The sequence below is a fragment of the Cnephaeus nilssonii genome (assembly GCF_951640355.1).
Source record: "Cnephaeus nilssonii genome assembly, chromosome: 4".
Lineage (NCBI taxonomy): Eukaryota > Metazoa > Chordata > Mammalia > Chiroptera > Vespertilionidae > Cnephaeus > Cnephaeus nilssonii.
The window spans coordinates 87,150,234-87,220,435 of NC_137075.1; the positions used below are offsets into that span (position 1 = coordinate 87,150,234).

Consider the following 70,202-nt stretch of genomic DNA (forward strand, 5'->3'; position numbering starts at 1 on the left):
GGGGGGGGGGGGGGGGTTTCCACCCCACGAGCTTGGACAACCGGCTACCGAGGCGGCTGGGTCGGCCACGGTCGGATCCCACCTAAGCGCCACGGTTTTGGGGATCCCGGCGCCTCGGGGGTCCGCGGCCGCGAGTGACCGAGCCACACCCGCCCCGACCCATTCCTCGGCCTCGCGTCCCAGCCCGCTCCGGCCTCCGGCTCCTGTGGCGCTCCGAAACTCCCCCGATTTTCCGTTACCGTTTTATTTATTTTTATTTGGAAAGACAACGAAAAGAGTCGCGGCGCGGTGTCTCCGGCCCCGAGCGGGGGCGCATTGTGCAGGCACCGAAAGGGGGGCCGCGCCGAAGGAGACCGGCCCTCCCCCGCGCCCGCTGCCTGCGCCCCGGCGCCGCTCCTTGGGGCCAATTTTCGGTCCCCGGACAACGGGGTTTGCAAGCGCAGGGCAGGGCGTGGAGCCCGGAGCGTCACGGGGGTCTCCCCGACACCCCTGAAGCGGCCTCGTTCCCCGCTGTCCCTGCCCCCAGAGTGCCGGGCCTTGGCCTCTCTTACAACGAAATCTGCTCCAAACCTCCGGATCGGGGCGCCCGCACGGGCAGGGCCAGCCTGGGCTTAGGGATGGGGTCGACCTCGCAGAAGGCTTCCCAGGGAGGCAGCGCGGGTCCCCGCCGCTCCCCGAGGCGGCCGGGGTGGGCTGGGACCCCGGGTTTGGGGCTCCCGATGCTCGCCAGCGCTGCCCAGCGCGCCCCCCATGCTGCCGCACGTCTCCGTCCGCTTTCCAGATTCGGAAGACGTTTCCTCCAGCGACCGCAAAATGTCCAAGTCCGCCTTAGCCCAGACCAAGAAGCGCAAGAAGCGGCGGCACAGGTAAGGCCCGGCGGCTCTCCCCGCCACCTCGCCTGCTCCCCAGCCCTGCGTCCCCGTTGCGGGTCGGGTCTCTCGGACTCCGTTGTCGCCGCCCTCAGATCCGAGGTCCAAGGCTGCGCCCGGGTGGGGGGGAGCGGGCGTTGTTTGGGGACACCCGGGCCCTGGCGCCGGCTGCACCCCGTGAGGACGGAGAGAGGCCGCCGGGGAGGCGGCCCGTGCCAGGCTTTCTCCTCCTCCTTTGGGAGAAAGGAAAGGCCCCGGCTGGAAACCTGAGCCCGAGAGGGGCTGGCCAGGCACCTGCACCTCCGAGAGCCGTGCACACCTGGCGCGGGCAGCGCGGCGCCCACCTCCCGCCCCAGCCGGAGCCTCTGCCCTCCGCCCCGGCCCGCTCTCCTCTCCCGCGGCCCCTGTGCTGGCCAGTTCGCTACCGTGTCGCTCCCACCTTTCCCCAAAGCTCGGGCGGGCGCGCCCTCTGCACCGATGGGAAATGGTCGTTAGGCTTGTGGTGCAAGAAGCAGCTTCCCTTCTGTGAGCCTCAGTTTCCTTGTCTGTAAAATGGGGGAAGACCGGGCAATGTGTGGACTGGGTGACCCCAGCCGCCCTCGCCGGAGGGGAGTGGGCTGCACTGGGGTACAGCTAAAAAGAGAGCTTTCAAAACACGTCTTTAAATAGGCATCACTTGCACGAAGTTTAAATTCAGTCCCTTCGAAAAGAAAAGGTAGATCCTGAAAAGGAATCCCCTCACCCCAGGCCGCAGCCCCCGGGCCACCAGCCCCAAGTTCTGGGGTGAATTTCCCAGGAGCTTTTAAGGGAAAGAAAGCAGCGAGAACCAAACATCTGCCCGGCTTTCTGCGAGTGCTGCTCCCCGGCGCTGTCCCCGCGCTCACCCGGGTCTGTCTCCCCAAACTTCTCTCTGCGGGGGCCCAGGTGGGCGCCCAGGTGGGTTCCACTGGCTCTCCGGGCATTTCACCCCGTGGACTTCTCCCCTGCACCCCGGCGCCTCCTTGTTCTCCCACCCCAGTTTGGTCTCAGCCTCATCGCACCCTTTCTCTGGGCGCTTTTCTGCGTTTCCCTCGTCCTTAACCCTTGGAAATGGCATTACTGGCCCCACCTTTTAAAAGGCTCTTCCTGAGCCCTCAGACCCCAACAGGCTCCCGCCTGAAGGCCAGTGAACTTGGACTTGGTTTCTCAAGGACCTTGATTTGTTTTTGTTTAGTTTTATTTTAAATGGAAACATTTTATTTTAGTCCTGATCCTGGGTCATTTTTTACATTCATTTACCCAACGAATATTCATTAAAACACCTCCTTTGCACCCACGACATGCTGGTCCCAGGGTGGGACCAGCCAGCCTCTGAGTCCAGGGACAGGACCAGACCGTGGGGGAAGGACCCACCGGCTGAACTGCTTCTGTGCTGGTGCGAGGGGGAAGGAGAGAGAAAGGGGTTCCCATAGCAAGCAGAGCCCTGGGAAAAGCATGCCCCAAACCCTGGGTGCCCCACCTCCCTGGGTGGCACCTGGAGCTGCTGACCCACAGCCCAAAGGCCATGCTTCAGCCTCCTGACCCTCTGTCCTCGCCTGCCACCCTCTCCACCAGGGAACCTGTGGGAGCGATGGAGGGTTCTCAGGGGGACAGGACAGCTCGCCGCCTGCCCTAGGTCTCTGGCTATTTCTGGTGCGTGAAGGAAGCCGATTATTGGAGAGAGGAGAACGGCTACCGATGGCCAGTGCAGATTTTAATTAGTTTTTTAAAAAACAACACAAATGTTATTCTGAGCTTCTCTCGTTTGGGGATTTCAGGGATGAGACCCTGGAATCTGGTGAGGGGAGCCGGGCATCGCTCATTTCCCAGAAACACCCCAGGTTTGTAGGGGTTGGAGAGGGGAGAGAGGATGGGCCAGCAGCCTCATCTCTGACCCAGAAAGCTCAGGCAGGAGACAGTGGGGGCCTGAAGGTCTGGGTTTCTGCAGAAAACCAGGAGCAGGTTTTTTGGGTCACGTTGTGGGGGCGCAGGGAGGGTCCTGGGGAGCACGGATTGGCTCTGAGACAGGAATGGGGGGAAGTTTGGGGGGTTTGAGGCTTGGTTTTGTGTTTTGAGTGCGAGCTTGAGCTCTCCTAAGCAAAGAGCGGGCACTTGAGGGTCTTAACCAACCTATTGTCAGCTCTTCTCTTCGGCTGTGGCCCCAGCACCTACCTCTGTGCTTGCTTCAGTTTCCCTAGTTTTGCCAAGGACGTGCATGTTTCGATTGTTTATTTTGACACTGGGTGGAGGGGGACCTTTCAGTAAATAGCAAGAGAGAAACAGAATTTCTTCAAAATTCTGAAGAAATGACTTTCTGTTTACGTAAGATTTTCATCACCTCCCCCAAGAGAAGAGGAGAAACGATTTAGATTTAGAATCAAACCCGTCGTTTTCTAGAACGAGCAGAATCCTTCTTCCTCACCATCCCCTGCATCAGACCCTGAGATACTGGAGACAAACCAGCACAAGGAACGGAGGGCTGAACTTTGCCCTTGTTCCTGTGTTGGGGGAGCGTGAGGGCGGCAGTGAGGGATTCTAAACCCCGGTGCTGTCCGAGTCCCCAGTCCCAGAGACTCCAGCGAGGAAGGTACCCTGTTTATTGGCTGAGTGTGTGGAATCTGGACTCTGTTGCCTGTTGGCTTGTCGATGAGATAAAGGCCACCTAGAACTTGGTGAAATTAAGGTCTGAAAAAAGAAGAATTTGTGTCTGTAAGTGGATATGTAGTGTGTTTATTCAAGAAAGGAGGTCTACGAACCCCCTAATATTGGGAGCGAAATTTCATGTGTCGGAGCATATTCGTTTGCACATTTTCCTAGGGTGAGAGGATGTAGCTTTTACCAGATTCTTAAAGCAGTTTGACCCAAAATAGGTCAAGGTGAACTGCTCAGTGGGGGTGGGGGAGATGTGGAGGTAGGTTATTTCAGGGTGACCTGAGTGGAACTCCCCCCAATAGGCCCCCCTGGGTGTGCCTCCCCAGCTTGTGTGTGGGGGGGGGATGGTTGGAATGTCAGGGCGCCCTCCCCCTCATATTCCTCACCCCTACAACTGGGAGAGCAGCTTTAAGGAGCAGGTGGACCTGGGCAGGTGAGGAGGGCGGAGTGTTGGGTGGGCTGCTGGGGAGGGACATTCAGGCCTCCGTTGCATAAACACTCGGGTGGCAGCTGCCTTTGATCTGAGGGTGAGTGCGATGTGAACGGTCAGCTGTCTGAGAGGAGCCCAGGGAGCAGGTCCTAGCGGGCGGGCGAGGCATTTATTTACCCCTCGCCCCGTGGCCCTGTGCGTGGGAGGAGGAAGAGGGGCCTTCTGCAGTTTTCTCCAATGTCTGTCTAACACCCTTTCCCCTAAAGCTCTTCCAGAAAGATTCCTATCATGAGATGCCCCCAGGGCTGAAATAATCCCCCACCACCATCACCATCAGAGGGGCACTGGGCGTCCTCAGCTTTGAAAGAAGAAAAGTCAGAGGGTTAAGCTGAGTGTGTGTGCGAACACGTGTGCATGCACGTGCGCATGGGAGAGTGTGTGTGAGTGTGTGAGGGAGTGTGTCTGATTGTGCTGAGCCCCCGGGTTTGGGGTCTGTCCCAGAGGCACAGGGGAGGGGTTCTGTCCTCTCTGGGACAGCCTCGTCCATCCGTTTCCAGGGTCCTGAGTACCCGTTTGCTCCCCTCAGGACCATCTTCACCTCCTACCAGCTGGAGGAGCTGGAGAAGGCGTTCAACGAGGCCCACTACCCAGACGTCTATGCCCGGGAGATGCTGGCCATGAAGACGGAGCTGCCCGAAGACAGGATACAGGTAACAGTGCCTGCCCTGAGTCCCTGCCCCCCATTTCCCCCACTCTCGGGGACACGGACAGACCAGGCTCCCAGATACCCATCTCCCACCCCCTGTATGAGCACCCGCTTGCCTGGGATCGCGTTCTCATGAAGAACAGCTCCGTATTTGCTGAGCGCCTACCATGGGAGGTGGGCACTGCGGGGGGACGGGGCTTAGAGATGTGGCCTGGCTGTGTTCTCCACGCAGGCCTGCCAAGGAGCATTTCGTACAGACTGTGGTGGGAGAAGGAGTGCAGGGGCTCTGTTGTGGCAGCTGTGCCCTCCCTGCAGCTGTCCCCCCCCCTTCCCCTGCCGCTCCCCTCCCCTTCCATCCACCTGAGGCTCCTTCCTCTTCTCACAACCAAACAGCTGGCCCTGTCAGAGCTCCAGCTCCTTTACTTCTTTGGGTCACGGTCACTCCGAGAATGTGGCTGGACCTGTGCTTGCAGGCCTGGCTCACTAGGACCTCCTCCCCTCCTCCCCTCCCCTGTCCCCCTCCTCTCCGCCCCTCCATCCCTCCTCCTCTCCCCTCTACCCCTCTGCTCCTCTCTTCCTCTCCTCCCCTCTCCTCCCCTCTCCTCCCCTCTCCTCCCCTCCCCTCTCCTCTCCTCCCCTTTCCTCTCCTCTCCTCTGCTCTCCTCTCCTCTCCTTCTCATTCTTCTTCTCTCCTCTCCTCCCCCCTCCTCCCCTCCTCTCCTTCTCCTTCTCTCTCTCCTCCCCTCCCCTCTCCTCTCCTCTCCTCCGCCCCTCCTCCTCTCCTCCCCCCTCCTCTCCTCCTCTTCCTCTCCTCCTCCCCACTCCTCTCCTCCTCCCACCTCCTCTCCTCCTCCCCACTCCTCTCCTCCTCCCCTTCTCCCCTCCCCTCTCCTGTCCTCTCCTGTCCTCTCTTCTCCTTCTCCTTCTCTCCTCCTCTCCTCTCCTCCTCTCCTCCCCTCCTCCCTTCTCCTCCCTCCTCCTCCTCTCCTCTCCTCTCCTCTCCTCTCCTCTCCTCTCCTCTTCTCCCCTCCTTCTCTCCTCCCCCCTCCCCTCCCCACCCCTCCCCACTCCTCGCCTCCTCCCTTTCTCCCCTCCCCTCCCCTCCCCTCTCCTCTCCTCTCCTCTCCTCTCCTCCCCTCCTCCCCTCCTCCCCTCCTCCCCTCCCCTCTCCTCCCCTCTCCTCCCCTCTCCTCTCCTCTCCTTTCCTCCTCTCCTCTCCTCCTCTCCTCTCCTCTCCTCTCCTCTCCTCTCCTCTCCTCTCCTCTCCTCTCCTCTCCTCTCCTCTCCTCTCCTCTCCTCTCCTCTCCTCCCCTCCTCCTCCTCCCCCTCCTCTCTTCTCCCCTCCCCTCCCCTCCCCTCCTCCTCCTCTCCAGGAGAGTTTGGTCATCACTAGGCTGATCTGGGCTGATCTGCCCTCAGCTGTGCTGGGCACAGGGCCTCCCTTCATTAGCAACAGGACCTTCCCAAGTCCGAGCCCTCCCTCCCCTCAGCTGGCAGGAGGGGCTGTTTTCTCATTTCTCTGGGAGAAGGTGAAGTCTGATGGTGTCTAGACTAGGCCTCCCCAGGAGGAGGAGTGAGTGGGAGGAACATTTCCAAAAGATTTGGATTTGCCTTAGCTGGGTGGCAACCTTACACGAAAGCTGTTCCCCTCACCTGGGTGGGCCAGAGTGTGCACCACTGAGGCTGGGAAATGGGGGACCTGACTTCCTGGAACCCCTCTGCCCGCATCCCTCCCAGTCATGGCCCCTGTGTCTCCAGGTGTGATGGGTGTTGGGGGCAGGGGGTGGGGCTGGAGAAGGAACCACCCACGGTGTGGGTGTGCCTGGGTGGCTCTGTGCTCTCAGGGGAGAACCAGAGAATGTGCAATGAGGCCTGAGCCGCTTGAGCCTTTCTCTCCTTGGAAATCTACTTGGAATTTCAGTCAGTGGCTTTAGACAGTGACACTAACAATGAGCTCAATCACTCATAATCAGATTATCTGTTTAATGCTTTATCCATGGTGGCCTGGATCCATCACCCTCCACCCAATTGGGTTTTGTGAGTAAGGCTGGGTGTTGATTCTGTCTTGTGTGTCTGTGTTGTGTTTGTGGTGTGTTTTGTGTGTGTGTGTGTGTAAGCCAAGGCCTAATCCAGTTGACGTGTGGAGGTAACCTCAGCCTGGCCTTCATTAGCACAGAGTTGGCTATTACATGTGTCAGGGCGGGAGGCCGGGGGGTCGGGGGGGAGACTGACAAACGCCCCCTGTTGGTGCCCCACATTGGCAGCATTGACCAGAAGGAAAGAACAGCTTGTCTCTCGCAGTGGGCTGTCCTACAACCTGTCTGGCTCAGGTGGTGTGAGTGGGTTGTTTGTAACTGGATGCTGGGCTTCTTTAGGTTCCCTGGGGGGTGTCTATGGGCTAAGGAGCAGGGTGAGGAGTAAGTCATTGCCCTGGGACTGTGAGGACTGGCTATGGAATGCGTGCGTATGGGAGAACTGAGGCAAGAATCCCTCCCAGTCTTTGAGCACCGCACGGTTCTTTGGCTAAATGCTGCCCCCCCACCCACCAGAAGGTAGGAGCTGTCAAATAGCCCTGCCCCAAAATGTTTTACCAAGTGACCTGGGAAAAAGTGTGTGTTAGCATGTATCAGCCACAATCACAGCTGTGATTTACAGAGCAGTTTCCGTGTGCCAGGTGCTCTGAATATGTGATGTGTGCAGGAGAGGCAGGGAGGTGCGGTGGTTAGGGGCACCCACTCTGGAACCAGACTGCCTGGGTGTGGTCCTGGCTTCACCAGTTACCAGCTGAGTGACTGTGGACACGTTACTTTGCCCCCCGAGCCTCCCACTCCTCATCTGTAAACTGTGGGTGACAGTGGCCCCTGATGATGTGATGTGCTCCAAGCTGTGCCGGGCACATGCCCAGTGCCCGCTCAGTTTCCGCTCTGCTCTCATTAAATCCTGCTGGCCACTGCTGGGGACCATTCGCATCCTTTATTACTAAGGAAACTGAGGCAGAACAGCTGCCAAAGCCACACAGCTAGTAAGTGGGGGACACAGGGACCTGAAGCCCACATGTCCACCACCTGCCTCGGGTCTGAAGCCCAAGCTCTAACCGGAAGCCGTGGGAAAGAGGTGGTCTGCGGTCAGGTGGGGGGCCTGTGGGAAACCTTCTTTATGAAAATAACCAGGGCTTACATTGAGCACCAGGCACTCTTTTTTAAAAATCACTCATAAGTAAGGACTTCTTCAGTGGGCGAAGCACGCGTCTCCCTCCCCTTGCCCACCAGCAGCCCTTCCAGTGGTACCAGTTTCCTTTGTTTCTTTCTCGAGACAGTGTATGTCTATTCCCCAGAAACCGGGACACCCAGTGAGCGAGGCACTGTCACTACGGCCATGGGACAGGTGGGGAGCCCGCAGCCAGAATGCAGCCCTGAGTCCCTTTAGACTCCAGACCACTTGCGTCCCTAACTGCCACTCTTCCAGTCATTTCCCTTCAACCTGCTCAGGTGGGAGCAGCATCTAAAGATGGAAAACTACCACTCTGGAGCCAGTCCCCGCCCCCAGCGTTCAGCCAGAGGCCTTCGTGTGTGTATGTGTGTGTGTGTGTGTGTGTGTGTTAGGGGATACGGGGCCGGGTGTGTGTGTGTGTGTGTGTGTGTGTGTGTGTGTGAGGGGATACGGGGCCGGGGGAGTTATTAGAGGCTCCAAGTCTGAGGTTAGACATTCTCAAGTGGAAGGGAACAGTTATTGGACTGGATGTCCATGACTCGGGTCTTTGTTCTGGCTCTGACACCACCAGGTTCAGCAGAAGCCAGGTCACTTCCCCTCTCTGTGAAAAAGCGGGGGTCCCTTCCAGGAGGGGCCTCCTCAGATCACCTTCCTCACCAGGTCCCTGGGCGGCCGTTGGTGGAATGGGGGGCATGACAGGTGGAGTAACAGCCCCAGGTGGACAGCTGGGACACACCCTCTGGGCCAATCCAAGGAAGCCTCCGGGTGTGTCTGAGGCCTGCTGTCTGATGTCTAATGAGATCCCAGTATGGATGTGAGAAGTCAAACACACCTACTTCCAATCTTTTTTTAATTTAAAATTTTAATGTTGACACTATTGCAGATGTCCTCCATTTCCCCGCCTTTGCCCGCCTCCACCCAGCCCCCACATTCCCCCCTGTGGCCCTCCTCAAACTGTTGTCTGTGTCCCTGGGCTAATACATGTATGTTCTCTAGCTAATCCCTTCACCTTCCTTTATCCAGTCCTCCCTGCCTCCCCCCCTTTCCTCTGACATTTGTCAGTCTGTTCCATGCTTCCATGCCTCTGGGTCTATTTTGTTCATTAGATTCCACATATTAGTGAGATCATATGGTATTTGTTTTTCTCTGACTGGCTTATTTTGCTTAACATAATAATTTCCAGAGTTCCTTCTTTTTTACAGCTGAGTAGTATTCCATGGTGTAAATGTACTATAGTTGTTTTGTCCACTCATCTACTGATGGGCACTCGGGCTGTTTCCAGATTTGGGCTATTGTAAATAACGCTGCTACGAACATAGGGGTGCATATATTCTTTCTGATCGGTGTTTCAAGATTCTTAGGATATATTCCCAGAAGTGGAGTCACAGGTCAAAGGGCAATTCCATTTTAAATTTCTTGAGGAAACTCCATACTCTTTTCGGCAGTGGCTGTACCAGTCTGCGTTCCCATACCTACTTCTCATCTTTGTTTCCCTGCCAGCAAGCCAAGCTCTGAGCCTCAAAGTACTCATTTGTAAAATAATAATGATAACATCTCCCCACCTGTAAAAAAGGAGGGGGAATCCCTTCCTGGGAGGGGTCTTCACATTGAATACAAGTATTGTTATTACTGGCATTAGAAGCACTTACTATTGTCCCAGATATTAAGTGCTTGCCATGCCCTGTCTCCGTAAATCCTCACAACAGCTGGATGAATTAGATGCTCCTGTCCCCATTTTCTGGGAGTGGAAAATGAGGGGCTGAGAGGAGAAGTAAGTAGTAGACGGGATTCAAACCCAGTACTCAACTACCATCACGGGAGAGGGGAACGTGCATGCCTTCCTCCATAAGCTGGCGCGGGCGTGGCAGCAGCGCGATGGGGCAGCCCCTCTGTAAGGGACCACGTCCTCTGCCCTCGGGCTTGGCAGGCACGCAGTTCCGGCCCTAAGGCCCTCTGGGTTGGGGTGAAGGGATGCTGTGCATTGTGGGAGAAAGAAGAGATTCCGAGTCTCCATATCAGGCTCAGACATGCGGTCCTCGTTGTGTGTCCCCCCAAAATGCTGGGGCTGGCATTCTGGAAGCCCCCGCCAGAGGCCAGCGCTGGGGCAGAGGAAGTGGGTTTCCAGACTGTATTTCCTCTGTGAGGCCACTCCTTCCAAGAAGGATACTATCGGGGTATACCTGTACATTCACTTACTTGGCTACTGGATTCCTTTCTGACAAAAGTTATCCTTATTTTAATGCCTACATGGCAGGGATGTGGGTGTGCAAAGCGAGCCGAGCCCACTCTCACCCCAGTCTTCGCAGCCTGGTGTTTGGACTCTGGCTAGCACTGCTTGATTCTGCCTTTTATTTCTTCTTCTTAATATTTTTATTGATTTCAGAGAGGAAGGAAGAGGAAAAGAGAGATAGAAACATCAACAATGAGAGAGAATCATTGATTGGCTGCCTCCTGCACACCCCCTACTGGGGATCGAGCCTGCCACCCGGGCATGTGCCCTTGGCCGGAATGGAACCTGAGATCCTTCCCTCCGTAGGCTCTATTCACTGAGCCAAACCAGCTAGGGCTGATGCTGCCTTTTATCAAGTGGTCCTGCCCAAGGGAGGGGAATGAAGTTTGGGGGATGCTATTGCAGAAGTCAGAAGATAGGCGCCCAGAAGGGAAAGGGTTGCAGTGTGTGTCAGCCTGGGACTTTTATTAGGATCATAGCTGCTTTAAAAAACTTTTATTTTACTTTTCAACTACAATGGACATTTAATATTATACTAGCTTCAGGTATACAGCATAGTGGTTAGTCATTTATGTAACTTGTGAAGTGATCCCCCATAAGTCTTGCACCCACCAGACACCATATATAGTTATTACAGTACTAGAGGCCCAGTGCATGATTAAATCATGCACGTGTAGGGTCCCCTACACGCTTTTGCTTTCGATCCCCGGGGAGCTGGGTGCCTGTCCGCTGGTGCACCAGGCCTTTCAGAAGCCTCCGGCGTGGCGGAGGCTTCTGAAAGGCCTGGTACCGGAACAGACAGGCACCCAGCTCCCCCGCTTTTGATGGTTCGCGGTGGGACGTGAGCTCGTTGCCCCAGAGGCCCTGGCCCCTTCTGTGCTGCAGCACAGCCATGGTGCAGACGCTGAGCTCGCGCCGCCACTGGCGATGCGAGCTGAGCGTCCCGCTGGCCCAATCGGCCACCCCGGCCACCCCGAGTCCCACCCCCCGTGCCTCCTGGCCAATCGTGGGCATAGCGAAGGTATGGTCAATTTGCATATTTGTCTATTATTAGGTAGGATTATTGACTATATTCCCTGAGCTGTACAAATTGGCAATTACAAAATAGTCACAGAGCATCTTTTTAATGCATATATATTTTTATTGATTTCAGAGAGGAAGGGAGAGGGAGAAATAGAAACATCAATGGAGAATCACTAATCAGCTGCCTCCTGCACGCCCCCCACTGGGGACGGAGTCCGCAACCCGGGCCTGTGCCCTTGACTGGAATCGAACCCCAGATCCCTTCAGTCCCCAGACCCACGCTCTATCCACTGAGCCAAACTGTGTGTTCTTAAAGCTCAGCAGGTGATTGTGCGAGGCCAGTGTGAAACGCTGGGTCAGAGATTCAGGAAAGGAGTTGCTCAGCTTTGAGTGGGTTAATATGAATGGAAGAAAGTGGAGTTTTGGGTGACAAGATGGGATAGGAACAAGATGACTTGCCAGGTGTGTAGGGATTGACACTGCCTGCGGCTCCCAGGAAGAGTGAGCAGAGCTGCCCCCTAGTGGACACCAGGGGCTGCAGCAGGGTCAGGCTTCTCGGCCTGAAGCTGGGACTGGAAGGGGCGGGCTGAAATATGGTGTCAGAAGTGCTGAGTGGATATGGAATGTGAAGTCGTTAAATCACGCCAGCAGCGAGCCCGAATTAATCAGCTTCCAGCTAGAGGAGAGGGAAGAAGCTGGGCGAATGCGATGGACACTGCCATATGGCTGACAAAGCCAGGCTTGATGGCATGGGGCAAGGTTAGAGGGCTGGGGCTGGGGTAGCCAAGGGCCCAAAATGTGCAAAAAGCATCCGATTGTGCAAGGTGTCTCCTTGAGGGGTTCAGTCCTGGAAGGCATGCAGAGGGTTCCTGGGAGATATTAGAGGGAAGGGGTCCCGGGCATGCTGTCCTGTGGGGATACAGGGATGGGAACTTTGCCAGAAGGAGCCGTGTGATGACAACAGAAGCCGCGGCTGCTCCTGCTGGTTCCCCACATTCGAGAGAAAGAGCTGCTAGAGTTGGGGGCTGCCTGATGTGTGCCCCGGGGGCAGAAGAGCTCCCATTCGGGAAGAAGCCCTTCCCAGGTGCAGTCCATCCCTGGAGGCACAGTTCTCAGGCCCTCTCTGCCAGCGCTGGGGGCACCTGCCAGAGCAGCTGCTGCCGCCAGAGGCATCCTACCTGGGCTTCCTCAGAGCTGCTGGGGCATCACCTTTGCGGGGAAATGCCCGAGGAACCCAGGCTCTTTCTGGAGCTGGAAGATCTTCTCAACTCATCTTTGCTCAGGACGCCAAACCTGGTGACCCCTGGTGTCACTTTTGGGTCCCTACTCAGGAGCCCAGAGTCCTCAAGGGTAAGGCAGGGCTCTGGTCCTTTGGTGGGGAGGTCTCCTGAGGAGTCCTGGGCCCAACTCCCATGGGGAGGAGCAGTCTCTTCTAGAAAGTGGAAAGTCAAGGAAGTGAGTGGGAGTGGGATGGAAGGAATATTTTGGGCCTGTCGGGACCAAGAGACCAAGTAGGAAAAAGGGCCCAAATGCTGCGAAGGAATCTGAGAGGTGAGAGCTGGAAGGACCTGGCTTTATGTGAAAAGGGTCGCTGGCCATTTGCTGGAAAGCAAAGCCTCATCTCATTGCACATTTACCTACAGAATTCATCCAACGTCCAGCCAAAGTGTTTTAGTTCTTACCACGTGCCACGCATTTCCCATGCACTATTTTGTTCAGTTTTTATAACAAACCTGTGAGGGTATCACAGGCGGATGAGGAGCTGGAAGTCAGAAAGGTTAAGAAATGCATCCAAGGTCACCAAGTTGGAGGCAGAGCAAGGATCTCAGCCTTGGTCTTCTAGCCTCATCACAGCCACCTGGCAGGGCTCTGCAAGGTGTTCTCTTGCATTTTGGGCCTCAAGGGAGCAATGTGGGGAGAGTTGCAGGGGCATTTGTCCCTCCCCCCCCCACACACACCCCTAGTTGTTGTTGTTCTTACTGTTTGTCAGTCCAGCCTCACTAAAGGGCATGTGGAGGAGGCCAGCGGGGCAGGCAATGCCACCGATTAACCCTGCCCCTGGGCAGAGACTCCCAGACTTTCTGCGCTTCCCCTGGAATAACAAGTAGCATTTATTGAGCACCTCTGTGTGACAAGTACTGCTTTTGGGCGCTTTCACTTATTTCATTAATCCTCAAAACAACCCTGAAAAGGAGGTATTCTTTTTTTAAAAAATATATATATTTTATTGATTTTTTACAGAGAGGAAGGGAGAGGGATAGAGAGAAACATCAATGAGAGAGAAACATTGATCAGCTGCCTCCTGCACGCCCCCCACTGGGGATGTGCCCACAACCAAGGTACATGCCCTTGACCGGAATCGAACCTGGGACCCCTCAGTCCGAAGGCCGACACTCTATCCACTGAGCCAAACCGGTTAGGGCGGGTATTCTTATTTTACGTCTGAAGAAGCTGAGACTGAGAGAAGGCAAGTAACTTGGCCAAGATCACGCAGCACTTTTTGTCAGAGCTGGGAATGCCAGTGCAGGGCTGGCTGACCTCAGGGCTTCGTGCAAATGTTTACGTTCCATGCACACATGCTGGTTGCTTCCAGGAGAGGAAGAGAAAGGTAAATACGAAGAGTGGTTAGGGTTAATTCCAATCCCTTGTCCACTTCCCTCCAAGGCGTCATTGCCACGGCTTCCCTGCCAATTGCCCTTAAAAGAAATTGTTTTGGCTGTTCAGGTTCCTCCATAAATTGGAGCAGCATCTGGTCTTTGCAGAGAGCCAGGCATTCCAGGAGCTCATAACCCAGGTCCGGATGGTTCCTGGTTTGACGACCAGCTGGCACCAACTCCCCTGGGAGTGTGTAGGCAAAGTCTGATCTGCAGAGCAGTTATTCATTTCCCCAAATTAGGAGACCCAGGAAAATGATTCTTTTGGAGGCCCCAGATATGATCTGAATCCCAAGTTTGCACCCCCCCTTTTTTTTTAATCCTCACCTGAAAATATTTTTCCCATTGATTTTTAGAGAGAGTGGGAGAGAGAGGGAAAGACAGAGAGAAATATCAATGTGAGAGAAACACATCGATTAGTTGCCTCCTGCACGCGCCCCGATCAGGGCCCTGGCTGGGGAGGAGCCTGCAACCGAGGTACGTGCCCTTGACCCAAATCAAACCAAGGACCCTTTGGCTCACAGGCTGACACTCTATCCACTGAGCAAACCGGCGAGGGCTGCACCCCCTTCTTTAGGAAAGATGCTGAGTGCATTTGAAAGCCCGCCACCATCTCAAGCACTGGTGCTCACGGGATCCCGAGGAGGCCAAGGCAATGCGCCTTCCTAGGCCCCACACTCAGGGAGGGACTCTGCCTTTCTGTACTCCACGGTCCTTTCTGCAGAACCTGTAAATCCAAACTGTGCTGGACATGAACAGTTCTGTCGTAAGTTTGGAATCGAAACTCATTAGTGACAAAAACCGGACTGGACCCTATATTTCTCTCTCTTAGGGTGAGTATGGATAGGCTTTAGTGCAGAAATCAGGTGATGAGTCTGATTACGGTGCTGCTGCTGCTGTGGGTGTTATGTAACATGTCGTATATGCATCACCCGTTATTTCTAAAATCCAAAACGTTCTGGAGTCTGGCCCCACACGTTCCAGGTAAGGGGTGTGGGCTTGTTTTATAATGCACCGTGTTCAAGCAGGAAGGTCATCTGATCAGGAAGCAGGTGGCTTACTTAGATTCATAAAGAGAGTCCTCCCAAGCCTCCCAAGTGGTCAGACGAGGCGCCTGACTTCCATCACCCAGGGGCTCATGCTTTGCTATCTCCTCTGAGAGGTGGATGAAACCAGAAGTAGCTTATCCCTGAATGTGGATTTTTCCGCTGTGGGAGAAGGCAGCTTGAGACAAGTGGGTATTGGAGAGGGTGACCAAGTGCTAATGGGAAGGAAGATGGGACAGGACAGGGTCTCAGGCAAATCGCAGGCCCTAGGTAGGGCCTTCAGTGGGCAGAGCCTGCAGACGGTGCTGGGGGAGATCTAAACAGCACAGAGCTAAGCCAGGACCATGGCCAGTCAGCCCGGCTCATTGCTCACCGCTGTCTGAGCTTTAGTGCACAGAGCACAGCCATCGAGTGGTCTTCAAATTACAGAAACCCTGTCCTTGGCAGGTGTCACTCAGGGCTCTCTGGGTCAGGACCAGGGGGAGGCCTTGCACGTTGCTTCCCAGCTCCCCCAGGAGGGCCCCAGCAGATGGGCAGGTGTCAAAGCTGATGGCATCAAAGGTGCGACCCACCTTGAATGGGACCAGCGATTGTTTTCTAATAGAGCTGGCCAGTGTCAAGGTGGAGTGGCAGGAGACGTCTGAGGCCGCGTCTTTTCCATTTTCAGAGGTTTCAGTTATTTACAAATGAAGAAATGCCGAAACATGGCTACACACATTCGGGTCAACTTAAAGTTGTGCGTGGACGGTGCGGTCTTTCTGCAATCCTCCACAGCGTGTCTGGGACCGCAGGGCTGTTTGTGGGTAGCGGGGATGCGAGGCGAGGCGGCTGGGGCGCCCCCTCCCGGACACGGCCGGCCGCGCTCAGCCGCAGACGGCGGGCTGCCGCGGGCCATCGGGGCGCTCATTCCGCCACCTGGCGGCGGCGGCGGGAACCGCGGGGGCGCACCGACGCCGAGCCCCGCAGGCCGGGCTGGGGCCGCCCCGCGGCCGAGGCAGCAAAGGGTTAAGCTGTCAGCCGCGCGATGTTAAACAGGTGTCAAAGGCGCCCCATATATCTGCAGATTGAAATCAAATTCTTTGCCGTATAAAAAGATAAATTACCCAGGCGCTGCCGCGCGTCCCACTCATCACGCCAGCGCCAGACGGCAAGCAATTTTTTTTTTTAATGTGCTAACGACCTAATCAAGCAATCAAGTCTGAGAAGATTGCAGAGTGACCGGGGCAGCCATCTGCCGGCGAGCCCCGCATTCATTTCCCGCGCCCCCGCGCGGGGCGGAGCCGGGGAGGGAGCTGCCGGGGGAAGAAGGGGAAAAATCCTAAACAAATTAACACCCAATTTTCCCCGTCTAATTAGTTAAATGAGAAGTGTTTGGGGTCCCCCGGGGAGGGGGAGCGGCTCGCAGCGCGGCTCGTGCTGCCTCCCCAGCATTAATTAGTGCGGGTCAATGCCACGGCTCCCGGGAGAGCAGCCGCTTTAATTTCCCGTGATATTTCAGTGCCTGAGGCCCATCGATTCAAACTGAAATTAACTTATTTTTCAATCAGCCCAGGGCTGCCCCTGGGGGTGACTCTTCTTTTGCCGCCTCCTGAATAGAGCTGGAGCAATTTTTCATCAAAAGCTGAAACCTCCGCTGCCGAGGGCGGGGCGGGGGCCCGGAGGGAAGGGGGGGACCGGCGAGGCGAGGGAATGGAAATCGCAGCGGAAACTAATAGATTTCTGGAATCCGCCCCCGCCCTCCCTCTTCTCCCCGCTTCCCAGAGCTCCTGGCTGCGCTGGGGGGACAGAGCCCAAGGAGCTGTGGAGGAACAAGAGGGGCTGCCCGGGCCTGGGGTCCGTCCCGCGCCTCTCACCTCCTGGGGGAACGGTGGCCTGGCCCTGGCTCCTGTCAGTGGCTGGAAGTCTCAGCAAAGCTGGTTTGGGAGACAGGAATCTCCCCTCCCCCAAGCATGGCAGCTCCCCCAGGGCGGGAGAGCGCCAGACACCCCCCGGACAACCGCCCACCATTCAGAGTCCGCACCAGTCAGTTTGGGGACCAGAAAAAAACCTTCCCTAGCGTGCCCCACCACACTTTCCTAGGTCCCCACTCCCGTTTGCTTCTCCCACCACTGAGAATGCCATCTTTCTTCCCTGACGGAGGGATGGCGGCCCGACTCCCTCAAATATGATGCCGAGTTAGGGTGGTAACTGGACAGCGGGTGGATGGAGGGCCCTGTGGATGGCAGGCTCGGGGCAGGGCACCGGAGGGCGCTGACCCAGGCCTTCTGGGGGCATCCCCTCTGCTTAGTTCCCAGGCTTCATACCTCCATGCTCCCTGGAAGCTCAGGCTCCGGGGAAAGGGGGTTCTGAACACGGCTAGTCCAGCCCCTGGGAAGGAATGTGTCCCTCTGCAAGTCAGAAAGACATTCTCTTCATGCCCTAAGGTCTGAGCACAGGAGCTACCTGGGTCGGGCTTCTCAGCTGCAAACAGGACCACATTGGGCACTGCTCACCTGCAAGACCCTGTCCTAGAGGTGTCCTTGTCCCATTAAAAAAAAAAAAAAAAAAGACCCATTTCACCCATCGGACTCTCACAGGACTTGGGTCCTCATTGTGGTGGATAACCCTGAGCCTGGAGGAACCCCCTGGGTTCCATGGGGCTTGAGTAAGGACACCCACCTGGAAAAACCAGCAGTCCCAAGAGTATGGGGCCACTGGCCATGGAAGGGGTGGGGACCTTAACTCAGATAGACATGGCGGGGGGAGAGGCCTGGGCCCAGGGCCCCTCAGAGCACCCCCCTGACCTGTTCCTCTGCACCTGCAGGTCTGGTTCCAGAACCGCAGAGCTAAGTGGAGGAAGCGAGAGAAGTGCTGGGGCCGGAGCAGCGTCATGGCGGAGTACGGGCTGTACGGGGCCATGGTGCGGCACTCCATCCCCCTGCCCGAGTCCATCCTCAAGTCCGCCAAGGATGGCATCATGGACTCCTGTGCCCCGTGGCTGCTCGGTAAGGGCCCACGCCCTCCTTGGGGCCCTGCCCCTGAGGCAAGGAGAGCGGGCTCCCCTAGGAGGGGACAGGCCCTGGAGCAAAGGGACCTGGCACAGCAGCCGAGCAGAAGGGAGGCCCTCCAAAGCAGGTCCCCAGCTCCTTTGGGGGCTCCGTGTGGGCGGGGCCCAGGGCTTGGTGTCTCTCTTGCATCCACCCACGGTGCCTAGACGTCCATCCTGGGCAGGTCCCTGACTGTGGGTTCTTTTGTCCTGTGAGGGGGGTGTGACTGGTGCCCCAGGGTCTGTACCCCTTCCTTCCCTTGTGGGAGGTGCGCTTGTGAAGAATGAAACTGCCCCTCTTGGGGGCTGGGGGACCCCTAGGTCCCTTGGGCCACCATTCTGGCTTTGCCCAAAGACCTTCTTTCCCCCTAAATCTCTCCACCTGCCATCTTCCCCCGCCTGCCATCTGGGCCTCTGTCTGATAGCACCAGCCTGTCTTGGGGTTCTTCGATCTGGATCCCAGGGGGGAGGGATGGGGAGCAAGCACTGCTCGGGAAGGGACAGAACAGGCTGCCAGGGGGGGGCAGTGCCCAGGGCGTGGCTGCAGGCCGGGCGCCTAGTTGCTGGTCTGCAGCCCTCGCTCTGCCCTGGCCCAGCCCTGGGACTCGTGTGACTGTGGTGTGTGACGTAAGGCTTTCTGCTTGTCCTTAATTCTGGCCTCTCTCTATCTTTGCCGTTTTCAGTTCAAGATGGCTTTCCCAGGCGCTTTTCTAAACCCGAATACCAACACTTCTTTTTAGGAATGCACAAAAAGTCGCTGGAGGCAGCAGCCGAGTCGGGGAGGAAGCCCGAGGCGGAGCGCCAGGCCCTGCCCAAGCTGGATAAGATGGAGCAGGAGGAGCGGGGCCCCGACGCCCCGGCGGCCATGTCCCAGGAGGAACTGAGGGAGAACAGCATTGCGGCGCTCCGAGCCAGGGCGCAGGAGCACAGCACCAAAGTGCTGGGGACTGTGTCCGGGCCCAACAGCCTGGCCCGGAGTGCCGAGGAGCCCGACGAAGAGGAGGCCGTGGACGAAGACAGGCCAGGGGAGAAGCTGAGTCCTCGGCAGCTCGAGGACGTGGCTTAGGTCAAAGGTCAAGGGTGCGCTGCCACTGGAGCCCAGGACTCTGCTCTCCTCGGGGCCTGTGGTGCCGGGAGGTGTTCTCGAGGCTGGGCCCAGCCTGGCCTTTGCCACCCTCCCCATGCCCCACAGAGCCTCCATGACCCCCGGGCGACTTCAGACACAGCTCCGTTCTGGCCAAGGCTTTGGGCCACGCTGGTATCCCCTTCCTAGTCTTGACCTTGTCAGCCTCCTCCTCAGCCCAACAGCCCTGCCTCGGAAGCCTTTCTGCTGCCCACACCGCCCCCTCAAGCCGCTTCCACTCAATCCCTGGCCACTCTCACTGTCCGGATCCACCCCTCACAGTCCTCCTGCTCTAGACCCTCCTCCCAGCTCTAACCCTGCCCCCCCCCACCCGTGGATTCTGCTCCCCCCAGGCCCACAGCTCATTGCCTGCCCGGCCCTGTCAGGGGGAGGGGCCCTGTACTCCAAGGCCAATGTCCTGAGCACCCCCGTCCTCAGCCAACTTCTCCCCTCAGCCTGTCCCTTCCCGTGGGCCTGGACCTGGGCCTCCACCGTGTGAATGTACTGCCCTGCAGGCCCAGGTACAACCTCTGCTCCACCCCATCCTCTAACCTCTGCTCCACCCCATCCATGGGCCCAGAGTCCAGATTAAACGTGGGAGGGAAGACTCAGCCTGGGCCCCTCGGCCGCCCTCCATGGTCACCCTGAGGAACCTGCCCTCTCCACGCCCAGCCTGCCCCACCATCCCTCCCAGCACCGGTGCCAGCCACACGTGAGGTGATGTACACCTGTATTGAGTCCAGGGCCCGTGCCGGGCAGCCAGGGGCACCTCTCACCGATGCCGTGGCTCTCTGCACTGCTGGGGGGGGGCACCCCCTCCACCAGGGCCCTTGGGCTGTGCTCTAAAGCACCGACTCCCCGATGTGCTGCCTGTGACCCTGACTCGCTGTGCAAGGCACCCTTCCCCTGGAGCTTCTCACAAATTACTGGTTCGCATGTGCCCTGCCTTGGAGCAACCCAATCCAGCTGTTAAATGAACACCTGGGAAGACACAGACCTTGACCCAATTTCATCCAGGTTGTCCTTGGAAGGCCAAGCCTGGAGAGGGCCTGGGGCTATACAGTCATCAAGGGTTGGTCACAAGGAAATGAGAAAAGGCTCGAAGGAGGAAAGCAGGAGCCAGTGTTAGACCCAAACTACAAACTAAGCAGTAGGCACACACCTTCATGCCAGGTGTATGCCCAGGTGCATGTGCACTAGAATCAGACAGATAGTGACCATGTTGGAGTAGGGGGCAAAGGGTTTCTTCCTGTCCGCTGAGAGGAGCTGTCCATACTGGTGGCCTCTCTGCAGCCGTCCCTCCACCCCCAGGCCAGGTCATGTCCCCCTCACCCCATCGCATCTCCTTACATCCCACCACTTCTGCAGGGAATACCTCGTGAAAGGCCTGAGACAGTGAATTGGGATTTTAATTCCCTACCAAAAGTTGATTTCTTCACTCCATTCACAGAACTCTCCCCCAGTTCTTGTCTTTTGCCCCCTGTTGGTTTCAAGTGTTAGACTGTAGCCCCTGGTGTGTAAATAATGTACATAGAGTGAGAAGAAAGAGCCTTGATATTGAGGTATTTGAAATTTGAACTGTAATAACTTCTAGGTATTCTAAACCTGTGATTTCTGTGCCATTTTCTGTAAAGATACAAGTAAGAATAAAATTGATGTAAAAACAGCAGGGGAGGGATCCAGCAGTCCTGTGTGTGTGTGTGTGTGTAGCATAAAAACCAAATCCATGAAGTCAGTTTTAGGTCAAATTGCTAGGGTCCCCCTTTAAAATTACTGCAACTGTAGAAGCACCGTGGCCTGCCTTCTCCACTGAGCTGACATTTGTCACCTTTCAGTGACATTTATCACTGTGATAGGGGCCCTCCTCCATTGCAGGCACATCTAAAACAGCCCAGCCCTAAGTCCCGAAGTTATCACCGATGACTCCCTCCTGCTCCTCACACAATAGATTGCACTAACCCAGTGGTCGGCAAACTCATTAGTCAACAGAGCCAAATGTCAACAGTACAACAATTGAAATTTCTTTTGAGAGCCAAATTTTTTAAACTTAAACTTCTTTTTTTTTAATTTTTTTTTAATTTCTTTAATCTGACTGAGTTTAACCTTTTTTTTTTTTTAATTGAGGTATTATATGTGTACATATCTTACCATTACCCCCCCCCCCCACCCCAAAACTTAAACTTCTTCTAACGCCACTTCTTCAAAATTGACTCGCCCAGGCCGTGGTATTTTGTGGAAGAGCCACACTCAAGGGGCCAAAGAGCCGCATGTGGCTCACGAGCTGCAGTTTGCCGACCACGGCACTAACCTTTCCCTCTGGTACTTAACTTACAAACAACCCTATTTCATCCACCCCTCAGGGGAAGCCCACAGCCCATCTTGATCCCCAACTCCTTCCTTTTGTGTATACATGTGCACTTGAATGTCTTACATCACAACATTAATTACACAGAAAAGGCAAGGGTATCGGGAACTGCAAGTCGGAGGAACCCTCGCTAAATCCCGGTCCGAGAAGGGAGTAAAAGACAAGCCGAGGAAGACTGCATGGACTGTCTGCAGACAGCTGGGGCCTACCTGCTCCATGATGTGTGGGATGGAATTACAGAGGAGAGAGAGAGAGCAGGGAGCAGAATGGAGAGATGACATTGGAGCTTTTGGTTCAAGAAATCTTATGACTGTTTCAAATTGGCTCGGATGTGGAACTCATTGTCACCACCCCCAGACCCCGGGCTAGGAATGCCCTTCCCTCACTCTGCCCAGCCCCAACACTCATCCTGCAAGGCCCCTGCTTCAGGAAGGACTTAGAACCAGTTTTGTCCTAGCACGTGGGACATTCCTCCAGGAAGGTGTTTTTATGCATTGTGTTGTAATTTCTTATTTACAAGTCTGTCTTCCTCACAAGACTGACTTCTTCAGGGGTGGGGGTTACATCTTATTTATCTGTAATCCCTAGGACCCACCAAAGGGCCTGACACTCAATCCATTGTTGAATGAAGGAATGTTCTTCCTCTAACTCATGCTTTCATCCAATGATTTAAAAACATTTATGGAGCATCTGTGTATCAGCCAGTGGACAAGGCACTGGGAATAGAGTGGTGGGCAAAGCTGTCCTATTTGGAGGGCAATACAGATAGAATTCAAGTAATCACACCAATAAAACACAAACTCGCAAGTGTTCTAAGGCAGTGGAGGCGTGAGATAAGGGACCATGAAAACACAACCACGGGATTTGAGTCAAGGTGTTGAACCTCTGAGCCTCCCTCCTGTGTTCTAAGAATAATGTCCACTCAGACAGTCTCAGTGCTGCGATGTCCCACTTGAGCACAGGGGGAAGGGCAGCCACACCAAGGCAGCGCAAGCCTGGGGGAGGCCTTGGCGGCTGCCCCACCCTCAGATCTGGGGGACAACTGGGCACTCAGAGGCTTGGGAGCTGCCAGAAATCCCCTGGACAATCACCCCAGGAAACAGCCTGGGAAGAGGCGTGCAGCTCTCTGCAGAGGGACATCATGCAAAGGGGCCTCCAGGTGATTAAGGAGGGGAGAGGCTGGGACACTGCAAAGGGAAGAAGCTGGACAGGAGGAGGGGCCTGGACAGCAGGGCCCCCCAGGCAGAACGAAGAGAAGTCTTGCTAGGTGCTGACTAGCCCTGTGGGGGGCTTCTCAGGGTCTCAGGGAGGATTTTATTTCAGGCTCCCCCAGCCCAAAGGCTGTGTGCACCAAGAGCCAGAGTATAAAAGGGCAAGGAGCCCTGATTTATGAGGGCTGCCTGGAGCTGCTAAGCAGACCTGGCAAGGACAGATGAGGAGTCTGGTAAGAGGAGGCAAGGATGAGGGTGTGGGAGCTTGAGGCCCAGACCTGTGGCCCGCAAGAAAGTGGGGCCATGACCTGAGGGATCTCTGGGACCTGGTCCATCCAGGCCCGCCTCCTGCACCCCCAGCTCCGTGGGGGCCTGGAAGTCTTCCTTCTGAGAGCTGCAGTGCCCTCTGCTCTCAGACTCACCCAGGGTGTGGAGTGGCACCCCACCTGGTTTCCACACTAATGTAAGAAGTCACTCATAGGGGAAACTGGCAGAGGGGGTTATGGGAACTCTGTACTATCTTCACTGTTGTTTTATAAATCTAAAATTGTTACAAATATAAAGTTTATTTAAAAAATAAACTAGGAACAACTGGCATGGCTCAGTGATTGAGCATCGACCTATGAACCAGGAGGCCACGGTTCAATTCCCGGTCAGGGCACATGCCCGAATTGCAGGCTCAATCCCCAGTAGGGGGCGTGCAGGAAACAGTCGATCAATTATTCTATCTCATCAATGATGTTTCTCTCTCTCTCCCTCTCCTTTACTCTCTGAAATCAATAAAAGATATATTTAGAAAGAAAAAAACAAAACAAACTAGTTTGTTTTCTAGAGGGAAACAACAGAGGGCTTCTCTGGGTTGGAACTTTTGGCTGCTCCTTTCCCGATCTCTTACCCCTGGGCTAGGAGTTGCAGTTCAAGACCCCAAAAGAGCATCCAGTACCCAGGACCCACCTCTGGGAGCTGAGACTGGGCCCAGAGCCACTGGCCTCAGCTAGTTCTGTCTTCTGGTGTTCCCTTGCTGCCTCTTTCTTCTCTAGGTCTCTCTCTCGTCCTCTCCTCCTGCCTGGCTGCTCCTCAATGCAGGCAGCTATGAAGTCCCCGCGTAGTCACAGCTGAGCAGGCCCAGCAGTGATCTGCTCCATTAATTTCTCCCAGATCAATCCCTCCCAATGCCAACTCTTCTGGTGGCTGCCAGCCTCCTCCTGTCCCTGACTCCTCACCTCTGATTTACCTGCATGGCTCTGCTCCCAGAATGCACTTCAGGGAGTCTGTCACAGGCTGGGGACAGGGTCAGAGTGATGAGGTGGCCCTGATTGTGGATTTTCCAATTTCTCCTTGTTTAATTCTACTTGTTTATTGCATTTGCTGACTCATGCTATATTGTCTGCTTGTCTTCTGTAAGTTAATGTGACAGCTTTTATCTTTTTTTTTTTCTGTGAGAATACTTGGATTGCTTAAGTATTTTTTCCAGTTTTCACTGTGGGCCTAGTCCTCTGTCACTGTGTAGGTATTTAAAATGCAAGCTCCCGCCCTACCTGGTTTGGCTCAGTGGATATAGCATCGTTGGCCTGTGGACTGAAGGGTCCCGGGTTCGATTCCGGTCCAGGGCACATGCCCACGGTTGTTGGCTCGATCCCCAGTAGGGGGCGTGCAGGAGGCAGCCGATCCATGATTCTCCTCATTGATGTTTCAATCACTCTCTCCCTCTCCCTTCCTCTCTGAAATCAATAAAAATATATTAAAAAATAAAATGTAAGCTTCCGCCCGGCTGGTGTGGCTTAGTGGTTGAGAGTCAACCCATGAACCAGGAGGTCTCGGTTGGATTCCTGGTCAGGGCACAGGCCCAGGTTGCAGGCTCGATCCCCAGTAGGGCGTGTGCAGGAGGCAGCTGATCAGTGAGTGATTCTCTCATCATTGATGTTTCTCTCTCTCTCTTCCCCGTCTCCTTCCTCTCTGAAATCAATAAAAACATATTAAGAAATAAAATAAAATGCAAGCTCTGCCCTGGCCGGTGTGGCTTGGTTGGAGCGTCGTCCTGTGTGCCAAAGGGTCACAGATTAGATTCCTGGTCAGGACACATGCGCGGGTTGTGGGTTCGATCCCAGGGCACGTGTGGGGTAACCAATAGATGTTTCTCTTTCCCTCTCTAAAAATCAGTAAAAACATATCCTTGGTGAGGAATAAACAAACAAATAAAATGCAAGTCGCCAGTGCTGTCACTCCCATCACTGTCTGGCTCTCATGCCTGGGATTGCCCTTCTGGTTTCCTAGTTGTTATAGATGAATCTTGCTTTTATTATATTCTAGTCATCTCTAGCTGATCTTAATGAGAATTTTTTTCACCAGCCTAGTCCACCATTTTCCCAGAAGTTGCAAAGCTCTTTGCCAATTATTAGGGGCTGTAAAATCTGAATAACATGATTACCTCTCAAGACTTCCCACTGCCCACCTAGCTCCCCCCAGGAATACTTCCCCCAATTCTGACATTAGGCTATCTGCTGGGATTTACTTCACTTGGTCCTACCACTGACGCCTTCCTCTCCAGTTCTGTCCTCTTTATTCAGAAATGCCAAGTAAGCAGCAGAGGCCTGCGAAGTGATTGTGTTTGGTTAGGCAGAGAAACCAGGAAAACGTTAACTTTTCTTCTAGCCTTTTGTTCTGGCTGGTTCCAGATATGGCTGGAAGCATACCAAGTTCTCCTGAGGGCAAGCAGGCCATCTGCCTGGTATGGCAGAGGTGGCAGTGGGAAGGACTTACTCTTTTAGTAATTGCTTTTTGTTTTAACTGTTAATTTTGAATTGTTGTCATCTTTTATTTTTAAAATGAACAGCTAATACATTGCCTTATTATTCTCCTTACAGATATTACTGCTTCTCTAAGCTATTTGAGAGCAAGTTGAGGACATGATGTGCCATTACTCCTTAATATTTCAGTGTATATTTCCTTAAAATGAGGATACTCGCCCACATAACTTCTATACAACCAATAAAATCAAGACATTGACATTGATTCAATGCTTTCATCTACTCCAGAGAATGCCGATCATTCCAATAATGTCCTTTGTAAGCGGTGGACCCAATCTAGGACCACGCACCCAATTCAGTGGCTGAGTCTCCGTAGTTTCCTCCAATCTGGGATAGTCCAGTCAGTCATTCCTCGCCTCCCATGACCGTGTCATTTTTGAAGATTTCAAGCTAGTTTTTTTAAAACTTTTATTGTTGACACTATACCGCTGTCCCCAAGGTCATCCATTTGAGTGTGCCTGGTATTTCCTCATGATTGGATTGCATAACCTAAATCTTATCATGAGGAAGTATCAGACAGACTCAGTGCATCCCCTTCACAGCTCCGCTTATCTTCCCTTCCCCTTCAACGGGGGGTGGGGGGTGGGTGGAGGGTGACAAAGGGCAAAACAGGAGGTATGGTGAGCTGATTGCTCACAAATCAGCCTTGAACCTCAGTTGTGCATGTTCAGCTGCATGAGGGCCAGGAAGGGCTGCGCCCCTGCCCTTTGGAACGAGTGTCAATGGGAAGATGTGATCACAAATGGTGAGCAGAGAGTGAGGCAGCACCTTGGTGCGCACACTACGGACTAAAGTGACATGAGGGCCCTGGGAAGGCTGGGGCAGGACAGACTGTTCCTTGTCCGTTAGATATTTACTGTGTGCCAGCACCGTGCACACACAGACGCAATGCCTTCCTGCCCTCATGGAGTTCACACTCCAGTGAGCAAGGGGGCCAGGGGAGACGATGTCAGGCTCCCCCGAGGGGAGAACTGGTCAGACATCTGTGGAGAGTGCCTCTTTGGTTCCTCCTACTTGGTGACCAGGCTTGCTACTGCCCGGACAGCCAGAGTAGGTTTGGGGATGGAATGGGGCTGGTCCCTGAATGGGCAGTGCCAGGTCCAACCCCCTGCAGACGTGCCGAGGGAGGCAGTGTGGAAAGAAAAGCCAGGGCTCTAACTCTGCTACCTGCCCATCTACCCCCAGTGCCTTCTTTTTCATCCTGGGCATCTGGCTGGACCAGTACTTGGAAAATTCCTTTCAGCCTCCAGACTTTCCCTGCCTGAAACAGCTGATGGCCTTCATGCATCCCAACCTGCCTTGCTTGGACCTGGAGTGCTGTGTCCAACTTCTCCAGAGCCAGCTCCAGTGCCAGTGACCTACAGCCAGAGCCAACTCTAGAGCTAGAACAAGCTCCAGTACCAGCTTCAGAGCTATAGCCAGCCCTAGCCTAAGCCCAGCCCCAGTGCTAGCTCTATCACCAGCTCTAGAGCCTGCTACAGAGCCACATTCAACTTCAGTGCCAGCTCTATAGTTAGTGTCATTTTCAGAACTCATCAGCACCAAAGCTAGAGCCTGCACCAGCATCAGCCCTACTTCTAGCTCTAGAGCTAAAAACAGCTCTCGCACCTACTCTAGCACCAGCTCTGGAGTTAGAGCCAATGCCAGCTCCAGAGCAAGAGCTAGATCCAGGGCTAGCTCTAGCACCTACCCTCAAGCTAGAGCCATACTGAGTGTCAGCTTCCACATTAGAAGCAGTTCTAGCACCACAGCCAGAGCTGGAACAAGCTCTAGGACTAGAGCCAGCTCCAGAACTAGAGCCAATACCAACACTAGCCATAGCAACAGCTCTAGAGCCAGATCAAATGACAGAGCCAATGAGAAGTACCAGCTCAGCCCAGCTCTAACAATCAGTGAGGGCTAGAGCTTGCTTCAGAAGTAGAGCCTGTTCTTGGACATCTCTAGCAACCAGCTACAGGGTCACACCTAGCTATACTTCCAGCTCCAGAACCTGTGCCAGTTAATAGATCTTTGGCCAATGCCAGTTTGAGTTAGAAGTGCCTGTAGCACCAAATCCAGCACTAAAGCCAGTGCCAGGTCCACAGCTAGCTGCCAGCTCTAGCACCAGAGCCAGAGCTAGAACCAGCTCTAGGGTTTCCTTTAGCTATTTGAGCATATTTAAGACAGTTGATATAAAGTCTTTGTCTAGTAAGTCAAACATCTGGGCTTCCTCAGGGATAGTTTCTGTCAATCTTTTTCCCTTTGAATGGGTTTTGTTTGTTGAAAACTGGACATTTACATATTATAATATGGTAACTATGAAAATCAGCTTCTTCCCCTCCCCCAGAGTGTGCTGTTTTTTGTTTGTTTTGTTTTGATTACAGTCATCTGTTCATTTGGACACATTCCAAAAATATTTTAGCAAATACTGTCATCCCTGTCATGTGTAGTCACTTGAAATCTGTTCAGCTAGTATTTTGACAAAGATTTCCTTGAACAGCAGGAACTGAAAACAAACAAAAGTAAACACATCTCCCAGTCTTTACAGACTGGCTCTGTGCTGGGACACTCCTTTAACACTTAGCCAGGCGGTTTATAACTCTGCCTTAGCCTGCTTGGACTGAGTCCAGAGACCACCCAGAGGTGAAAGCTTAGGTTGTTCTCAGGTCTTTTCTGAGCATGCATCCCCTTGTGGCCATGTATGTGCCTTTCTAGAGTCCCTAGTACTCAGTCACGCTTTCTGACCTGTCTGCCTGAACACACTGCTTTAGCACCACTACAGGGTGGAGCTGAGTAAGAACAGTGCCAAGACCTAGATGCCAGTCAAGTCAGGTGGGTGAGACTTCAGTTACCCAGGGCTGCATTTCCCCAAGTCTTGGACTTCCAACCCACATCTAGGATCATTTTCAGGAGTACCAATAAGGCATTAAATAACCTCGTCTTTTTTTTTCCTCCCCATTGATTTTGAGAGAGTGGAAGGGAGGGAGGGGAAGAGAGGAGAAAGAGACGGAGAGAAACATCCATGTGAGATAGTCAAGACTGGATACCTCCTGCATGCACCCTGACCAGAGCCAGGGATTGAACCTCAACCCAGGTATGTGCCCTTGACCAGGAATCGAACCCACGACCCTTTGGTGTGTGAGCCGAGGCTTTAACCACTGAGAAACACCGACCAGGGCTAAAGAACCTCAAGTCTTATATTGAGAAAGTTACTACCCTAGTTCCCACTCCATCTTTCAAATTTTCTGAAGGAGAAATACCTCATTTAGGTGCTAGTATGTCTAACTCCTATAATATCCCTTAAACTCCTTTCACACAGAGGGCAAGATTCAGGCCTAGGCTCAGTCTTTGTAGACCATAGTATGGAGCTGCAATTTCTTAACACTATGGTTTTCATTGGATTCATTTTTAGAGTTACTTTCTATTTACATCAAGTGTAAACTTTCTTTAAAAAATGCATTTAAATGTAAAAATTGAGCTAATTAAAAAAATTAAGTAATTAACAGTACAAGTACTGAGCTGCCCAGCAGTGGATGAGTGTTGACCTATGAACCAGGAGGTTAACGGTTCTATTCCCAGTCAGGGCACAAGCCCAGGTTGTATGCCTGATCCCCAGAAGGGGGCATGCAGGAGGCAGCTGATCAATGATTCTCTCTCATCATTGATTTTTTTTTTTCTCTCTCTCCCTCCTCTTCCTCTTCGAAATCAATAAAAATACATATTTTTTAAAAACTAAATAAAAAAACCCCACAAGTACAGAGTTCTGGCAAGAATCATGAAGGTGATAATCTGACAACTGAATTTTGGGGAACAGAATATTGTTCTAGAATAAGGACTTTGGGTTTAATAATTTTCCATCTCATGTTTTTGTGATTCTGGGGTTTTTTTTCTGTTCAACAGGTTGTTGTTCCCTAACACAGATTTTTTAAAATCTCAACCTTATTTTTTTGAGGGATAAGACACAAATCAAGCCAACCAACCAAACAAACAACAGAAAGTGCCCCAAAGGTCAGTGCCTCAGGAACAACTGGCAAATGGAGAAGGGGTGATAGGAATCAAGGGAAAAGCCTCGAACAGAAGATGTCAGTGTGGTGGAAATGCTGCTCCCTTCTCTCTAGGCTCTCAAGTCTGGAAATTCAGTTAAAAAGATCATCTTATACTAGAGAAGGAAGAGAAAGAGGGAAAGCTGTAAATACTTTTAATGTTTATATTTTATATAAAAAAGAAGTTATAAAATTTAAATAGCTGATTCAAGTTAAAAATCTGTTGTTGTATAATTTAACCAATTAAAAAGATTTCTGATCTCTTGACTCCAAGTCCAATATTCTCTCCACATTGATCCTTCATTTCTTATAGAGCCCTCACTGTCAGGTTTTTCTTTAGAAAACAAATCTGAAGTAATTTGTAAGTAAATAATCAGCACTTCAAATGTATGGCACTCTGGCTGAGGTAGCAGGAGGCCTGGCAGGACTAGCACCCCATGGAGGCCACCCCTAGGTGGGCCTCTGCTGCCAGCGCTCCCTGCAAAGAACCTGTGAGACGAACCTGGGGCCTCTGGGTGTCTCCTGGGCACTGCCATGCCCCGAGCTGGGCGCTCCTTTCAGCGGCCAGCCACATCCTTGGCTTCATTCCACTTTGATTCTGGTCAGTTCCCACCTTCCTTCTCCGCAGAGTTTCAGAATCAAGGAGTGAAACTACAAGAGATCACCACCATGCAGAGGTCAGGCTGCCCTGGCCATCACGAGGCCATTGACGCCCTGTCCTCTGCCACCCCACCCCCCATTTCGAGGGGCCTCTGGCCCCAGCCAGGCTCAGCCATTGGGTTCTTCCTCCTCCTCAGCCGCCCTGTGAGCACAGGTACCTTCTCGAGGCTGCGCCGATGTCCCACGCTGATAAACGTTATGCCTAGCTGCTGGCCGACACGGTAGAGTTCACTCTCCACCTCCTCCGTCAGGGCACTGGTGGCTTCATCAAGCACTGAGGGCAGAACCCGGTGGGAAGAGATGGAGAACTGCTCCTGCCTGCCTGTTTCTCCTTCAACCCACATTCACCTCCGGCGGGGACCCAGAGGGGGGCTGAAAGCTGCTCTGGCTTATGGGAACCCAGCCTTAGAGAGGATGGGCCAACCGAGCAGAGGCCAAGCTCCATCTCAAAAGCGTTCAGCCAGAAGAAGGACAAACCCCTCAGCTTCCTATAGATCAGCACCAGACACGGCCTGGGACCACTCAATCCAGGGAATCCTGCTTCCCCACAGGATGGCAGTCCTTGGAAAAATTCACACCAGTCATCCCTCTGCAGGCACAGCTCGGGGATGCCCATTTATGGATGGCAGAGCATAACGTCACAAGCTCTCTCAAGGCAGCTCCAGCTGCAGCGATGGCAGGAAGCTTATTGCAACACATCCAGGGCCACTCTGATGCCAAGCACTGCTGCCTTATGGGCAGAGACCTGCCATCCTCTCCTGCAGGGACAGACATGCCCACCAATACAGGCGAGTTCTCCTACAACACCAACCCTGCCCAGGTGTGCATGAACACACGCTGCTACCTGTGGGCACACACAGCACCTGGCATGCACACTTACAGGGCAGACCTCACCTGCGTACTTCGGCTGCAGGTAGAAGAGCCGGGCAAAAGACAGCCTCTGCATCTCTCCGGGGGACAGAACGTCATACCTGAGGAAAGGGAACGAGAGGACGACTGGAGGAAGGCGTATAAAGTCTGGCCTTTGCCTAGAATGGGTCTAGGCAGGAAGAGGTTCTTGCTACAGAGAGGCAGGCCCAGGACAGATGGATGTCACCTCCCCTTTCAATCACAGCCCTGCTGCCCACACAAGGTGAGGCTAAAACTCTGCTCCCAAAGGCATGAAACCTAGACTTTGAGGTCAAGGAGCCATTCCATCCCTTCAGTGGTCCCCTGGAACCCACTGTCTTTGGGGGAAATGGCTCTGGAGCATCCCAGCCCCCTTCTTACCAGTTCCAATCGACCTGGTGGTCCAGCCCCTCTGTCCGTGCCACCAAGTCGGACTGTAACACACCCAGAGGAAACGATGTCCATGAAAGTGCCCATCCTGCTTCCTGAGGAACCCCCAGTCCCCTCCACACGTGTGCCTGAGACAGACCTACACCCCACTGGCGTACCAAGGTGGGGGCAGTCTGCCCCGGGCAGAGAGGAATATCCTATCAGCTACATTGTTTAGACGTGTTGGAGCATGGTGACAAGAAATAATAGTTTTATTATTATTTTAAAATTCACTATAGAGTGTGCCCCCGTTTTGCCCATTATCTGGCCAACAATTCCCTCCGACACTTTTTACTCCCATTCTCCTTGCCCCAGGCTCGTCCTTCGAGTCCTGGGCTAGTGATCAATGCTACCAGGTGGCCTTGGACCTCAGGGTCCTGCCCTCACTTACCAGGCCTGCCAACTCCAAGAACCTCATGATCCTCTCGTCATCGGTAGAACCTGCAAAACAGACAGGCCTCCTTCAGAGGTCAGCTCCTCCTGGGCAGCCAGAATAGACGGGGCACGGCATGGCAAGGGGCAGGGGAGGGGACTCAGGATCTGGGCTGAGGCTCTAGAGGGCCAGGCTACAGGCCTAAGAAGGAAAGGTTCTGGTGAAGGAAGCAATCACCTCCCTTCCTCCAGTGGGTTCTCTCCTCCAGGAGGGGAGACAGACAAGATGAGGTCAGGGCACAGGCCCCACGAGTAAACAGTCGAGGAGGAGGGGACCCAACCTGAACCCAGCAGCCTGGCTGGGGCCTCTCCCAAAGGGCACAGGTGAGGCCGCAGTCAGAAAAGTAGGAACGACCGAAGTGGGAGAACATGCGCCGAGGAGGCCAGCTCACCTGAGTCCGGGTAGATCTCCTTCAGGGGGTATATCACCTGATAAAGCAAACAGCACACTGGCCTCGGCCCAGGCCAAGCTGGGGCTGCACACAGCCCACCCTCCCTCAGAACCAGCCCAGGAACCGCCAGAGGCCGGGCTCCTATCCACCCGAGGAGAGTCAGGAACGCCCTGGCCAAGGGCCCCGTGGGAGAGGCCATGTTGGTGGACAGTGGGCCAGGGTCACTGCAATCTCCAGAGCGTGTCTGGAGGAAAGAGCCTGTGAGGTTCCTGAGGGCAGAGCCCCCCGAATCCACCCTTGGTGTTCAACAAACGCTGTGATCTTTCGGTTGCAGCCCCCACAGGTTAACCGGTCCCGGAGTTGCTCTGAGTAGATGGCCCAACTCATGGATGTGAATAACATACAGGGGTGGGCAAAGTGGGTTTACAGTTGTGAGTACCTGAAATAGGGTTTATTCTTGTATTATTATTCATTAATCACTATATTATTTGTATTACAATTGAAAACCTACACAACCGTAGACCTACTTTTGCCCACCTCTGTATTCTTAGAGCCAGGGAGTTCCTGGATACAGGCCATTTTATTACCCCACCTCTATGCCATAGCTCCCTAGGGCTGAGGCCTGCATACTGCCAGAGGACCCAGTTGCAAGGGGGGCTGGGGGAGGGTGAGGAGTGGGCCCCAGGCTGACCTGCTCCCGAAGGGTGCCGTCGGTGAAGAATGGCTTTTGTGGCAGGAACAGCACCCCATGGGGTCCAAAGTCCACCAGCATCTGCATTGAGCCTGTAGAGACCATGAAACCTCCATTATGAGATCTCCCAGGGAAGGTAACGGTTTCTCACCCCTTTGCCACACACACACACACACACACACACACACCCAAGCCAAGGCTGGCTCAGGGCAGGGAGGCTGGTTCTCACCTCGTGTGCTCGCCCAGAGGCCACCCAGCACTCGGAGCAAGGAGGTCTTGCCGGTGCCCGTGTTGCCGGTGATGAGCAGGCTCTGCCCCTCGGAGATCTTCAGGCTCAGATCCTTGATTAAGGGCTTGTTAGAGGAGGGCGCGGAGATGCAGACCCGATCAAGGAGAAAGGCTGTGTCCGCTGGCTCTGCTGCTGGCCATCCTGGGGCCCTGGGGTTAGAGAAGGGAGGGGGTGGGGAAGATCCAGCGTCAGTATTGCCAAGGGCAAGCTTTTCTCCTTGGGGATGTCACCTCTGGGTTGGGGTTATGGGCTGAATTGTGTCATCAAAATCACATGCTAAACTCCTAACCCCTAGTATCTCAGGATGTAACCACATCCTTAAAGGGGAGATTACATCATGAGGCCCTTTGGGTAGGGCCCTAACGCAATATGTCCTTTAGGAAGGGGGAGATGTCAGGAGCGTGCACGCAGAAAGGCCATGTGAGGACTCAGTGAGAAGGCAGCCGTCTGCAAGCCAAAGAGGTGGGCCTTGGGAGAAAACAAGGACTTTTAGACTCAACTGGGAGAAGATCAATGTTTGCTGTTTAAGCCAACCAGTCTGTGGTACTCTGTTACGGCAGCCTGAGCACACCAACACCGAGGTGGAGCTGGGGCACCTGCTTTGTGCCAGGCTGGCAAAGCCCCACACATGACTGATGTTAGTCAGTCTTAAAACTCATGAATCACAGGTATTATCCCCCCTTGGCAGATGAGGAAGCCGAGTCAGGTGGCTAAGTAATTTGCTCAGGGGCACAGAGCTGAATTGGTCTCATTCTAATGTGGGTGAGTCCCCAGGGTGTCCCAGTGCGACTAGAGGACTGAGGGCAAGGACGGGAGTGGTAACAAATATAAACAGTTCTGGGGTTCCCGGCTCTCCGAGGACGCCCGTCTCCCCTGAGACCAGCAGCTCTGGTTTCCTGCAGTCCCAGCACCAGCACACCAGCCTCCGGGCTCACAGTTGCGTGAAGCGTGCATTTTGAATGGGGCGACAGTTAAGGCTTTAGTTCCTGAGCAGAGAGTTGAATGTAGGTCCTGGATTTCAGAAAATTTCCATTTTCAAAAGCTTACTCTGTAGACACTGTCCAAGTACTTTCTATAAAGGATGGTATCTAATCCTCACAACCCTAAGAGGAAGGTGCCATGAATGTTCCCTTTATAGAGGTGAAGAAAGTAAGACACAGAACAGTTAAGTAATTCTGCCCCAGAAAAGCAAGGACATGAACAAATCTTTAATGCAGAGAGAGGTCAGAAACATCAGAGCCTGCAGAGATACAGGAGTACAGACACGCCCGGCCTGCATGGGGCCTGCGGACAAAGACCAGGAAAGGGACAGGAAAGGGACAGGCGGCAGGGCTCAGTGAGAGGAAGAGGGAAAGGGAAGAGGAGGCCACTAGTCAGATTCTAACTCAGGCCCAGGCAGGTGTGTGCACTTTGTTCCACCAGCTGGGGGGGGGGGGGGGGGGACGGTGGAAATTAACACAACGGACGCCAGAACAGCAACACCTATTATAAACGTTTGCCACGTGCCAGGCACAAGCCACAGATTTCTCTCAGTTGCTCCACACAGCCCTGCTGCCCAGCTGGGCAGTCCCAGAGCCTGAATTCTCACCAACGCTCACACTGCCACCCAGACTCACCTGTGTGAGTCCCACTCGCTCTCGTCCAGGAGCTCGCCGTCCTGTGACTTCAGGGACATGTCCAGCAGGGTCTCCTGAAGCTCCCCAATCCTGGGCGAGAAGTGAAAGCCTGAGGCAGGCGTTTGGGGGCCCAGGTAAAGGTAAGAATCCTTTTTCTCTCATGCTCACTAGGATATGGGGAGTTTTTCTGTTCCTTTTCTCACTCAGCCCCTTCTCCCAGTGCACCAGCTTTGCTCAGAAACTAGAGTTGTGGGGTGCAGCCTCACCTGTGTGTGTAACCAGCCACATCCGAGAGCGTGGTGGAGAGGTCGATGAGCCGGGTGAAGCAGCTGATGAGATAAATGCACACGAAGGCATTCTGGATGGAACGGGAGCAGTGAGCACAGGCCTTGACCCCCAGGCCCTAGGTCCTGGGCCCTGGGCCGGGGGCAGCATGAGGTGTCATCATGAGGGATTCTCACCTTGCTGACCAGGGTGCTGAGCTCTGTGGGGCTAAGGTCTCCATAGACGCCACTGAAAATGGGGATTGCGATCACAACATAACTCAGGATGCTGCCCAGATAGTCAAACGTGTTGATACCGACTGTGGAAGACATACTGCGTGAGATCCTGGAACATTCCTGTGCTCTGAGGGGAACGGAAAGCCAAGCAGGACCAAGCTATTCCCTGGATCCTCATGCTCCTGAGGACACACAGGGCGAAGGCAGTGGCTCTCCCTGGTTAATCCCTTCAGCAGAGCAAACGTATCAGTGTGGAGAAAAGTGGGGAGAGGAGGGGAGGGGAAGGAAGGGGAGGAGAGGGGAAGGAAGGGGAGGGGAGGGGAAGGAAGGGGAGGGGAGGGAAGGGGAGGGGAAGGAAGGGAAGGGGAGGGGAGGGCAGGGCAGAGCAGGCGAGGAGACAGGAAGGGAGGGGAGGGGAGGGGGACTATCCCGATCCTGTGGTTCCTGCCTCCCGGGTTCCCTCTACTTACTGTACAGCCAGAGCTCCTTGGACATCAGCTCCCGCTGGGTCTGAAGGAGTCTCTGCAGCCTGCGGTCCGTCCTCATGTGCTCCACATGCCCAGCTCTGATGAGAAAGGCTGGAATGTCCACGGGGTCCGGAGAGCCTCAGCCAGGCTGGGGACCGTCCCTCATCACACCCTCCGTTAGGGACTAAGCTCATCCGAATGGTCTTCCCCTCTGACCCTAACACTAGCACCCACTTACTGCTTCACTCATTCAACATGGTATTGTCTGCAGAAAGAACCTGAACTCTCGATTGGCCAGACCTGGTTCAAATCCTGGCTCTGGTTAGCTACTAGCTGGGCGACAGACTGATTACTTAAGCCCAGGAGCCTCAATTTTCTCATCTGTAAGATGGAGCTTGTAATAACCTACCTAACAGGCTGGAGTGAGAATTTCTGAATATTAAGGGCTAGGCACATGAAGGGACCCCAACAGATAACAGCTGCTATCATTAGACAAAGGTACAGGGAGGAGGACGCTACGTGGCAGGCTCCGTGCTAGTCAGTGTGGCACAGAGGCGGTAAGACAGTCCCAGTTCAGGGGGCAGGCAGATGCTCCGCACTCTTCACCTGGAACATGGAAAGTGTGACTACACAGAGCATCTTCGAGCTCTGGAACTAACAGGCTTGGGCACTCATGAAGCCTAGGAAGGCTCTCTGGAGGAGGTGACCTGGCTTCTAGGACAGGCAGCAAAGGTGGGGTGGACAGAGGGGGCATTGCAGAGTTTACATAAAGATGGGCACAGAGGCTACAAAAGAACACACCCAGAGCTCCAAGAACCAACCTGCTTCCCCCAGAGCCCAAAGCTTCATGAGCAGAAACTGCAGAATCCAAAAACTTAGCACACACCCACCCTACCACACTACCAAACCCCAGATCAGTCCTGGTATTCTTGGCGCCCCCAGGTGGTGGAAGCTGAAAACTGCTAGTGACTGGCAGAAGCGCAAAGGTCCCAGCGCTCTTGAGTCCAGGTGCTCCAAGACAGCTCCCGTCCTTAAACACCAACCTCTGGGCCTGCCTGCCAATGACTCCCGCGGCCTCACAGGAGGCAGCACGGGCCTCCCCTGGCCCTGAGGGAAGGAATGGGATTTCACAATGCTCCTGTCAGGAGACCAAACACAGCCGCACGTGGACCGCACGTGGACAGCGCTTGTAGGGAGCAGGACTGCCAACCCGAGGCTCCCATTCCCGCCTGTACCACCGAGCAGCTTTGGACGTCAGCAAGACGAGAAGGCATTCGCTCATTTCATCCTTGGAACCAATTTAGGCCCCATGCTAGGTCACCGAGAGGAACAAATCCCTGGGCTTACACAGGATGAGGCAGACAAGGACAGTGAGATGCGGGGAGAGGATCACAGCCCGGGATGGTGGGAGGGTTGTACCATTCAGCTCTCCTTCTCTGCCATCTCCCCTGGCAGCTCTGATCAGGGAGAGGGAACTACTCCCACTAAACTCACCTGAAGAAAGCAGCAGGCTCAGCATTCACACGGATCTGCATGTGCTTGAACCTGAGCAGACCAAAGGAAAACGTGTGCTGACAATGGGCAGTACCGACCCCCGTTTGGAGGCCTGGATCAAGACCTCCAGACAAAGGGGAGTCCAGCTCCACCTCGAAACTGCAGCTTTCTCCCCAATCCTTCTGTGGACTGTCATGGGGTGTGTGTTGGGGGGGAAAGTGGGGGGTCCCAGGCCTAGGCAGGGTGGTCCCTTGCCTATCTCCAGAGAGGACAGGTGCTCATAGCACCTTCTCCTCCCAGGGCTGGGCCTGAAGGAGGAGTCACGGAGCACAGAGTAGGGGGACGAATCCATCGGCTCATCTGAAACAGGTGGTTAAAACAGAAGCACTGAGAAGGCCAAGATGTGATGATGTTCACCAACCAGACACTGTTCCCAGTGCTTCTCATGTATAATCTCAATTAATCCTCACAGTTCCCTCATAAGCAACAGTCCCATCCCTATTTTAGGATGGGGAACCAAGTTCAAAGAGATTAAAGACCTCAGCCAAGAGCACATGCTAGCAACGGGCATAGCTGGGATTTGAACTCAGGCACCTTACCCCAGATCCCATTCCTTAACCATTATGCCCAGCCCTCAAACCTCCAACCCCGGAGACACACCTGAAATCCCCCTCCAGCTTTTCCTGCTGCACCAGCTTCGCCACAATGGGCCCCATCAACATCTTGTTCACCACGGTCCCCAGGATGAAATACCCGAAGATGCTCACGGGCCCGAGCCAGCCTGTGCTGAAAGGCAGAGACAGGGATGGTGGGGGGCGCCACGTATGCCCGCAGGCCTCGGCCCTGATGCCTGCCCCTTTCAGGCAGCCCCTGTCGGGTCTCAGCCACCCTGTGAGGTCTCGGCTCCCGTGCGGGGGCATCTGGTACCCAGGCTACGCTGTCGGAGCACCAGACCCCTGTGACACTGAAACGCCACGGGGCCCCCGGGAGGGCAGGGCCCTCAGCATGTGCGGTAAGACTGGCATGCAGGTGGGAGGAAGGGAGGACTGGCCTGGGAGAGCTCGTGTGAGCGAGGGACCTCTGGGGGAACACCTGCAGGAGCGGAGGAGGGGCTGTGGCGAGAGAGGCTTCACCTCTGGAAGCACTGGTAGGTGTAATAGCCGAGGGTGAAGGGGGAGATGATCAGCTGGCTGGCCATGCTGCTGAGCTGCCGGCAGAACCGCTCCACGTCCTGGCTGATGCGCTGGTCCCTGGAACCAACACCACAGAGTAACGGACCCAGGGAGCTGAGCTCGAGGGTTGAGAGACTAAGACAGTTCCATGTTACCCCGCCTTTCAGTGACCCTGGGGGGAAGACGGACCCCTACAAGGGCTGGTTTTCCAGAAGCCATGAGACCCTCAGGATCCTAAACAGGGTTCTGAAGAGTTGCTTCTGATGGTGCCTCAGTTTACTCCTCAGAAAAATGGACAACTGGAAGGCCCAGCACCCCAGGGTCTTGGTCCGGTTCTGAGGGTAGTTAAGCTGAGTTTCTGGATGATCAGGGAAGCGATCCCATTTATCTCACTCCTCCCATTTTCTTTTACGAGCATGAGCCTGTCTCCACTTTTAGCTGTCTGGCTGTGGAAGCTTCTATGGGTTGAGCCATAGAGAGAGGCCTAGGAGAGAGTTAAGCAGCAGCACCCTCCCAAAAATCGTTGCTGCAGAGCTCAGCTTGAGCTGAGAAAAGGTCATCATCTCAGGCAAAAAAGTGCCTGGGGAGGGGGGGTGGAGAGGGTGCCCAGTGGGGAGGGAATGAGTATGAGGAGAGACCCCATATATCCCATCGCACCAGAGCCACACCGACTCCTATTTCCAATGAGACGTGACCTTGGGCAAGTCCCCTGCATTCTCTGGGCCTGTTTCCTCACCTGTAAATCACAACAGCTAACTTACAGTGGAACACGTGCTCCGTCCAGGCACTGCCTATGTGTATTACACGAGTATCGTTTCACCCTCACTATATTCTTTGAAATAGGAAGTATTCTCCTCATTTTACAGAAAGGGAACCTGGGGCTTACTAGTGAACGTAAGGCCTATAAACGGGGAAGTGACAGTATAAAGATTTAAATCCTAGACTGAGTCCTGGACAGCCATTTTTTACTGCTAGAAATCCGAAAGCTGGTTTCCTAGCTTTTTCTAGCAAGGACACACTCTTCAGAGGGGGCCTGATTTGGAAGCCCAGGATATGAAACGGACACAAGGGAGCTGCTCCTATTTTTAGCTTCTTGTTCTCAGCCCTACAGCCTGTCCAGGCCTCCTCTGCAGCGCACCCTGCCCCCCTGGCTCTTATCAACACATGCAGGTAACTGTAGATAATCTCCAAGGGATCTGCCGCAGGAACGCTCCAGGGCTGATCCGGGTAGACAGAACCACGCAGAGGGCAGTGAGGACTGAGCGGGGAGGCCTACGGGTTATCGACGTCATCCCGCAGCACGTTGAGGGTGTAGTACACGCGGCCGCGGAAGTAGAGGTGGTGGAGATGCTCGGTGAGGTCCTTCCTCCAGCTCACATACAGCAGGTTGCAGGTGAACTGGTCAAAGCTCTTCAGCTGCGCAGTGGGGGAGGCAGGGGAAGGGAGGGAAAGGGAGAATGGCTTCCGGCAGGTCTCAGCTCAAAGCTCAGAAAGCATCTGCTGACCAGGCCCAGGCCACTCCAATGACTGCCCACTCAGCACTTCCTCTTGTTTGAAGCCACAAGTCACGGGACTTTTCCCTTCCTCACTCACCCACATGTTCATTCCGTCACCAAACAGCGAAGGGCTTACCAAAGGCAAGGCCCTCTAGTCCCTTTCTACATCATACTGCCTTCATCTGAGAGCAGGTGAGCTTCTGGAGATTGGAAACAATGTTTCCTATTCCATTTATGTTCTTACTTTTCTGTCCCAAAACATGGAACAGGGCTCTGTATACATAGGTACTTACTGACAGAGGACACATCAAAAGTGCCAGAGTGTGATGAGATGGCTTCCCTAAGAACCAAGAAAGCAAGCAGTACAGCCTGACGGAGTCCTAACAGAGCCCCGACTCTCATCATCCCCCCGTTATGTGGCACCTGTTTGCTGAGCACGGGGGAAATAACAATGAGCTCCGTCTAGCCAGGGAGCAGACAATTACAAGGGTGTAAGGAGTGTTACCGCAGAGGTAAACTCAAAGTATTCAGCACGAAGAGAAAAGGACAGAGTTTGGTGGAGGGAACATGGAAGAGAAAGCTGAGGAGGACTTGAAGGTGAGGCATCTTGAAAAGTGAGCAGGCATTAATCAAGTAAGCGCGAGGTGGGGGAAGGAGGCCGTTCTGCAAGAAAACAGCAGGTGCAAAAGCTGGGAGGTGTGACACGGAGCCAGCTGAGTCACAGGCTCAGTCCCAGAGGAAGAGCAGCTCTGGCTGCTGATCGTGAAGCAAGAGTTCTGGGAATGGAAAGAACAATGATCATTTCCGCCAAGTGCTGAATTAAACCAGAACCTCGTGGCCTAGGCCTGTGAGCTTGAAACACTCGAGGAATTGGCCCCAGTGGGCCAGCAGCAACATCAATGTCCTACCTAAGGTTCCTAGAAAAGGCAGGGAACACACACCCACAGCTTGATTCCTACTTCCTAGGGACTAGGTGACCCTGGGCATTCCACTCATGCTAGGCTGGAGAGAGAGAGACACGGGGAGAAGACCTTACCATGGAGTTGAGAACGATGAGCACAACAGCCAGGAATGTCAGGGTCTTAAACCCACCCAAGTCTTTGTTTCCCAGGACCCCGTAGTATTGACTGGGGATCAAGCCAACCTGGTAGATCACCAGTTGTTCTGGGGGGAGGGAGAGGAGTCAGACATCAGTGATGAGGGGAGGGGTGGGGAAAGGAGGAAGGCTTCCTCTGAGTCCTTGCCTCATCAACACACCAGAGAGAAGGAAAGGGACCCAAAACCAGGACTGCCCTCCCCCAACTAGCCCGGACTCACTCACTCACCCAGGAGGGCCACACCCAAAAGGGTCAGGAACATCAAGGCATTCTGTGATGAGCAAGAGGGAAACAAAACCTTTTGTATCTGCAGGAACCGCTGGAGAAACTGCAGATCTAATCTGGGCCTGAAGAATAGAAGGAGAAGAAGAGAAACTTAACCTTTTGCACTCGGATGTCGAGTGTGACTCGACACGGTTAGCATCGGTAGCAACTCTTTTTTAAAAAAAAATATTTTTATTGATTTTTTACAGAGAGGAAGGGAGAGGGATAGAAAGCTAGAAACATCGATGCATCGACCAGCTGCCTCCTGCACACCCCCTAGCGGGGATGTGCCCGCAACCAAGGTACATGCCCTTGACCGGAATCAAACCTGGGACCTTTCAGCCCACAGGCCGACGCTCTATCCACTGAGCCAAACCGGTTTTGGCAGTAGCAACTCTTTTTATACTCTTTGAATGTACCAATAATTTAAAATATAAAAAAATCCAAATAAATAAGTTTGTATGAAAAGAAACTCCAGGTTTTTATTCTACTGCCGCGCTTTGTAAAATCTGGGATATTTAAAAAATTAAATCCCGAGTAGAATAAAGGAATCAAGAAAAAAGCAAGCGAGTGCAAAGGGTTAAGAGGGCATTTGAGCCTTAGAGCAGATACCAAGCTTAGCTACACTGTTCGGGGCCAAGGGGTGGGAGTGTTCAATATTCAAGCCATGCGGATGGTAGGGTGGGAACAGGGATAGAAATTTCTTTAAGTTGAATAATGCCATAAAAGGTTATTTACAGTAAACAACAACAACAACATAGTTAATAAAGAATCTTTAGCCACATCCTCTTGATGGTCATAAACAAGACAAGGAAGTCCACTTCATCAAGGATTTCAAGGTCCTGGCTGAAGGAATAAAGCAAGATAAAGAAATGAGGTAGAAGGATTGAAAGGGAAGAGATTAAATTGTCATTATTTGCAGATGAGTGAACATTTACATAGGAAACACAAGCAAATAAGTAAACAAAATGTTGTTAATAAGAGGAATTAAGCTAGATATAGGGTCAACAGACAAATATCACTCTATACCAACTATCACCAACTGGAAAATATAAAGAAAGTGTCATTTATAAAAGTAAGAAAAGCATAGAAAACCTATAAACTATCCAGGAATTTACTTTAAAAAAAGAATATATAAGACATTTTGGAGGAAAAACAAAAACTCTATGATAGGTTGTGAAATAAAGAAGAGCTGGCAGAACTTAACACTATAAAGACCTCATTTCTGCCCTAGCAGGTTTGGCTCATCGGCCTGCGGACTGAGGGGTCCTAGGTTCGATTCCAGCCAAGGGCACATGCCCAGGTTGTGGGCTCGATCCCCAATGGGGGCATGCAGGAGGCAGCTGATCAATGATTCTCTCTCATCATTGATGTTTCTATCCCTCTCTGAAATCAATAAAGAAATAGATTTAAAATAAATAAATAAATAAATAAATAAATAAATAAATAAATACCTCATTTCTAACAAACGTAGTCTACAAATTTAACATACCAATCAAAAACAGGACTTCTCTGAGAAACTTTATATGGAAATAAAAGTCCATGAATAGCTTAGGACAATTGTGAAGGAGGAGGAAGAGACCCAAACCACCAGGTTATAAAGACATTATCATATATTATAGGGCTGGAGTAATGCCAAAATGTGTTATTAATACAGGAACAAAAAAAGCAATGGGGCAGGGGAAGCAATGAAATAGAGACCCAAAAATAAAAAAATAGACCTATGTTTGCATGGGCTCATAATAGAGGATACATCACAAGAAAGGACATATTATTAGTTGGCAACACTGATTAAACATGTACTATGTACCCAGTACTGTTCTACACGTCTTACATGTATGAATCCACTTAATTGTCACAGCTGTAAGATATAGAGACTATCTCCTGTTTTATGGACGAGGAACTGAGGCACTTGCCCTGCCACCCACCTGGTAAGCAGCAGCATTGGGTTTTGAACACAGGCAGCCGGGCTCTAAGAATCTGTGCTCATAACTAAGCTACCCAGCTTCTCTAATTTTTAATTAATTCATTACTTATTAATTAAAAATGGTGGAGGAAAATTTAGGTCATTACCTTAAATCATTTATAAAAATAAACTTTAACAACTCCAAATGGATTAAAAATTTAAATGTGAAAAGTAACGTTAGTACTTAGTTAACATAAGGAAATGTAGAATATCTCAATGAAGATATAGTGGGAAGGCAATTCATTCTTTCCTTTTTTTTTTTTTAGAAAAGCAAGCAAGAATTTATTGACCACAGCAAAAACATTCCCAGGGCAGTAAAACAAGGAAGGGCATAGAAAAAGCAATAGAAGAGCCTAGGCTGAGCTGCTATGGTTCGCTGGGAAGTCAGAGAAAAAGGAGGGAAGGGGGCCTTGGAGACAGGTTCAGGGGGTTAGATGAGCTGCTGCTGACCATTGCTCCCCTGGTTGCAGGTCTCATGTGGGGAAAGGAGAGTGGGAAGGGAACGGCACAGGCATGCTCCCTGGAGCTACAGCATGCTGGCAATTCTTTTTTTTTTTTTTTAATATCTGTTTACTGATTTCAGAGAGGAAGGGAGAGGGAGAGAGTGATAGGAACACCAGTGATGAGAATCATTGATTGGCTGCCTCCTGAATGCCCCCCACTGGGGATCGAGCCTGCAACCCGGGCATGTGCCCTTCAGTCCACAGACCAATGCTCTATCCACTAAGCCAAACCAGCTAGGACCAGGTCCGGCAAATTCTTAAATAAGACCCCAAAACCACAAACTGTAAAGAGGAAAACAAATGAATTTAACTTAGAATGAAACATTTTTGTTCAATACAATGTCAAAGATTAAGTTAAAGAATTGGAGAAGGTATTTGCACGGTGTAAAACCAAAGAGGAATTAAAATCCAGAGCATACAAGGAATTCCTGCAAGTCAGGAAACCAGGAAATCCATAAAAAAATAGGAAAAGGATATAGGCAATTCAGATGCCCTAGCCGGTTTGGCTCAGTGGATAGAGCATCAGCCTGCAGACCAAAGGGTCCCAGGTTCAATTCCAGTCAAGGGCATGTACCTTGGTTGCAGGCTCCTCCCCCGCCCGGGGCCCTGGTCAGGGCAGGAGCAGGAGGCAACCAATCGATGTGTTTCTCTCACATCGATGCTTCTCTCTGTCTTTCCCTCTCTTCCACTCTCTCTAAAAATCAATGGAAAAATATTCTCAGGTAAGGATTAACAAAAAGAGAGAAAAAAATGCTTAATATATGAATATTAACACAATGGGATATCACCTTACACTCGATAAACATTAAAAAACCAAACAATATCAAACGTTGGCGGGGGGTGGGGGGGGGGGGGAGTGGGGGAGATATGGGGAAACAGGGACCTTGATTCAATGCCCCAGGGAAGCATAACCTGGTGTGACCATTCCAGAGAACTATTTAGTAGAACAGGTATGACCCAGCATGGGATAGATAATCCAGAGAAAACCACCCCTACCCACAGGAGACAAGTGCGGTATGGTTTGTGGTGGTTAAAAGTTGGAAGCAGGTCCTGGCCGGGGAGCTCAGTTGGTGACGGTGTGCTACATCAAGGTTGCAGGTTCGATTTCCCACCAGGGCACATATAAGAAGCAACCAGTGAATCAGTGAATGCATAAATAAGTGGAAAAACAAATCAATGTTTCTCTCTCTCTTAAAAAAAAAAAAAAAAAAAAAAAAAGGAAGCCATCTAAGTGTCCATCACTAGGAGAATGTATAAGCAAAATGGGATCTAATGCACTCAGGTGTACCCAGAGGTGAAAACTAGATGACTATAGCATGTATGATCTCAAAAACACAATGCTGGGTAACAAGTTTTCCAAAAACTCACAGCGTATTATCATTTATATGAATTCCAAACCACGATCTTGCTAGGTAACATATATGCAAACCTATGTAAAGTGGGCTGTAAAGACACCCCCTTAAGATACACCAGAGTGTATGTCTCAGAAGGGGAGCGAAAGGGGTTTGAGACTAAGGAACGAAAGATGATAAATAAAACATGGGCCACAGTGTGCCAAGAACTGAGCAGGGTGAACAACTCAATTCTGTGCACTTGAGGTGAAAGAAAAGCAGGGAGGGAGGAAGGAGAGAAAGAACCAGTTCCCCGGGAGAGGACCCCACACCCTGGCCGCGGGGGATGGCAGAAGCGAGAAGCTGGGAGGGCGCCTTCGGATCCCAGCGGAGGTGGGCGCCCCTTCGGGCGGCGGCTCTCCAAGCGCCGCGCACGAGAGCGGAGCCCCTTCCCCACACAGCCCCGGGTAGGGCGCCCCAAGGCCCGACCCTCCTCCACAGCCGCCCTGCTCACCTGGCGCCAGCCCCCGGCGCGGGGCCCCGAACCGCCATGACCCAGATCCCGACCCACCCCGGAGCTTCGCTGCCCCGGCGTCGGGTCGGATCGGGCAGAGTCCGAGGAGCGCAGAACGCACGACCGCCCACAGCGGGGCGGGGCCCCGAAGACCACCGAGACGGGCGGATAGAGAGGACACAGCCGCTCCCGGAAGCGGCCGATTTCTCTAAAAGAACCATAGAGTGCTGAGCATCACATTCTGTCGACCGGGCGACTAGAGCGCCCCTTGTGGATGTGGGAGGTTTACCCTTTGACAAGAGGTAGCCAAGAAATGTGACTGAAGTATTTTACAAGTATTTTAGACTCTGAATATAGTAGATATTTCATGCATTCTTCCAAAGAAGCCGTAGTGATCTTTTAACAACATAAATCAGACTTGAGGTTGCAGTTAGAATAAAATCCAAGGGTTTTCATGGCATAAGTGATCAGGTTCTCCCCTGGGTCAGCATGAAATGTTTCCTCCACTCTGTTTCCTCTTCAGGGTCTTTGCAATTACAGTTGTCTCGCCCTGGATCACTCTTCCCCCCACGCCTGAAGCTTTCCATGACTGGCTCTCTCATTAGTGCAATAGTCATCGCTCACCCTACCTAGAACATGCTGTCCAGCTCCATCATTCCCTATTTATTACAATACATTTTTATTTTCTTCACAGTATTTATCATTGAAATTATCTTGTTTCCTTGCGTATTGTTTGTCTTCCTCGATAAGAATAAACTTCGTGTGAGTGAAGTTTGACTATGGCTTGCTCATTGCTGTTGTATTCCTAGTACCTAGTGTCCACCCCCAAGGAAGAAAATACCTGCCCCATCTTCCATTCTCATGCAAATGAAGATCCCAAATTCTCAGTGTTTGAAGGGCTCCTAGTGGCTGTTGTGCTCAAAAATTTAAACGCATACACCACCACCACCACCACCACCACCACCACCACCACCAGAAAAACCAGAGCCTAGCAGCCGTTTCTAAACAGGGGCCTCTCAACACAAGCCCCACTTGAGCGGGAAGCCTGCCCTAAACTGTCTGACGTTTGCACTGGCCGGTGTTGCTCAGTGGCTCCAATGCACACACACACACTAATAAAAAGTAAAGGAAGAAAAAAGAAAAACAAAACAAAAAGTAAATAAATAACCAAAAAATAAACAAAACAAAAAACTTTTTAACTCCTTAATATCAAATAGCCTGTGTTCAAATTTCCAATTGTCTCATGATCTTTTTTTTTACAATAAAAAATAAAATCAGGATTTCAAATAAGGTCCACACATTGCAGTTGATCAATACATCTTTTGAGACTCTTTTTTTTTTTTTTTTAATGTATTTCAGAGAGGAAGGGAGAGGGGAGAGATAGAAACATCAATGATGAAAGACAATCACTGATTGGCTGCCTTCTGCATGCCCCCTACTGGGCATCGAGCTGGCAACCCTGGGCATGTGCCCTTGGCCAAAATCGAACCTGGGACCCTTTAGTCCACAGGCTGACGCTCTATCCACTGAGCCAAACCAGCTAGGGCTTGAGACTTTTTTTAATCCATAGATTCCTCCTCCACCACTTTAGACCAACCACCATCATCTCTCTCCTGTCCTGCAAAAACCTCCTAACTGCCCTGACCCGTTCGGCTCAGTGGATAGAGTGTTGGCCTGCAGTCTGAGTGGTCCTGGGTTCGATTCCAGTCAAGGGCATGTACCTAGGTTGCAGGCACATCCCCAGTGGGGGGTGTGCAGGAGGCAGCTGATGGATGTTTCTAACTCTCTCTATTGCTCTCCCTTCCTTTCTGTAAAAAATCAATAAAATATATTTAAAACAAAACAAAACAAAACAAAAAAACCCTCCTAACTGGTTTTCACACTTGCATTCTTTCTCCTGCTCTAATCCAGTTCCTCCCAGCCAGGGGGATCTGCAAAAATGTAAACCAGATTAACATCTCCCTTAAAACCCTTCAGTAGTTCAAAAGGCTCTAGTGCCCTGGCTCTACCTCCCACTCCAATTTCTTTAGGAAACCCTCTCTATGAAGAACTGTATTATTCCTTCCCATGGCACCCCGTTTTTCTCCTGATAGCTCTTATTATAGCTTGTTATTATAGTTTCATTTTGTGTGTTTACTTCAATAATGCCAATCCTGGCTGGCGTGGCTCAGTGGTTGAATATCAACCTATGGACCAGGAGGTCATGGTTCAATTCCCAGTCAGGGTATATGCCCAGGTTGCGGGCTCGATCCCCAGTGTGGGGTGTGCAGGAGGCAGCTGATAAATGGTTCTCTCATCGTTGATGTTTCTATCTCTCTCTCTCCCTCTCCCTTCCTCTCTGAAATCAATAAAAATATATATGTTTTTTAAATGCCATGCCCATTATGTTCACTGCCACTGTATGCCCATTGTCCGGAAGCACTTAGTAAGGGCACAATAAATATTTGTTGAACAAATATGAGCTAGACAATCCCTGATCTCAAGAAGCACACAGTACACTGTCTCTGCTCATACTGTTTTCTACTAGGACTAAGCTTCCCCTTTTCCAGATACTGGACTTCTGGGCTACTTCCTCACTCTCATATATAGACAAATTGGTTAAGAAAAAAAAAAAAAGGAAATTCATTTGGTAATAACTACCAAATTTTATTTTCTTAAAAATATGTTTTTATTGATTTTTAGAGAGAGGAAGGAGAGAGAGAGAGAGAGAGAGAGAGAGAGAGAGAGAGAGAGAGAGAGAACGATGATGGCTCAGACGCCTCCTGCAGGCCCCCTACTGGGAATTGAGCCCACCACCCGGGGCTGGATTCCTAGTTCCTGGCATACAGATGGTGTTCATTACCTTTCGAAAATGAATGAAGCTATTCCCCTGACCCCGGGTCCCCTGTATATAAAATTAGGATGGCACCACAGTTTATGGCTGTCATGAGACATTCCCAAAAAAGATGAAACTGTGTAAAAATGTTACCAATTCAAAGTCTATGTGCCCAACACATCAAAGGTCAATATTCAAACTGTCAGAGTTCAGCCCTAGACGGTTTGGCTCAGTGGATAGAGCATTGGCCTGCGGACTGAAGGGTCTTGGGTTCGATTTCGGTCAATGGCATGTACCTCGGTTGCAGGCTCCTCCCCAGCTCTGACCCTGGTCGGGGCTCATGCAGGAGGCAACCAATTGATGTGTTTCTCTCACATCGATATTTCTCTCTGTCTTTCCCTGTATCTTCCACTCTCTAAAAAATCAATGGAAAAATATCCTCGGGTGAGGATTAAAACAAAAAAACAAACAAAAAACTGCCAGGGTTCATTGGAGAACATGTAGGGCCTTAGGGCTTCTTCCAATCAATCTTAAGAGAGCCCAGAATTCGGGCTTCTTTTATGTCAGGGGAAGGGAGAATGAGTGGGGCAAGAGGTCAGTGATGAATGCAGACATCTAGGTACCAACAGAGATCCAAGGAAGAGCAGGCAGAATCTCTAAATCTCTTCATTCCCAGTCCATTGACCCCTGCTGATCTGGGTCCAGTCTTGAGGCTCTTGCAAATTTTTGACAAACAGTTATTATTTTGTACATATTTCCCCACCTCTTCTGGAGAGGCACCTTCTGACAAGGGGCTGTTTTTACAAAACCTCAAGCCTCAAGCAGAATTCTTCTAATGAACATATCTATAACAGAAGCTATTGGCCTGTAGGCCAAAAGAAAAATGCAGGCTAGGATTAAGATAAGGGTCAAAGAAAGCCAGCATTTCACTCTGCTACAAAAATGCTCAACAATAACCATTTAATCTGATATTTATCCTATGGGCTGACCAGGTCTAAACACCTGTATTATCACTGGTTCAAAGGCCGTGGCAGCTTCCACATGTGAGACCAGCATGTAAAATGTGTTTCCAGACTAAAGGAGTGTTAGGATGAACTACCCTTAATCTCTCCTGCTTGGACATGTTTTCTGAAATATATGTTGTTATAAGCCTTTTCCCATAGCTTGGAGCAGACGGCTGGCGCCTGCAGAAGCAAGATAAGATGAAACGCCCTTCTCTTGGCCAACCTCTGCACTCTCCTCCCTGACTCCCCGACTGACTCCTGCCCTCCCTTCTGCTTAACCTACTGGTGCACCTACATCTTGACCCTATATTGCATACTTCTACTCTATATAAGATAACCTAACTGTCCCCTCAGGGCTGACACCAACACACTGGTCTCAGCCTGCTGTGAGAGAATGAAATAGAATTTCTTAAACTCTCACAACGTCTCTTGGCCTGGCTCCTTTCTTTCACTGTGGACCTAACAAGGAGGACAGAGCAGGAGGAAGAAAGTAGTTAGCTGCGCAGTTCCCTGCTGTCAAGTCTGATCCCATCTGGGCCTGTCCCCACTCCAGAAGTCAATCCTTTAGAAAGATGGTGTCCCTGAGCTACATGCTTATTAAAAAGTTGGAGCTTTTATATTAGAAATCACTCAAGGACACCCTGGCTAAGAGTAATCTTAGAGTAGTATCTGGGCCTGGGAAACTTTCCCCTCACCTCTTTACTTCTTCTGACTCCCCTCACCCCTTTAATTCCTCCACCTGGTTGAATAATTCAAGTGACATACAGCAGGAATACGTACAAGATACATTAGAGGAGAAAAATAAAAATTTAATATGTATACACTTAGAGGCCCGGTGCATGAAATTCATGCACAGGTAGGGTCCCTTGGCCTTGCCCGCGGTCAGGGCCGATTGGGGCCTCTGGCTACCAGCCAGGGCCTTCCTTCGTTCTGTGTCACCCCCTGGTGGTCAGGGCACGTCATAGTGAGCGTTCGAACTCCCTGTTGAACTCCCAAGGGGACACTTTGCATATTAACCTTTTATATATATAGATGGGGAATTCACATAAGCATGGAAATTCCAAAGACAGTGAGGAAAAACAGGTATACACCTCATTTTGGACTAAGGAAGGGGAGATAGACAATTCAGAGGTAAAAGAGAAAGAGTAAACATTTGGTAAACAATTTCTTGCAGGGCCCCCTAGAATCAATGGGACAAAAGGGATCTGGCAGAACAGACTCTTGCTTGGGCCCTCCCTGGCAGCCACACTTCATTCATATGCGCTAAGGTGAATATGCTCAGGGTTCCTTCCTGAAGCTGGCTTTTCTAACCGAATCTCTTTAGGCAGGAAGGGGGAGGTAAAAAACTTTTCCTGAGTTTGTCGGGCATTCATTGTTTTCAGCTTGAAAGAATCTGCGCGCCAGGGTGGCACATTCCAGGGAGACTCTTTCCCAACACCCACAGTTGTGAAGAGCTGCCCATGGTGGCAATGAGAATTCATTCAACATTCGATAAGTGTTTACTGAGCATCTACTCTGTATGTGCCAGGCAGTGGTGCTGGAGATACAGCAGTTTCAAAACAAAGTCCCTATCCCCACAGACCTTAAGCAGATACGTACAATTAACAGATGAAATGATATTAAGTATGTCCTAGTGCTAGAAAACGTTATAGAGGGCATTACAGGTTGAGTCCTCTGGAGTGCACACCCTGAGTGTTTAGCACGCTCAATGTTGATAGAGAATGCTCTTGGATCACATCTATGTCCCAGCAGCTGGGCACTAAGTCCTTCATTAAAAAGGGGGAGCTGAGCTCCATGTCCACCACATCTCCATGTCCACCACACAGGATGTAGAGAGAGGGATGGGTGCCAGTGCTCCTTGAGATAGGGTACTCAGGAAAGGCCTCTCCGAGGAAGTTTAAACAGCAAACCTGGGTGAAGTGAGGGAAGGAATCATGGGATTCTGAAGGATAGTATCTACACTAATAAAAGAGTGAGCTGCAAATTGACTGTACCTTTGCGACACCCACCAGCCAATCAGGAGTGAGTATGCAAATTAACCCAACAAAGCTGGTGGGTGAATTTGCATACACAGGTGCCGAGTGGCCTGGGGCGGGGCGGAACACTTGTGTCGTTGCCATGGCAACGACGCAGGCATTCCACACCACTCCAGCCACTCCGGGCCTCTGGGCAGCGTGGGAAGGTGGAAAGGTGGCTCTGGGCCAGAGCGAAAAGGCGGCTCTGGCCAGAGCTAAGGCGGTGCCAGCAGCCAGGGGAAGGAAGGCCCATTCTTACACGAATCTTTATGCATCGGGCCTCTAGTTCTAAATAAAGGGAACAGCAAGTGCAAGTGCCCCAGGAGGGAAGGTTCTTAACATGTTCGAGGAACAGCAAAAGAAAGTCAGCTTGCCGAAACCGGTTTGGCTCAGTGGATAGAGCATCGGCCTGCGGACTGAAAGGTCCCAGGTTCGATTCCAGTCAAGGGCATATACATTGGTTGCGGGCACATCCCCAGTAGGGGGCGTGCAGGAGGCAGCTGGTCAATGTTTCTCTCTCATCGATGTTTCTGGCTCTCTATTTCTCTCCCTTCCTCTCTGTAAAAAATCAATAAAATATATTTTTAAAAAAGAAAAAAGAAAAAAGTAAGTCAGCTTGACTGGCATGCAATGATCAGGGAGAGGGGTTGGAAATGAGCAAGGGCCAGATAATGCAGGGTCTTTCACACCTTCACAAGGGTATTGGGTGGAAAACAAAAGTGACAAGAAAAATTTGACAAGATTTGGTTTGTGACTTTAAAAGGTTACTCTGGTTGCTGCTGTGTGGAGAAGGAGGAGCTAGAATGGAGGTAGGGAAACCAATTAGGAGGCTATTCTGGTATTTCAGGTAAGAAACAATAATTGCTGAGATGATGGCACGGTAGCGGTAGAGAAGTTGTTCACAGCCTGGGTGCTTTTGCCTATACCTTCTTCACCGCCCCCCCCTCAACCCATTCAGGGACATTTAACAATATCTGGGTATGTTTTTGGCTATTACAACTGATGGATGCTACTAGCATCTAGGGCAGGGACCCTCAAACTTTTTAAACAGGGGGCCAGTTCACTGTCCCTCAGACCGTTGGAGGGCCGGACTATAGTTTAAAAAAAACTATGAACAAATTCCTATGCACACTGCACATATCTTATTTTGAAGTAAAAAAAAACAAAACGGCAAAAACACTCGCATGTGGCCCGCGGGCCGTAGTTTGAGGACACCTGATCTAGGGGGTAGAGGCCAGGGATGTTGCTAAGCATCCTACAATAATGCACAGGACAGTCCTCACAACAAAGAGGTACCTGGTTCAAAATATTCAAAGTGCTGAAGCTAAGAAAACTTGCTTTAAAGGAAGTGAAAATGATTAGATTTGGGATATATTTTAAAACTAGAGCCAACAGGATTTGAGTTTGGATGTGGGGAATGAGAGAAAGAGGAATCAAGAGTGATTCCAAGGGTTTGGGGCTGAGCAACAGAGTGAATGATGCTACCATTCATTGAGATGGGGAACTCTGGGGGAAGAACGGATTCTGGGTGGGGGTTAGGGGGTAAGTCAAAGTTACATCTGAGATGCCCATTGGATATCCGATGGTGAAGTTACATGGGCAATTGGCTGTTTGGGTCTGGAGTTCAGAGGAGATGTCTGAGCTAGAGTTGTAAATGTGGGAATCAGAAGGAAGGTGGGATTTTAAATCAGTAGAGTGCAAGAGATCACCTAAGGAATGAATGAAAAGAGAGAAGCAATGAGGACTGAGCGCTGTGGGACTTCAACATCTAGTGGAAGGACCAGGAGAGGAGGAGGAAGAGCCAGCAAAGGAGATGATGAGGAGCAGGGAGGAGAAGACCCAGGCAGGTGAGTGTGGGTCTTCTCCCACAAGGGAAGCAAAGAAAGCAAGCACTTCAAGAAACATGGCCAGATCGATCGACGGTGTTGACTCTATCATGCACAGGATAGCCCTCACGGCAATAATGCATAGGATAGCCCTCTTCAATCTGAGGGGTTGCAGATGAGACTTGAGAATTGACTGCTGAAATTGCTTTGTACGGAGCAGGTTCCATGGAGTGGGCTCAGGAGAGAGAAAGAAGCGAGCAAGTGGAAATAAGGGCTACAGGCAATTCTCTCAAAGAGTTGTGCCATAAAAGGGGAACAGAATCTTCCAGGAGTTAGAGGAGGCTATGAGGTCCAGGATGGAAAGATATTACAACACGTTTTTAGGCTGAAGGGAGGATCTATTAGAGAAGGGGAAGTAGTCGATGTGCCCCCATTGCATACTTGCTACATCTCAGGAGCTGCGTTAGCCATTTTATATGGATTATTTAATTTAACCTGTACACCAAACCAATGAGGTAGATCACAGTTATTCCCATTTCACAGAAGACAAAATTGCGGCATGGAGCGGTTCAGTTGGTTATATGGCCATACTTATATGACTAGTAAGTGGGGGAACTTGGATGTAACCCGGATGTCTGACTCTGGAGCCCATGTTCTCACTTTCTTCTTCATCGGAATTCATCTCATTGCAAATTGAAACCACCAGTTAAATTTATATCATTATCATTTGTCCCTCCCTTCACAGGAAAAACAATATTATGGACCCTCTAAGACTCAACTAAAGCTAATCTCCTAGAATTTAAAAAATATATATATTTTTTACTGATTTCAGAGAGGAAGAGCCCACAACCTGGGCATGTGTCCTGACCAGGAATCCAACCATGACCTCTTGCTTCATAGGTCAGCGTTCAACCACTGAGCCACGCCAGCTGGGCTAATCTCCTAGAATTTGTATCTGACTGCTCCCACTCCCAGTCCTCTGCATTCAGAGCAAGGCCAGGATCTGGCCAAACAGGATCAGCTGCAGGTCTCAACTACACTGCTGTCCAACCCACCACCCATGGTAACGTGTCTGTGTCTGTACTTACCAGCCTCCTGCAATGGTGTGGTTGCTCCTCATGGGCAAGAGATAAGTCTCATTCATCTTTCTATCCCTGGCTGGCCAACAGGACAGGTACTCAAACAATAAACATTTGTCAAGGAGTTATGTGGATGGATACTTGAATGAATGTAAAGTGTTAACTAGGAATATTGGAAGCCACAAGACAGCTGGATACGGGCATCTAAATTTACAAGCTGGATACATACAAAATTGCTCTCAGAATTCAGAGTGCAAAAGGAATCCCTGAGGCGTGGGGGTTAGAAGGCGACGATGTTTGTTAAGGAGCCTTCAGTCCCAGAAATCTAAGTGGTAGTACAAGAAATTTATTCTCTTTCCAAAGAATTCCATGAAAGTGAAGCATGGTAGCAATCATCTCAGGTAGAAACTGCTGTTTGGGTTCTGTACTTATTTGTTTGCTAAAACAATAGAAAGTTATTTTGATTTTCTGAACTTATGTATGATTGAATACTCCCTTGCTGGCGGTTTGAATATCCCATTGATTGTGATCTCACTGGTCATCGAAGCACATTTTTTTCTGGGAACTAAGACAGATAACCGAGTTTCGGTTGACTCAGTGGTCCCAGAATCAGAAGAGCACAAATTATCCTAATTGCTACAGATAGTGCATTCCTGTTGACTCAGTGATCCCAGAGTCTGGACAGCACAATTATTCTAAAATTCAGGGGTCCTCAAACTACGGCCCGCGGGCCACATGTGGCCCGCCGAGGACATTTATCCGGCCCGCGGGGTGTTTTTGCCGCCGCAGCCAGTCCTGCTTAGCAGCCCGCAGTGCGCATGTGTGGAATGTGCGCCGCACTCTCCGACTCCCCTCCTTCTCTCTGAGGGACAGTGAACTGGCCCCCTGTTTAAAAAGTTTGAGGCCCCCTGTAAATGGTCCAGGTGGTCCCAGATAATGATAATGTGTTTCCGTTGATTCAGTGATTCGTAGACAAACTAAGTTGCTCAGATTCTGCTTCTGTGAAAATGCTTTTTCGCAAAACAGGTTCCTCATTCCAGACCCAAAGATGTAATCAATACTTTTGTGATTTTCTGCCAATATAAGCCAGGCGTGGCAAGCTGTTCAGGGCTGCGAGATTTGGAGCTTCAGCCCCTCGTATGCCACCAGCCGTTAATAAATGACTCCATAATTCGACTTTTTTGAGGCATCCTTTGTAAGATGGGGGTTACACCACAACAAAAGTACTCCATGGTCTAACTACTGGAAGGCCAGGGAATCAGAACACTTGGATTCTAGTCCATATTCCCCACTTACCATCTGGATAAGGTTGCCAGATAAAATACTGCATGCAGTCTGGCCTGTGCGGCTCAGTGGTTGAGCATCAACCTATGAATCAGTTGATCACGGTTCGATTCCTGGTCAGGGAATGGTTTGATTCCTGGTCAGGGCACATGCTGGAGTTTCGGGCTCGATCCCTATTAGCGGGTGTGCAGGAGGCAGCCTATCAGCGATTCTTTCTCATTATTGCTGTTTCTCTCTCTCTCCCTCTCTGCATTCCTCTCTCTGAAATAAATTTAAAAAATATTTTAAAAAAATACTGCATGCAATATTTGAGACCGTAATTTTTTTAGTATAGCATGTTAATATAAAATTCAAGTTTAACTGGGGTGCTGTATGTTTATTTGCTCAATCTGTCAACCTTCCAGCTGGGTGGCCTTGGCCAAGCTGCATCATAACTCCTTGGAGCTTCAGTCTCCTTATCTATAAAATGGAGAAATGTGAGCTTGCTGATTGTCATGAGGATTAAATAAGATCTTCATGTAAAGTGCTTCACCATCAAATGGCACATGGTAAGTGCCCAATAAGTGAACTAGTAAAATTCATAACATTTATTTTAATGTATTTCTCTCCTAGAGTATGAAAATGCAATCCATCAAATTAGATTTATGTACAGCTTCTCAGAAATGCATAACTTAAATGGTCAGTTAATGTGAGTCTGGGCAGCTGGCTGGGGTGGTGGGGTAGAAAGAGCATGAACCCGTCCTGGGCCCCAAAGAGAAGGTTAATGGAGGACATCCAAATTCTCATTCAGCCGCTAATTTCTCAGTCAGATCTTGGAGTTTCCCCAAAGCAGCAAACCAGTAAAAAAAAAAAAAAAAAAAAAAAAGAAGAAGGATGTGATTCTTGCAGAAACCAGTAGGGTGTGTAAGTGCGTATTTTGGGTAGGACTGGGGTATTCCAGCATCTAGTCAAACAGGATCAGCTGCCGGTTTTCGTTTCATTTAGAGAACAGTGGAGGCCCTGAGAAAGCCCTGGGTGGTGCACTGGTCAAGGGGAAAGCGAGGCCCCCATAACCTCAGCCTGCACAGCACCAGCCCCTAGGGGCAGATCTGGGCCTACCCTGTGTAGAAAGAAAGACATTGAATGCTGAAAGACACCAAAAGGCAAAAGCAAGAGACAGACCAAGACAAAATATTTGCAAATTGTGCCCTAACCCAGTGGTTGGCAAACTGCGGCTTACGAGCCACATGCGGCTCTTTGGCCCCTTGAGTGTGGCTCTTCCACAAAATACCACGGCCTGGGTGAGTCTATTTTGAAGAAGTGGCGTTAGAAGAAGTTTAAGTTTAAAAAATTTGGCTCTCAATAGAAATTTCAATCGTTGTACTGTTGATATTTGGCTCTGTTGACTAATGAGTTTGCTGACTGCTGCCCTAACCGGTTTGGCTCAGTGGATAGAGCATCGGCCTGCGGACTCAAGGGTCCCAGGTTTGATTCTGGTCAAGGGCATGTACCTTGGTTGCGGGCACATACCCAATGGGGAGTGTGCAGGAGGCAGCTGATCGATGTTTCTAGCTCTCCATCCCTCTCCCTTCCTCTGAGTAAAAAATCAATAAAATATAAAAAAATATATTTGCAAATTGTATAACAAAAATATTCTAGAGTGTATAAAGATGTCCTGCCAATCATTAGACCAGACAAAAAATAAAATAAATAAAACACACACAAAATAAACTAAAAGAAAAACGGATGACAGTTATGAACAGACGAATTGCAAAAGAAATACTAATGGCCGATAAACATATGAAAAACAGGTTAATCTAGCAACAGGGATTAATCTAGCAATACAAATTGAACCAAACCCTGCAGGGAGTTTCTGCCTTATTTTCCTATGTCCATTAAAGGGAATAACCTAATATTCACTGAGCGCCTATTTTGTGCCGGGCATTGTGCTAAGAGCTTTCTAAACATTAACTCAGCATTTCATCTGTACAAAACTTGAGAAGTAGGAAAAAGTAGTATTCCCATTTTACCTATATAAACTGTGGCTCAGAAAAGTTAGTGACTTGCTTGGAATTCACTCAGCTGGGAAGAGCAGATCAGGGTTGGGACCAGGGTTTGCGTGGTTCCAAGTCCTTCCTCTCCCCACACGGGTTTTTCTAGGACTTCAGTCCAAGTGACATCTAATGCTTAAGATGGTGCGTTGGAGAAGGCCCTGGAAGGCCCCAAGCAGCCAAAGAGAACTAGAAACGCAAGAACCAGCAAGCAAAAACCTCCGAAATGCAAGCAACCTTGGCAGTAGGCCTGGGGCAGCAGAGTTCTTTGGCAGAGTGTGGAAAGCAGGGATCTGGAGCCCGGCAGAGATGGGGATAAGGAAGGCCACTGGGGCAGGGGGGGGGGGGGGGGGGAGCGGGGGCGGGGAACCAGTTCATGGCCACATCCTAAGCGGAATGGGGTCTGGCTGCCCTGAGAGTTCACAGCTTTAGAGGCTGGAACCGAAGGAATTTGTTTGTCAAACAGAACTGCACGCTGAGTGGCAATTCCCATTTCTAAACTTTCCAGGCCGAAGTCCGCAACTCTCCCCCTCCATTCTCACACCTGCTGGCAGCAGGGGCTCCCATGAAAGGACAAGTTCCACAAATTCTTGCCCCCTCCCCCACCTTTCACAAAGCTAAGCGCTGGGACAAAAGGCGCCCGGGGACTGGGGCTCCTTCCTCCAGCTCCTGCCAGCTCTGGGGGAGCGCCAGACAGCTGGAGCCGAGCCCCACGCCGCACCATTTACATTTTTTACAGCACCCCCTCCCACTGCACTCTCTCCCTCACGGCCAAGGCCAGGACCCTCACAGTTCCCTGGAAGTTGAGGTGGTGGCCCACGAAACAGAGAGCCAGGCAGCAGAAATACCCCGAGGTGCAGGCCTCCCACCCCAGCAGCAGCAACGGGAAGTTGCTTCCCTGTCCTTTGTGATTCTGATTCCAGGCCCCACACGGTGGCCGCCAGGTAGGAAGCTGGTCCCTATCCTTCTTGAATGGCTCCCTAACCCACTGAAAAATGCAGCTACTATTTATTGAGCACCTACTGTGTGCCAGGGACAGTGCTAGATGCCTTTGCATCTGTTCCCTCATTTTATTCTCACCACAACCCCAGGTGGAATAAGCATGAACCCCCTTATCCCCATGAAGAAAGAGGCTCAGAGGGGAGAGGCTCACCCCAAGCCTCCACACAGTCGGCTGGCAATCGGCTGTCAGCAGCAGTGCCAGGATGTGAACCCAGGTCTCTCCCCAACCCCACTGCGAGTCTGAGGACTGACTGGGCAACTCCTTCCTCAAACTCTTGCACAATAACCCAGTCCCTGTGGTTTACCTGTTTACCAACCGGCTCCAAAATTGGCCATCATCATCATCCCGACCTTTCCGGTCCTCCTCGGGACTGGGCCCACGGGGCTCCCGGTGCCCTCCGAGGTGGCCTGCTGCGGAAACCTACATTTTGTTTCAAACACTAACTCAGCAGGGCAGCCCGGGGAAAGGGACAGTGACTCCTGGGAGAAGCCCTGGCCAGATGCAGGCCTGGCTCGGATTTGCTGCTCCCTGACCCTCCTCCACCCCTGCAGGCCCTGCCCCCGTGGACTGTGCGGAACTTCAAACAAGAGGATTGCTGGCTGATTCTGACTGTGGTGCGCCACCTCTACATCAGCCTCCCAAAGCGCTCCCAACTTCCGAGGTTTGGGGCCAACACGACCAAAGGCACCCTGTGGAGAAGAAGGAAAACTGAACCTTGGCCACCTCCAGCTTTAGATGGAAAGTCCAGGTACAACCATGGAGAAGGTCATAGTTCCAGGCAGCCCAGCCAGCCCTTGACCTAAAGGGCCCAGTGGGTCCCGTCCCACTTTGGCTACAAGAATTCTGTGCATGTGCCCAGCAAATGACAATACAACGCGCTTCCTTTGTTCGTTTACCAAAACACAAAAATAAAGACATGAGTATGCAAATACTTTACCTACACATTATGTTCTGTGACTAAACAACCCCACTTTGTGATTCTTACAGAAATGCTTTCATGTATGCAAATATGCCTCCTACACGTTGCTTGTAATACTGAAAACCTGGACACAGCCTAAATGTCCAGTTGCAGGGGTTGCTTATGTTATTGTATATCCCTGCAAGAAAATATTCGGCAGCCGCCAAAAGATGCGAGGTAATTTTATATGTATTGACAAGGGAAGAGATCCATGACATATTATTGTGGGAAAAGAAGCAAATAGCGTAACAATATATAAATGTCATGTCCTTTTTGCAGCTGTAAAAAAGAAGGATCTCTTACCCTTTGAGGTAGCATAAAGGGACCTGGAGAGTATTATGCTAAGAGAAATAAGCCAGTCAGAGAAAGACAAGTATCACATGATCTCACTTATATGTGGAATCTAATGAACAAAATAAACTGATGAACGGAAAAGATCCAGAGACATTGAAGCATGGAATAAACTGATCCATTTCAGAGGGGAGGGGGGCGGGGGCGGGGAAGCAGGAAGAGATTAACCAATGAACTTATATGCATATATGCATAGCCCATGGACAGACAATAGTGGGGGTTGCAGGGGAGGAAGGCCTGGTGAGCAGCCAACCTGAGAAATAATATCTTAAAGAAACAGAAGGAAGGAAAGATTGATTCTGAAAGGAAAATGAGGTTGTAAACTCTTTATATGAAATCTAGCCTGGCTGGCGTGGCTCAGTGGTTGAGCATTAACCTAGGAACCAGGAGGTCACGGTTTGATTCCCAGTCAGGGCACATGCCTGGGTTGCGGGCTCTATCCCCAGCGGGGGCTGTGCGGGAGACAGCCAATGATTCTCTCTCATCACTGATGTTTCTGTCTCTCTCTCCCTCTTCCTTCCTCTCTGCAATCAATACAAATATATTTTTAAAAGAAGTCTAAACATACATTATCTGCCCTGCTCTTTTGGGAGAAGAAAGGTCTGAAATTATCACTAGTCTATAAGCACTGAGGTAGTTGACATATAGCCCTTAGTGATACCAAAGTTTCTGATGATCTCTAAGGTGTTCTAGAAGTCTTGACCTCTTGACTTTAGGAGGTCAAGTCTTCAAGGGCAGAACGTGAAGAGTCGGTGTTGCTGCCGAGTTCTGAAAGACACGGGCTACCACTTTGTTAGGAAACCAGGAACACAAAGCCTTTTGCACAGTCCTGACACAGCAGAGGCCACTCAATAGGCAGTAGCTTATTCATTTCTTTTTTTAATATATATTTTATTGATCTTTTACAGAGAGGAAGGGAGAGGGATAGAGAATTAAAAACATGGATGAGAGAGAAGCATCAATCAGCTGCCTCCTGCACGCTCCCTATTGGGCATGTGCCCTCAACCAAGGTACATGCCCTTGACCGGAATCGAACCCGGGACCCTTCAGTCTGCAGGCCGACACTTTATCCACTGAGCCAAACTGGTTAGGGCAGCTTATTCATTTATGAGTGGATGAGCTCAGAGATGATCTTAGTGTCTGCTGAACACCGGACACATTTACCCGGTGCCCTGTCATCCTCCCAAACAAGCCTTTGATATTCCATTTTATAGATGAGGAATCTGGGGCTCACCTGGGTTAGCATTTTTGTCAGAAACAAGAATTAAAAGCTAGTTCTGGCCCAGCTGGCGTAGCTCAGTGGTCGAGTGTCGACTTATGAACCAGGAGGTCACAATTCGATTCCTGGTTGGGGCAACAGGCCCAGGTTGCAGGCTCAATCCCCAGTGTGGGACTTGCAGGAGGCAGCCGATCGATTCTCTCTCTCATCATTGATATTTCTATCTCTCTCCCTTTCTCTCTGAAATCAATAAAAATATTTTTAAAAAAAGAAAAAGAAAAGCTAGTTCTGCCCAACTCCATTACCACACTGTCACTTCTTAGGGACATTTGGGGCAGGGAGTTGACTGTTATGTTAGGCCCTCATGTCAGACTCACTCTTTAGAACACCAAAGGAAGGGGGTGTACAGCTGAAGTTATCTGGGATCTCTCCGCGTAGAGATGATAGGATATCTTCAAAGATTGTGCCCATATGCGGTTCTGGAAGGCCTGAAGTTGAAGCCAACCATGAAAGAGAAGGAAAGTTTCATCGCTGAGCCTAAGGGGAAATGTTAGGGGCTTTGGGCCTGTGGTCCGCTGCAGATAGACCAGGGCAGAGGACCCCTCCCAACTCTACCTTTCCCTCCTTCCTCAAAGCAACCGCTGCTTACTGGTTTTCACACCTGTTTTTCCTGGCTTGGAGACAAGTTTATCTTCCCACCTCAGAGGATTTGATTCTGCTCTTCTTTTTCTTTTGTTCGCTTCCCTTAAAAAAACGAGTGTGTCCTTGGGCATTCCTACCCCTCTTCACACCACTTGAATCAAATAAGAAAAGGGATTTATTGAGTACTCACTGCTCCCAGCAGCGTAGGTAGCACATCAGTCCTGGAGAGTCTGTCTTGGATCATCCATTGCTCTCACCACCTGGAATCCCTGCTCCATCACCTTTGTCTCCTGGGCAGCATGGCTTCCATGCCACCTTCTCCAGGAAGCCTTACTGGATCACAGCTGATCTGTGTCCTCATGGTACTTGGACACCTCTATTGCATGGCTTCCCATGTTCTGTCCTTGGGTTATGGCTATTGTGTGAGCATTTCCTTGAAGGCAGAAACAACATTTTAAAAAAATTTTTGTATTCTTCAAGCACCTAACACAGTGCCTGGCACAGTAAATAAATATATATATACAGTTGTTTGCTTATATTCCTCCCAAAAAAGGATTTGAAGCACTTTACTAAAATACATAGGGTAGCAGAGATGAGGCTGAAGGGTAAGGAAATCATAGAATGAGATCTAATACCAATAACAACATAAATAATATTTGATTGCTTACTTATATACTAAGCACCGTTCTAATTGTTTTACCTGCATCATCTCATTTATATCTTTACTAGAGGCCTGGTGCATGAAATTGTGCACTGGTGGGATCCAGTCAGCCCGCCCCCATGGGGGCTGATCGGGGGTGCGGCTGGCCAGGGTGAGGGGCCGCAGTTGTTACGGTTTTTCCAGTTGTTCTGCCATTCGGTTGCTGGGCTTTTATTATATAGGATAATCATCCTGTGAGGTAATCACTATTAAAATGATCATTTCAGCCCTGGCAGAATAGAATAACTCAGTTGGTTAGAGCATCAACCTGATATGCCAAGATTGTGGGTTCAATCCCCAGTCAGGGCACATACAAGAATCAACCAATGAACCTAGCCGGTTTGGCTCAGTAATTAGAGTGTCGGCGGACTGAAGGGTTGCGGGTTCAATTCTGGTCAAGGGCACATACCTCCGTTGCACGCTCAATCCCTGGCCCTGGTTGGGGCGAGTGCGGGAGCCAACCAATCGATGTGCCTCTCTCACATCGATGTTTCTCTCTCTGTCTCTCCCCCTCCCTTCCACTCTCACTAAAAACTAGTGGAAAAAATATCCTAGGGTGGGGATTAACAACAAAAAAATCAACCAATGAATGCATAAATAAGGGGAACAGCAATTCAATGTCTGTCTGTCTGTCTCTCACCCTTCCTCTCTCTAAAAATCAATAAATAAAAATTTTGAAAACTTATCATTTTACATTTAAGGAAACTGAAGCAGAGTTCACACTTTCACACTTACTAGCTGTGGGATTCGAGCACAGGCAGTGTGGTTACAGAAGCCATGCTCATAACCATAGCCCTCAGGATGTCAGCCACAGCATTCTGCACAGAGAGCTGGGTTCTGAACGTGGCTCTGAGGTTCCTAGCAGCCAAGGCCAAGAAGGAAAGGCATTCAATGACAGGGAGTGATTGTATTCATTAGCAACAATAAACCTATTGCTTGCAGGTTTTGTGACCTTAAATCTAAAAGAACTCATTAGAGAAGACACTGTTTTCCAAACTGCCCTGGTTAATATTCCATGGGTGAAAATTGTTAAACTCCCCAATATAGGTATATTTGTTTATAAACTATACATTCGCACTAATGAAATAATAGGTTACGTGCATTGTAATACACAAAAATAGAAATGGAGGAGAATGAGAAAAAGTATAAAAACACACGGAAATTCTGCTGAGGATCCTCTTACATACTCTCTCTGGAAGATGCGGGTCCTCTCCGAGTTCCCTGGCACAGTGGGTGGTTCTCTGCGCTGGATCCTGGCAATAGATAACAGTGGCAGACTTCACACCATCATTTCTCATAATGACCCTCAGCCGAGGCCCAAAGCTTGACACAGAATAAGTGACGGCATTTCTAGAGGGACCAAAATAATAGACCTCTCTGGTTACCTGGTTTGATCTAGTAGTAACTATGTTAAAGGCTGACTAATATATATATTTTTAATATTTTAATTGATTTTTAAAGAGGCAGAAAAGAAGAGGGAGAGAGAATCTATGCAAGAATGAAATATTGATCAACTGCCTCTTGCACGACCCCTACAGGGGCTCGAACCCGCAACCCACAGCCCACAACCCAAGCATAGAACTGGAATAGAACTGGCAACCTTTCTGTGCACAGGACAATGCCCAACCAACTGAGCCGCACGGGTCAGGTCAAGGCTGATTAATATTCATTGCGACTTTTCGGTAAGACAGTCACTGTAGTAAATGCTTTATTTGCATTACCTCATTTAACCTTTATCAGAACCCTATGAGGTAATTGTCATTATAATCACCATTGTACAGATGAGGAAACTGAGTCTCAGAGAGGTTAATTGGTTGATGGAATAGAGGGAGGTTTAAATGCATGTTTATTAGATTCTGAAGCTAGCTCTCTTAACCACCACTCTCAGCAGCCTCAAAAATGTTGAATACAGATGGTCTTAAACAGCAGTTTTCCTCCTTTTACAAATCTTTTTTATTTACAAAAAGAATGCATTCCCGTGGTAAAACATGCAAACAAAACCGAAGTGTCCAAAGTAAAGCAGCGTCCTCTTGCCACAAACCAGCTCACTGCTCAGCGGGGTTCCCCCTGTTAGTTTGTTCTATTTACAAGTCTTCCAGACTTCTTTCTACTCCGCGAACACGCGTATAGCAAATATACATTTCAATTAGATCTTTGCAAAAGTGGGCCATAGATTTATTTTACTCTGAACTTGGGCCATCTTTCCAGGTTGGTTCATGCAGATCTATTCACATCTTAGGATGGGTAACACAATTGACTACTTCCTTTCTTCTTAACATATTCTCTCTTAATTTTTCCTTTTGCTTCTTTGTTTTTTCCTCCAGCGGACTCTCAAAGGTGGTCCTTTTTTTTTTTTCTCACCTCCTTTTCCTCCTCTCTCTTCCTCTCCCTTGGCTTTAGAGCTTATCCAATTAATAACTTTCAGACTTATTTCACTCTTTACCTGGAACACTCCGATTTTCTGTATCTTCTATTTGCTTTGTGGTCATTTTAAGCCTATTCAAAACATAGTTGGAGAATGTATATTTGTATTTGCTTGTACTCCGGAAGGAAACCAATAAAAGTCATTACCTGTGTATGGTGAGCAACGGAGGGAATTTGGAATAAACCAACTACGATCAAGGGCACCACGCCCGAGTTTAAGAACGGAGTGATTGGGATACCTTGGGGTTGGCCTATTGCGATCTTGCCTTCTCTTTATGGATGACATAGAGGTGACAGAAGAAATGCAATGAACTTGGGGGATGGGGACCACAAGCTCTTGAAACCTTGTTTGAGTGTCTGAGGTCTACCTGCTCCCCTATTGGGGTACCTGTGCCTGTTTCCTTGGTGTGGGAGAGGGGGTGGGGAAGGTGAGGAAGTGGGGGTGGGGAAGATCAGATGGGGATGTGGGGGTGGGGTGTTAATCCACAAGCTTCCTCTCTTCTGTTAAGTCCCCTGAGCCTCTGTGTGAAGTTCATCTCTCCAAAGGCACCTGGCAAAAGCCCTGCAAACAAAGTAGGCATCAATCCATGTGACCAATAACTTTGCCACACGGGCACCTTTGCTCGCTCTCCTCCTGGCTAAGGACAGGGGCTGCCTGCTCTCCGCCTAAATGGGAATGCTGCTTGCAGGTAAGTTTCCTTCCCTCGAGCTTCCATAAAATGATACTCCTGCTCCTCAAAAATAAATATTTAACTTTTCTATTATAAAACTTATTAAACACACCAACAGTGACAGAATAGCGTGATGAACCACCCTGAGCGAATGGTAAAATGAGCCCCTGAGATTCAATATTTATGGGCATTTTGCCATGTATTTTTTATTCTTCTTCTCTTGCTCTGATTTTTATAAAGCAAATACTTGAGGTCCTATCATCTCACCCATAAATCCATGTATATCTGAAAATTTAGGATACTTTCTTACTTTTATCACTTTTAACAAATTTAACAATTCTTTAGTAAATGCTAATATCCAGTTTATAGTCAAATATACTACAAAATTAAATGACATAAATAATACCTGATTGGAGCTGCAAATGAAAACAGAGCAATCGGCAACCGTCTGACAGCCCTCTCAATTGTGATTTGAATTGATAGTGACATCTCCTTGGTATTAAATGGTTCTTCACAGTCAAGGAGTGATATCCCTGTTTACTTCAGTCACTTAGTGAATATCACTATCCTCATTTTACTGGTGAGGAAACTGAGGGTCAGATTTGTCTAAGAGATGTTAGTAGAGAAGCTGAGATTCAACTCAGGTTGGTTTGATTCCAAAATCTGAGTGGTCATCTCTATCTTTTACCTTGGTAGTAAAGCCCTGAATTCTGGGTCGAGGCAAAAAGGGTAAAAGAGGAGAGTGGAGAGGGAGTGTGTGTGTGTGTGTGTGTGTGTGTGTGTGTGTGAATGTGGGGGGGGGGGCGGGGGAGGGAGGGTGAAGAAGAGAATAAGGAACAAAGAAAATGAGAGGAAATCAGGAGATTATGATGTCATGGAAGTGAAATTAGCAGCCATTGGATGTAGGGCCTTTGTGTACAGAAAATACGATAGGTGTTCCTTGTGTTGTGGAATAAACGAGAAGCCTCCTTTGGAGCCTCAACTCTCAGGCACTGAACTCTAGAGTGTCGACATCACCACGTCCTCAGGGCTGGAGCAAGACTATGACACGTATTAGCAGCTCAAATATCTGTTGACAACTCTTGAGTGAATGTATGAATTAATAACTGGATAAGCAAATGATTGATGAGTGATGGAGTAATATATATAAATTATTTAATAAGGCATTGTGAGCAGATGGATTCATTAAATGAAAAGACAGATGAATTCTTTAAATCGCGGTAAGAAAGAGAACGAGAGCTAAATCTAATAGCAGTGTCGTTTACGGAGCATTTTATCCCGAGACCTGTGCTAAGAACTTCATAAGCAGTTTTTCACTTAATCCTCAGAGCAACCTCTTGTGTATTATTATCATCATTTTTTAAAGTGAAGAATTAGGTCTGGAGATGGGAGGAAACTTGTTCAAGGGCACACGGGCAGAGCTGGAATTTCAACCCTGCCATTGTGCTCTCAGGCTCAGACTCCTCACTACTCCGTGCTCAGTCACTGCCCGATGAATGCTTCACTCAATGTAGGACTTGTTTTTTTGTAGCTGATGCAAATACAGACGAACTCCCACTTACACAACCCCTGGAAAGCTGTACTTTTAAACAGTTAATTACTTATCTCAGCTCATTAGTTCAAGGAAGCTTTTCTATTGTATGCCCCTTTATAAGTGAAGGATTACCCCTGACTCATCTGCTTCCTAAATCTAAATTTTGTTCAAAGCAAGATACGTATTAACTAAAGATGTATACTTGTAAGAGAGGGTTTAATTATTTCTGGGAATCTGGGATTTTTGATGCTTGGACATCTAGTGACGAGGTCCTTAATTTTGTGACACCTCATCTTAATAGTTTAGGAAAAAAGTAAATTAAAGTTTATCATCCAGAATCCATTGAAGAAAAGACCGATGTGTTCAATGTATGCAAAAATAAAAAGATTTCTTCAGGATTAAAAAAAAAAACACACCACAAATTCAAAAAGATATTTCTAATTCCTATCATAGACCAAAGGCTGTCTTTATACAAAACTCTCATTAATTGATAAGAAAAAGGTCTATAACCCAAGAGCAAGTAGGCAAAAATATTCACAGGAAAAAAAACATAAATGGCTCTTAAATATATGAAAAATGCTCTCCATTATTCATAATAAAAATGTAAATTAAAACCACCCTGAGGGACTAATTTTTCACCTATTAGATTGGAAAAGATTAAAAACAATAAAAAGTGACATGCACAGTGCTGGCCAAAGGTTAAGGAGACTGAGCTCTCGCTCACACTTAGTTTTGGGGAAATAAACTGGTGCAACTTTAAGGAGGGACATTTGGCAAAATCTATACAAATTACTACCATACATACACTTTGAAAGTATAGTTATATCTGTGCAAAATTATGTATATGCAAGGTTACCCACTGTAGCATGGTTTATGAGCAAAAGATGGAAATGACCTTAAAGTTCATCCATTGGAGACTGGAGAGGACATTATGTTCATTTATAAATGGATTTCATATTATATCTAGAAGTCTAGATGTGCTAATACATTTGCCACCAACCACATGTGGCTGTTTCAAATGTGGCTAGTTCTAATTGAAATGTGCTTAAAGTGGAAAATGCACACTGGAGTTTGAAGACTTGGTACAAAAGATGGAATGTACAATATCTCATTAATAATGTTTTATATGGACTTCCTGTCAATGATAGTATTTCACATATATTGGTTTAACTTAAATATATTGTTAACCTTAACTTCAGGTGTTCCTTTTAGCCTTTTTAATGTGGCTACTAGACAATGTAAAAGTACATGTGTGGCTTTCATTATGTTGCATTGGACAGTGATGGCTCTGGATAAAAAAATAAAGTGAAAACAGCAAGGTGCATAAGAGTGTACCGTAGACTACCATTTGTGCTTTAAAGAAAGGTAAAGAGCACTGTGAGATATTTGTTTACATACAATATATTTCTGGAATAGTGGTCTAGAAGCAATATTGGCTGCTTTGGGAGGGAGAAACCATGGACAGGGAATAGAACTAAAATTTGAACGCTGAATCCTTTAGTAAATTCCCGAATCAAAATTTACAAGCATTTCATTCATTCCTTCATGCAACTTATTTATTTTTTTAATTTAAATCCTCACCCAAGGATATGTTTATTGATTTTGGAGAGAGGAAGGGAGAGATAAAGATCCATTGATATGAGAGAGAAACATCAATTGGTTGCCTCCCATATGCACCCTGACCTGGGATTGAACCCCCAACCTGGATATGTGCCCTGATTGAGACTCAAATCCACGACCTTCCAGTGTATGGGGTGACATTCTGACCAACTGAGCCACAGCGGCCAGGGCTACAAGCATTTAAAATAATATGTTATTATTTATGTATCATTTATGTATATGATATATTATGCATATATAAAGTATATTATTTAGTCAAAAGTAGTTTAAAAATGTTTAACAGAGTGAACATATGCATAGAGAAACTAGAAAAATATACATGCATATATGCACAGGAAAAGATGAAAATCACAGAAAAAGAACTGGCAGATAAGCAGTTAGGAGAATGTGTTAGGGAAAGAAGAAAATTTGCTACATTTTTTACTCTGTACCATTTGACTGTTTTGTGAAAAGAATGTTTAACTTATATAAGTCAGTCTAAGAAGAAAAACTAGATTAGAAAGAAATATACCAAAATGTTCACAATAGCTGTCTTTAGATAATAAAAGTACAGATAATTTTTTCTTTCACTTTATTTTAAACTTTTGCCAATCATTCTAAATTTTCTCAGTCTATAAATAAGACTTACTTCGGTAATGGAATCATCAACAAATCACTGTAATTTCTTTTAAAATACTTTTAAAGATTCTATTAACCTTTAAAAAATTTTTAAATGATCTTCATTGCTTTTTAAAAAAATAGCAAGTAATGCAGACTCCATATGAAATGTCAAATGACAAAGAAAGATATAATGCGGCAAGAAAAAGTATCTCCTAATTCCATTTCCTTCTACAAGATAACCGCTAATCTCTGAAGCTTTTAAAATACTGCCTTTATATTAAGAACTTAAAAACACTTCAAATTAAATGGAGAGGCTGAGAACTGGGATCTATTTGCTTTGTGCCAAGCACAGTCCTAAATGTTTTAAATGCGTCCTTTCAATGAATCTACCCAATAGCTCTGCGGGGTAAATGTTAAGCCCCAGGAACCTCCGCGTCAGGGCCCTGAGAGTTTGAACAATTTGCCCAAGGCCACACTCCAGTACGGGGCAGGGTTGGCATTTAAATCCAATTCCAGGGGATGTCCAAGCCACTGCCTCAGGGGACTGCCATTATGGTGGGTGGGACTGGAGTGATTCTAATGCAGGGGTTGGACTTGAACTCACTTCTGGCAGCTCCCTGGTCCAGTGCTCCTGGACAGTAGGTGACAATTGTAGAACAGAGCTCATGCTAGGCCGAGAAGAAAATGCTAATAGTGGAGCTGGGGCATAACCGACATTGGGGGCCATTTTACACTGGGTTGCCAGGGGTATGGTGATGAGGAGGAGCGTTGGGTGATAACTGGAAGCCCGGGTGGGAAGCAGATAGCCCCGCACTCCAAAGGGTTAACGTCGGGC

The 70,202-nt window shown here is 50.0% G+C and overlaps 2 protein-coding genes across 6 annotated transcripts in view; one reads left to right on the plus strand and one right to left on the minus strand.

Annotated features, from left to right (window-relative positions):
• VSX2 (visual system homeobox 2) overlaps positions 1-19,160 on the plus strand; it is a gene marked incomplete at its 5' end in the record, with an annotated part of 20,005 nt that extends 845 nt beyond the window's left edge. The window contains 4 exons of one of the 2 annotated variants that reach the window (XM_079768016.1): positions 782-866; positions 4,556-4,679; positions 17,642-17,822; positions 18,547-19,160. In XM_079768016.1, coding sequence (XP_079624142.1) covers positions 782-866; positions 4,556-4,679; positions 17,642-17,822; positions 18,547-18,929 — 773 coding nt within the window. In that variant the 3' untranslated portion in view covers positions 18,930-19,160. The remainder of the gene's footprint in view (positions 1-781; positions 867-4,555; positions 4,680-17,641; positions 17,823-18,546) is intronic. The other variant, XM_079768017.1, reaches the window with a different exon arrangement.
• Positions 19,161-29,530: 10,370 nt separating this feature from the next.
• ABCD4 (ATP binding cassette subfamily D member 4) lies at positions 29,531-45,729 on the minus strand. Of its 4 annotated transcripts, none has more exons than XR_013813454.1 (19): positions 45,593-45,729; positions 41,243-41,361; positions 40,954-41,081; positions 39,698-39,837; positions 38,383-38,499; positions 37,910-38,035; positions 37,250-37,300; positions 35,759-35,853; positions 35,250-35,371; positions 35,055-35,146; positions 34,789-34,878; positions 33,113-33,321; positions 32,884-32,975; positions 32,193-32,229; positions 31,760-31,809; positions 31,321-31,373; positions 30,932-31,022; positions 30,210-30,325; positions 29,531-30,042 (listed from the first exon to the last, which is right to left on the minus strand). XR_013813454.1 is itself a non-coding variant. In XM_079769646.1 (19 exons), exons 1-19 carry the CDS (start codon positions 45,628-45,630, stop codon positions 29,974-29,976), a joined length of 1,821 nt encoding a protein of 606 aa, XP_079625772.1. In that variant the 5' UTR covers positions 45,631-45,729; the 3' UTR covers positions 29,531-29,973. The 4 variants fall into 4 exon arrangements, 3 of the variants coding, with proteins under 3 accessions (XP_079625772.1, XP_079625773.1, XP_079625774.1); XM_079769646.1 differs by having other exon boundaries at positions 30,946-31,022; XM_079769647.1 differs by lacking the exons at positions 40,954-41,081; positions 45,593-45,729 and having other exon boundaries at positions 30,946-31,022; positions 41,243-41,313.
• Positions 45,730-70,202: the final 24,473 nt, after the last annotated feature.

Excerpts from the sequence above, each read along its gene's own strand:
- ABCD4 (XM_079769646.1), bottom strand. The coding sequence starts at position 45,630 with ATGGCGGTTCGGGGCCCCGCGCCGGGGGCTGGCGCCAG. Across the intron at positions 33,322-34,788 it reads AGCGAGTGGGACTCACACAG|GGCCCCAGGATGGCCAGCAG; the intron begins GTGAGTCTGGGT and ends CTCTAACCCCAG. Across the intron at positions 31,023-31,320 it reads CACCAGGTCGATTGGAACTG|GTATGACGTTCTGTCCCCCG; the intron begins GTAAGAAGGGGG and ends CCCTTTCCTCAG.